Genomic DNA, 72,089 nt, shown 5'->3' with positions numbered 1-72,089 from the left:
TAATATAATGAAAAGAACGTGGAATGAAATGAGATGAATTATACATTTATTAGTAATATGGTGAAAAAAACGGTGTCTTATTACAATGGATCAAAGACTAACAAGCGCAACAAAAATAGACCATTTATTGCATTGATTCGAGAATACTGATGACAAAGAAAGATAATTTGAAACATATAGAATCAAATTAGGTAAAATAGATCTTAAATGTTGAAATACTTGAGGGTGGGTACAATTTAACTTAATTTTAAATAAAAGAAAGATAAATGTCGGGAGATCAATATAAAAAATAATTAATATTAAATAATAATCATATTGGTGGGCTAATTGCATTCACATCCCCTGTGAAAAGTCTAAAAGACATAAAACACTCTGTGTAAAATTAATAGCATGATCGACCTTGTGTTTTAAAAAAATTAGCATAAAAACCCTTATGAGAGGGTATAAATGTGTCTGAGTTTGTATAACATAGGGGTGAAATGTGCTATATTTTAAAAAACTGAGGGATGCATTAGCCTATTAATATTTTTTAGGGAGTTTTATGTCTTTTAGACTTTTCACATGGGGTGTGGATGCAATTAGCCCTCTTATTGGTAGGTGTGAAGATAAATTGAAAATATAAAAATGAATTTATATGCGAATTAATTTTTATCCCCCAAATAAATGTAGCCTTAATTTTGCATTTAGTAATGGTATATATTTTTGCAAGTATATAATATATTATATGGTGGCACAATTTTAATTGAGTTGGAGACATTATTCTGAGTAAACTTCCACCAATTAATGATATCGATGACGTTTATAAGCAAAATGTGAGCTATATTATAATAATGGGAGTTTGAAGAATACAAGAGCCAACCAATCCTGCATATACTTAATGCTTTGTTTTACTACGGCAACTACTAGTACTAGCTAGCTAGCTACTGGTATTTATTGTTATAATTATTATTCTCATTCCAATATAGAAAAAATTCGAGTATGGTTTTTTTCCCCTTTTCTTTGGTCAACGAGAAAATTAATGGAATTTTATGTGCCTCTTAATTTTATTCCACAATATTTTCAAGTGTTTTGCAGAATTGAATTGCTCTTTCCCTGTCAATTTGGTATATATGGTTGCCATTATAATACCTTGACGTATTACTTCACATGCACCAATCATGCTATCCCATGCATTTGAGTGTGTTTGGGCCCATTCATCATGTTTTAGGAGCTAGTTGATGTTGAAGTATTGGCTCTACTAGAGGTGTCGAGGAATCAAATCGAGTCGAAAACGCAACTCGACTCGAATTCGATCGAATCAAGTAAAATTTAAGTCAGACTCGATTTATTTACATATCCTAGTCCCTAGATCCAACCAAATCAAGGGAATTTGTGTTTTGGATTGGTTTTATATATTTATTTCTTTAGCTAGAACTAACAGTTACTGTTGTTATAATATAGTCGGATTACAGTCCAAAATAGAACGATTGCATTTTGTATGATTGATGCATACCTGGTTTTCATTTTTACTACATAAATCAATTTTTATTGATTTCTAATTCACATGCAACTAAATTATATGAATTCATTTGAAAAATGAAATTGAAGTGTAACTTCACATTTAATTTTTTATATTAACCAGTGTTTTCATAATCGGACCGGTGATCAAACCGATCTACCTTTTAAAAAATGATCCAATAATTCGGACTGTTTTGACCGGACGGTCGAATCAAAAAACAATTTATATAATATAATATAATGAATAATATATATTTTTTGAATTTTAAAAACTCAAAAGATATATATAAATAGACAAAAAAATATCATATCTTGAAAACTAAATAAATATATTTAAAATATCAATTATAGTTATAATTTTTTTAAATAAATAATTAATTAATTTAAAAAAATCCAGTATTACTAAAATAATATTTTCAATGAAGTACAAATTTCAAATAATCATGTATATATATATAACAAGATATTAAATTTAAAGTTCTAAAAATAAAAAATTAATATTTCGAAAAAAATTCGAAAAATTGATTGAACCGGTTTTTCGGTGCTCGACCGTCCGATCAGTTTTGAACGGTTTTGACCGATTTGACCGATAAAATTATTTTTTGAGTTGTTCTAGATCGAACTTGTGACCGGTTCTCGGTCGAACCGACCCATCCGATTTTGAAAGCATGGATATTAACACATGTGATGAGGAAATATTATGTAGTCGAAATAATTTAACCCAATCGATGGGTTTATGCACTCGATTAAAATCGGTCCGATAAAACTTGATTTATATTCGGGCCAAATTGATTTACTAGTCTTTAATTTTTTTTTTAATTATCACGTGAACAATTAAAATGTGCATTACTATAATATAAGAGAATAATTGAATATAAGTAACTAATGAGGAAACAAACAAACAAGTCTATGTTCAAAATTGTATATCACAAAGCCAAAATCCATTACAATAGTGGACTTATAAAGTGTGTTAGTGGGTGAAATAATTCATCCAATTTTAAGCTATATGCTTCTATAATGATTGTTTGTTCAAAATATCCCAAAAACTCGCACCAATCTCATTACATATCCATGTTTATTGCCGATCGTCAAAAGGCCCAAGTGGCATTAATTTGTCAAATAGTCACATGGCGAAGCCATATTATTAATCTACTCAAGTTACTAAGGATTTTAAACACTGAAATTCTTTAATATTTTGAACTGAATCTGACTAATACCATTAACTTCAAATTTATCCAAAATTAAGCCATGAAAGTGGCGGAACCACTGCGATCTCGTCCCAATTAATAATAATAATAATAATAATAATAATAATAATAATAAAAAAAAAAAATACAAATACAAATACAAATACAAATACAAATACAAATACAAATAAATAAATAAATAAAAATTCCCCAAGAGTCTCTGTGCTATATTTCATTCATATAGGGGAGCGGTGCGTGAGTAAATTTTTTTTTTTTTTTTTTTCAGATTTGTTCGCAAACATTTGTTAAATATTCACTGATTCACTAATATAAAACATCTTGTGCTAATTAATGGTTGAGCATAAAAAACATATGCCATTCAAATGAACGTAATTTAGTGTCGTCTCTTTGCAAAGCTGCTCAATTTACATAATTAATCACCGTACTTTTAAATTTTGTGTTTGCAAAGGATTTCATGCGATTATTTATATTAGAGCATGTACAAGGGCCCACTTCATCACCTCGCCCCTCCAAGGGCGAGGATACCGCACTCAGAAGTTTTCGCGTGCGGTAAAAATGGTGAGCCCTTTCCGTGCGGTGAAGCCCACCATTTAATAAAAAAAAAAAAAAAATTTTAAATAAACGGTTGATCTTAAAAAAAAAAAAAAGAAAAAGTAAGTTTTAAAAAAAAAAAAAAAGAATGGTTTGGATGATCTGGCCGTTGAAGATCAACGGCCAGATCAATCCCAGCCTATTTTTTAAAAAAAAAAATATTAAAAATTTAAAACAAATTAAAAAAAATCCGAATTTTTTTTTTATATTCTGAAAAAGTACAAACGGTAATATTTTTCAAATTCAAGCATTCTTCTATAAATAGGTTTGGATGCATCTCATAAAATTCACAATTTCTACTACTTGAATTCCAAAAATTCTATATTCTCCAACTTTTATTATACTTTCAATCCAATTTCGAAAATGGATTCATGGAAAAATAATGATCTCAATACTCCTTCATCAAATAATTCTCAATTCACCGACGAGCAAATGTTGAGTTTTATGTTCAACCAAACTCAATTCTCCCAAAATCCCATCGAAGTATCGCCTCCTACCTTTGAAGCCCCGTCTACTAAATCTAGAAGGAAAGGAAAAAATATTGTCGTTGGCGATGGTGGTGAAGGCATTAGAAGGAAACCTTGGACGAAGGTTGAAGATGAACGTCTCGCAAAGTCATGGTGCAACGCTTCAACCAATCCGGCATTTGGCAATGATCAAAGCAACTCGAGTTTTTGGGGATTGGTTTGGAATGAATATAACCATGAGTTACCAAATTGATGGAAAATAGCTCACCGGACAACATGCGGCAACATTGAAATGATGTTTCAAAACGAGTGTTCGCCTTCCAAAACAAAATAAGCGAACTTGAAGCACTCAACCAAAGCGGATCTTCATTTGATATGAAGGTATGAATTCATAATTTTTTTAAATTTAAATTCAACATTTTCGAACTTGTTTTTTTTTTTGTTTTGTTTAGTATGCTCAAGCTCAAACGATGTACGAACAAGATCATAACCATCCATGGTCCGATGAGAAAGCTTGGTTAGTGTTGAAGGATCAACCAAAATGGAAGATATGGTCGTTCGATAAATTCGTAGGAGGTTCGACGAATGCTACGAAGAAGCTTAAGAATATTGATGGTGAATCATCTCCATCTCCTTTCTCCACACCATCTGACACACAAACCGGTGAAGAAGGAGATGATGTGCAAGAAGTGAGCAAAACCACTAGGCCGATGGGACGGAAGGCCTTCAAAAGGGCAATGAGAGGAGAAGGATCGAAAGATACAAACATGGTGGAAATGTTGAAAACAATACATGAAGTAGGAAAAAAAAGGGATGAAGAGAGGACTGCTTTGACAAAAGAGCATTATGCAACGATGACTCAAAATATGGAAAAAAAGTTCGAAATGAGGATGATGGAACACGAGATGAGGGTGAGGGAGCAAGAAAGAATGGAGAGAGAACAAGAAAATCGAATCATGGAAAAAGATGTTAACGATCCAAGGCTCGCTAACATTCAACGTCAGTACTACATGAAGATGCAAGAACAAATTCTTCGAAAAAGATTCAATTAGTAATTTATTTCAGTGTTATCTCATTATATTTTATTCGGTTGTAATCCTTTTAAATTTATTGTCTTTTTTTTATTTCTTGTATTTTGTTATTGCGTGTAATCTTTATTTCGAGTGATTTTATATTTCAAGTAAGTTTTAAATATTAATTATGTGTATTTTAAATTTATTATATTTATGTTCAATTTTATTATGTTTAAAAATATTAAATATAATTAAATAATAATATTTAATTTTTTATATTTATGTTCATTTTTATTATGTAATTATTAAATTTAATTATGTATATTTTTAATTTGTTAATTTTATTTTTATTATGTTTTAAAAACATCATTTAAATAGATTAAAAAAATAATATTTCAACATCACCACTACAACATCACCACACCATTGTAAAAACGTACAATGAAGTTATCAACGCTAACATCATCATGCGATCAAGTTACCAACTTGACCACACCAACTTTCTCACATCCTTGTACATGCTCTTATAGTATGGAATGAGCAGTCAATTATCCACTTTAGTATCTTATCTTATTTTATTGAACAAAAAGGGTGATACTATTCCTACATTGATCAAGAATTTCAATTTTCCGAAAATATCATGATGATGAGTTTCAATTTTTTTTAAATGAACAATTTAACAGATGTAGGCATCTGAACATAACTTGCACAATACAACAGTATTATTGTTTAAAAATTCGAATGTTACTTGTCCTTATTACGAATGGTATGGAACTATTTTTTCCTAAGGTATAATATTATAGATATTCGTGATCATAAAACGTCTTTCATCATAATAGTGAACTGTATGTTCATTTTCCTTGACGTTTTTTCGAGTTTTTTTTACTGGATCTAATTTTTCAATATTTATCAAACTTGAATTGATCAAATGATTTTTCTCCAAATTTTAGTATTTGAACGTGTGATCAATTGCCAAAGATGCAACACATCATGATACAATACAATACCTTTTTTGGTATTTTCTTTTCATTCAAGATTCAACCAATCTCTACACAAATATGAGCCAAAAAAACCCAAGAAGAGTCTTTTTATCAAGCAATGGTGTCTCTTCTGAGAAAAGAAGGTGTTGAGTTAAATACCTCCTGCCCGAGTTCGTTTATCTTGTCGAGCAGAAGCATCTTCTCCGTCTCGAGCTGAACCAGGTACTCTTCTTGAGTATCATGCATAGTCTCAAGCTCGCTCAGCGATTTTGAAACACCTTCAAGATCGTTGTCATCAATCAAAGATTGAATCTTGATCATCATCTGCTTCATCTAATCAATCCAAGAAACACGTCAGTCTTCGTAGAAGAATAATTTTACCAAGTTTTTTTTTCATATGGAACATATTTATGAAAATCGGACACAACCACTTCCAATCTTGTATCCTGTACCATACATTACTGACTGTACATGTTCCTCACTATCTTACCTGCTTGGAGATTTTATGGTGCAGTTTAGTTGGGGACGACTCGGAATCTATGCTTGATTTCTTGTCTAATTCGGGAACTTTTCTGGTAATCTGAATGTGGATTTCACCTCTTTTCACTCCTTGCAAAGGTATCCATTTTTCAGCCATCTGATTCGGAGTTAACATCTGGTATTCGACGACACAATCTCCTATATTGGTAGGGGGAAGCAACGCATTATGATCCTTGACATGCAACTCAAGCGGACTACCATCATCGGGGAATTCAAACGTTTGATGCCATTTTGGATTTAGCGTCTTGAATATAACCTGCAAAAACATTGGACAAATAATAGTAAGCATGGAGCGGGATGCCTCGAGTGGCAAAACACAAATCAAAGACTCGGACCTCGTACCTTAGTCCTCCTTTTAAGGTTTCCATAGTAAACACTCACGAATGGATCGCTCGTTCCTCTGAGATCAGCTGCAACAAGATCTCTTGCTTCAATTAGAACAAGTTCGATCCAAGAATTGGCTGAACTAACTTGCGACCCCTGAAAAATACAAAAGAAATTGCAATAAACGTCTCATATTCCAATTTCCCAATCTATAAACTATAATGAATCATGTCCAGGTGTCTAAAGTTAGTGTTCTTACTAATCCACAATCTTTAAAATTACTAATCGTTAACCGGACTTTAGATAGCTTAAGCTTTTTGACACTTGTACCTTGGAATTTTCAGTATCGGGAACTTTCACTGCTTCTATCTGAAGCTGCAGCTCTCCCGAACTGACTTTTTCGAGGGGAATACATACATCTCTTATGGAACCTTCCACAAGTCCTTCCAAGTTGACCCGAGCACTACCTATGTTCTCATCAGAAAATGTCTCATCCGTACAACATCTTATCCTCAAATATTCTCCGCCTCCAATCTCATCAAATTCAAACGTTTGATTCCAAATTGGGTTGGGAGAATGTGCAACACTTTTTGTTCTCTGAATAGCCTGGATCCAAATAATGTATCCAAGAATTTCATGTTAACTATCCATGAAAATCAAGCAAAAAATCTCGATTATATATGAAGAGAGTACACACAGGTTTGAATCTATTAAATAATAATGAATGGTGGCAAAAGGAGAAATCAGTTATACTTTCCCATACTGCAATTTGACATAAGGGTCAGATTTCCCGACTTTGTCCTTCACAACAAGATCCTTCCCCTCGACCACCGTAATGTGAATTTTCCTTCCGGTTTTTGGAGAATAATTTGATATCCCATTTACTGGATGACAAGAGCCTCGACCAAAATTAGTTAGGCTGTGTGTACCATCGGAAAATTGCCATTCTTTAAGTACAAGCTTCACAGTCAACTGCAAGATAGTTAGGAAAGAATGTCATAGAAAATTCCAGCTTTGTCGCACGCACAATAGTTACAAAGAAGAAACTTTTTGATGTTATGTCCAGATTTTTGTGATTTACGGAGATTTCCCTAGTTGTTATACCAGGAAATTAACTAAACAAAATCCATCGATTCCAGATATGTAGATAAAGCTTAGAATTCACTATTTTCTTTTTGTTATAAAACTTTTTGTGATCAAACTAGACGTGAATGATTTCCAATGCGAGGTAAAACCTTCAATCAACATGACATGACACTACACAAGCAGCTTCATATTCCTCAGAGGTCTTCAAGAATATTAAGTTTCAGCAAAATTACAAGTAATCGACAAAAATTAAAAAAGGCAACAAAAACATACCTCTCCTGAATTAACACCCTCAAATGGAACTGTCATTTCAACTTCTTTTCCACAAAACTCAGCATGCTCGGCCATCACTAATGAATCAGCACCGATGGCCCAAAATATGGTTGAATCATCTGGAGCATATCTCATCTGAGTTGGATCAAGAGAAAAAGTTTGTCAAAATTGAATATAGATAGCTTAACCATAAATTGAACACACCTAGCATAAAACAATACCTTAATTTCACAGCTTGACATATAGTCATATTTTACACTTCCAGGAATGCATTCGTAGAGATTGAATTTAACAGTTCCTGCATTGTCATGTAAAATAAGATTGAATGTGGAGCCCCATTTAGGATTCGACCCCCTACTCTTGTTCGTTTTCCTTGTTAATTCCTCAAGTTCAACCTCTAAAATTGTCTGGATCTCTGTATTGGAGCTGCCATCTTCACAAGTATCTGTCAAAGAGTCCAGCTGTTTCGTGGAAGGGCTACTCCTAGAATTACTACGAGAAAGTTTACTTGCAGAGACCACCGTAACATATAATACGCCACCCACAGCTTTCTTTTGCAAGTCCACAGCTGTCAATGCGAGACACTGGCGTCGAGGTTCGATCATCTTCTTATTCAATGTATCGGTAGAAATTTTAACCTTGAAAAACAAAAATAGAACAGGTATTTCTATAATTGGATAAGCCTAAAATTATTATTTATTGGAAAGTGTGTGATACAGCTGTTCCTAAATTTTATTAAAATTTCCCGGACACTTTCTCAACTGGTCTATCACTATATGAATCAGATCGTTGTTCAACGTACCGATTTTATCACTAATGGAAAATTTAAATCGCACAGCAGCTCAAGCGCTACAATTCGATCAGTGTTCCATATATGCAAGCAGCCACACAGTCATACAGGACAAGTAAGGCTACTATTTCTCCTCAACCACCACATAGTTGATTGGTATACCAATGGGATATGATGAATCCAAAGACTTCACATTTATAACGGGTATTCTGTCATTCAAAAGACCTAGAACACAATCAGATGAGATGTAAAAGCCATACCAGCCATGAGGAAACGCCCGGTAGCTCGGTGGCAGGCAGAGACTGGCTTCCACCACTTCCAAAAGCAACACCAATTCGCACTTCAGGAGTTGATACAAATGAGTATACAATCGCTTTTCCATGTAATATAGGCACCAAAAGCAGCTGAAAACACAAATTTCAAAAGAGCATATCAGAGACAAACATCATATCATATCATACTTATTAAAAGCGGGACCAGAAAAGATGAAAAAAGACGCGTCATTTAAAAATTTGCACTAGATTGTCCATGACTGGAAAAACAAGATTAATATATAGTACATACATCACCCTTGATGTGGATGCTATTCACAATGATTCTAGCTGCTCCCATCAGCGGCGTTGCCAATTTAGCAGACAACAGGATATTAACATCAGTTGTGTCCCAGTCGAAACCCAAACGCATGACTCGCTGTTTGAAGCATTAATCAATAACAGAAAAAATAAGTAATGAGTATAAGAAAAAATCACAAGATGTTTTATTTTATTTTATCAACAAAATGAATAAGATTTAAGTTGATTTAATCTAAATCTTTCTCGCTTACAACATAAATTCGGTTGTGTTCTCAAGAAGGTTAACTAGATAAATGAACGGCTTAAATCTAAAAAGTATGTCAAACCTGATCACCTGAAGTTGTCCAGCGGATTCCATGCAGCCCAAGTAACGGAGGACGTGCACCAAGTGAAAATTCTTGTACCTCGATCCTTTCCTGTGTAATCGCACTATCAGCTATCCTTTTACAACAGTTAGTTGCCAAAAATTCCTTCATGTGATGTGACAAAAAAAAACAGAACTTACAATTAACTTTGATTTTAGATGCTTCAAGCGCCTCTGCACATGAAAAGATGAAAAGCAATGGCATATAAGAAACAATTTATTGCCAAAACATTCTGCTTACGATGCTTGCAAAAGAAAAATATGCCAAAATGTTTAGAAATAAAAAGTCTGTATTGAACAAAAATTTTACCCCAAAAACTTTCTCAATTATAGAGTTTTTTTTCAATACTATCAGGAGATATACTTGTGAATACGCTCATGGATGAAAGACATCAGTATTGCTGTCCTAAAATGTCGTTGTGAACAGATAGTCACCTCAATAATAGATGAAAACCGTGAAGAGAGCTTTGGGTTGATATAGTTTGGCCAAATATCAATCAACAGCTTGTTCAACCATTCACATTGTTCTAAAGGTGTTACTGGCTGCGCAGACATAAAAAGAGCAGGTGCATTGTCAAATGAACAAAAATAAATAAACACAATCACACAGAAATAAAGTGTTTCACACATATGCACGCAGGCACACGCACACACAAACACACATATACACATGACATAAAAAGAGCAGGTGCGTTGTCAAATGCACAAAAATAAATAAACACAATCGCACAGAAATAAAGTGTTTCACACACACACACACGCGCACGCACACACACACGCACACACACACATATATATTTGTGTATGTATAGAAATAAGCAGGAAGGTTACCGAAGCATGTAAAGTCAAATGCATCCACTTCTTATTCAAGTCTTCCTCTAATATCCGGCGTCGATAACTTCCATACTACAAAATATAGAAAGTAAGAGCCAATTTATTACCTTGTTATCCATTGTGTCTGCTAAAACAGGAGCCTTGACAAAACAAGTTATTAAAATTGGATGACAGATTAATACGATGTTAGACTTGTAGAAAAGTAACTACTATGTTTAATGTGAAATTATAGAGCTTATACAAATCGTCAAGTAGTTACTGTAATTCATCACATCTGCTGTCATTTAATATTCAAATGTAACTTGAATGTCTCGTTGAGAGCGGCATAAAGCCTTTGCCTTGATCTGATCGATACCTTAGGCATGTTCTTATGTGTACCAAGAATCAAGACCAAAGCAATTTTTTAGTCCAGTTTACCAGCATGTGAAATAGATTAAGGGCGAGTTTGGATACAAAAGCCTTTAGCTTAAAAAAGCACTTAAATAAGTCCAGCTTCTTTGTTTTTATTAAAAAAAGACAGAGAAACAGTTTCAGTGTTTAGATAAATATTGAAAAAATGTTTTTTTTAAAAAAAAAATAAATAGAAGCAGAATAGCTATATAAACTATAAACAGAGAATACAGTCACAATCCAAATCAAGGTATGCAGCAGGTAAGAACATATTTTCTTCGTCCATAATCAGTTCCGTATCGGGAACCAGTTTAAATAATGATAGATCATGAAAACAATTTGACGCTATTGACTTTAAACGATTACAAGAAACTTCAGTGAAACTAGTGACAATAATTTAAGGCACGAATAGATTAAGACATATATTTCAGTGCAAGAACTGTTTAAAACATAACTTTAAAAAAGCTTGTTTGACAAGAAAAACTAACGGTTGCTAAAATTACCTGAATTGTAACCCAAACAGCAAGAGAAAGAGCAATCCAATTGGAGAGAGGAAAGAACCATTTCTCAATGGTCCAAAGAACCAGCAACAGAGGAACCACAAGTGGAAGCAGAGGCTTTTCATCCAACATCTTGTTTGAGAAGTCTAAAGCACTCTTCCAATCCAAAGCTCTCATTTTGACCCCACCCATCTAAGTATTTCGCTAAAACAAGAAACGTGAGATTCCACAAATTGCTAAAGACTGTCGCTTTTCTTGAAGATCTATCATAGTTTTAAAGCTATTAAAACGAAGGGTTGCCCTTAAAGAAGGAAACACAAACGATTCTTGTTCTCCTCTTAAAAAATCATTAATCGGGCAATTAATACCGACTGGTGATGATCCAACAGTTGAGAAAAACGCAAAGTGGAACCAAAATTTGCAGTGTGTGTGGCGTTCTGATTATGCAGGCCGAGTCTCCGAGTCAACAAAGGGATGTTCAAGAATTAGAAAGTTCAGACAACAGAAACAGAAGAAAAATATGGATTTTTTTTTTAATATTTTATTATTACACTCTCAAGTCTCAAATTCGTAAAATTAACAACCGTGTTACGCATGCTGTTGCTTCGCCTGACCCTTTTTATGAGTTTTTCTAGATTCTTGACCCAACAAATCAAGCAAGCACAAAAGGGGCATGGTACTGAGTTAAGTAATTTATTATGTGATCTGTTGACTGTTATGTGGGTTGGAGATTAAAACGAGGGAGAGAATCAATCCCATAGGAAATCACAAGATTCTTGTTGGCGTTGGGTTTTGGTAATTAATAACAGTAAAAATTGTCCATAATAAAAGATTTTCAACAATCCAGCATATCTGCATATGAAGCCTTTGGAATAATTCTAATATTAAAATATTAATATATTGGGTTTTTTTTAGAGTAATATTAATATATTGGATTAATTTGACGTAATATAGTATATAATGTCAAAAAGTATCCGTACCATAGAGAAAATTATTTTTTGTTTAAATTATGGATTTAAAGTTATATATATTTTAATGAAATTTGTGATTTTTTTATATTAATTACTTTGTATAAAATATACACGTGCAAAATCAATAATTATAAATTTTATTGCTATTGTTATAGATATTTATTGATGAAATAGAATTTATAATTAATTATATTCATTTTTTATTTTTATTTATTTATTTTTGTTTTTTGCGAGCTAACATGCGGGCCGACCCTCATAACCCGCAACCTACATTAAGTTGGATTGAAGATTTTCAGCCCGTCGAGATGGTGCAGCCCAACCTCCACCAATTGACGAGTTTTTGGTGGGTTGACTTGTCCATATAAGTTGACCCGTCTCACGACTCTATCCTGGGTCAGTGACCTTATGGTACTAGTATTTAGGTGAGCTTTTAGGAAGTATTTTTTAGTTTTTTCTTAATAAAATTTATAAATTTTATGAAATTTTGTTAAATAAAAGCTGATAAGTTCTTACTAAAAGTTATGACAAACACTACCTAAATGAAATCGCACTCTTCACTTTTTCATAGAGGAAATGGTAAATGGCGTAACAATATTCGAGCTACCAAAATTATAAGCCCAAAAATATTTCGAGCCCTCCTTTTGGTACACTATGCTTGGGCTGGGCTCAGAAGCCCAATTTCTTATCTCAGGAAAAATTATGCAATTCGCTTTTTTATTTCTTTTTTTTAAAAGCATATAATTGACATTTTATAACCTGCAGTTCCTATTAAAAAAAAACTGCAGTTCCTAAGTATTAACTAGTGTCTCTTATAAAAATATTTCGGTGTTAGAATAATTTTTTTTGAAATTTATAGAATATATTAAATATTAAAATTTTATAAAAAAATTTGTAATATTTTTATATGTTATGAGTTATATGATTATTTATTTTAAAAACTTTACATAGACAAAATATATATTTACTAAATAATTTTAATGAATTGTTTTATTAAATAAATAATAATAATTTGTAATTTGATGCAAATTTTTTTTATAGTTTATAAAAAAAAATATCATGACAACAAAGTTATTTATTCATGTGCTTCGAACTAATAATATAGTACATATATTGTTTCGGATAAAATTTACATGATTTTATAAAATAGTTTAGGGATGTATTTTTTTTTTTTGTGAAATTATTATAAGACTTAGTCTCATTGTTTAAACATTACATATTTATTTTAAAAAATTAGCAAACAATTATAAATAGTATTATAACTTACATAAAATAAATACGGATATTTATTGCGCGTGAAAATGGCTCAAAAGTCATTCTGAAGGTGCAAGGACCACATGCTTTGTTCGACCTTCGACTTTTCCACTTATTTGATGAATGATGAATGATGAATGATGAATGATGAAAGATGAAAAGGCATAAGTACCCATGGGCATTGCCCCATCAATAGAAAAATCGTATTTATTTTTAATGACGTGGAAATCTATAATCACTATTTTTCGGTGTGTGTTGGATAAACTCTCAAACTAACATAATAGCTTGAAAACTACGATAGTCAGGTAAATCGCACTAGGTAAGTCTTGTGCGATAGGCTAACTAGTCCAAAAAGATGTTGGTAGGGGGCAGTGCCGGACCTGAGTTTTTTGAGGTCTGAGACAAACATAAAAAAAATTTGGTACCCTTAAAGCTTAACATTCATATATTTTTGTTGGGAAAGATAGCCAAAATTAATTGACTTTTATGAGTTCCACTTGTAAAGTGAGATCGAGTATGTCATCCAAGAATCGTTGTTCTTGAAGTTCTTGGTATCCCCTAAGTTATTTTAGGGAGCGTTGTTGTTATCTCCTATTATTCTAGGAATGTGTTGTACTCATTATTGATATAGTGGAGATTTTCTTGGTGGACTTGGGTCCCGTGGTTTTTCCCTAATTTGGGTTTTTCACGTAAAAATCCTTGTGTCGTTCGTATTCGTGCATATTATCTTGATTGATATTGATATCATGGAAACACTTTGATCTTATAGTATCACTGAAGGAGAAAAGAATCAAAAATTCCGCTACATAAAAGTCAATTGATTTTGACTATCTTTCCCAACAAGTGGTATCAGAGCCACGTCCAATGGAGGAGCCCCTTGGAGGGATGTTCAAACTGAGCGGGTCAAACTATTTCATATGGAAGACGATCATGCTAGATCTGTTATATTGCAAAGATTTGTACTTGCCATTGAGTGGTGATGAAGCCAAGCCAGAAAATCAATCAAATGAAGAATGAATTATACTACATCGAAAAACTGTCGGTTACATAAGACGTTTTATCGAACATAGTATCTTCCATCACTTTGCAAACGAAGATAAAGCTGATGCTTTGTGGAGAAAAATTGAAGCTATGTTTGAGAGAAAGAATGTCTTGAACAAAGCCTCAATTATCAGAAGTATCGCACGACTCAGATACAAAGAAGGTGCAAATATGACGGAGCACCTAAATACTTATCAGGGTTTAATCAACAAATCTACCACCATGAAGATTGCCCTAGATGATGAAGTTACAACCCTGTTATTACTGAGCTCTTTGCCAGACAGTTGGGATACTCTTGTGGTATCGCTCAGTAATTCTGCTCTTGATGGAAAGATGACATTACAAACAGTCAAAGATTTCCAAATTGTTGGAATTCAATTCATTTTGGATTCAACAATTCAACTCAAACTTGATGGCTACCAAACTTGATACCATTCATATTGTCATGGTTTCACACTTTACCTAACATCCAAAATCTTGCCTATAAATACACCCCAAAACCATTGTTTCAAAACCATCCCAAGAAATCCCAAAAACACAAGCAATATAGAGTGTTTTTTGTAGCCTATTCATTTAGATAAATTTTAGTATGTTCTGTGGTTGCGGCGATGTCCGATATTCCACATCAGAAAGAATTTTCTACGTGATTAGATTTGTATGAGTTCCACTTGTAAAGTGAGATCGAGTATGTCATCCAAGAATCGTTGTTCTTGAAGTTCTTGGTATCCCCTAAGTTGTTATAGGGAGCGTTGTTGTTATCTCCTATTATTCTAGGAATGAGTTGTACCCATTATTGATATAGTGGAAATTTTCTTGGTGGACTTCGGTCCCGTGATTTTTCCCTAATTTGAGTTTTTCACGTAAAAATCATTGTGTCGTTCGTATTCGTACATATTATCTTGATTGATATTGATATCATGGAAACACTTTGATCCGATAGTATCACTGAAGGGGAAAAGAATCAAAAGCTTCTGCTACATAAAAGTCAATTGATTTTGACTATCTTTCCCAACAATTTTTTTATCGATAAATATGATAGTATAAATAAGATGACTTCTACAAATAAAATTAAAAAAAGATAAAAATATGTCATAAACAAATACTAATAAAGTCAAAATCATCCAAACAAAATGTGAAATTCATGTTTTGAACTAATGCATATTCACTTGAATATTCGTCTCTTAGTTTTGGAAGCAAAAATACTGATTAATTTTGCATAATAAGTGTTATCAAACACTTCTTTTCTTGATTGATGCATAGACAAGTCATTTATCTTTCATATAACATAGTTGATCGGAGATGAGTTTCGCACAACTTCAACTTAAAAAACCCTATTTCGGTAAATACAACTTCTGATGGATCACAAAAATTATGCAGTCAAGTGTTGGAAAATATCCTGAAACGAATCGATAAATAGAGATCGAGTGATAGCGAGCTTGATTATCATAAAATAGTGGGAATTTGTTTTTTAGAGGGAACTTGCTAAATAGATATTTCAGATTGATTAACGATTCTTGCTGAATGTTTACGAGAGATAAAAAAATAAATAGACAGTGAAACTTCACGTTTTCATTACATGCTATTATCCATTAATTATTATTTATGGGATGAAGTTATGAATGTTATCCAAAATGTTAAACTCAAAAAACGTGAATATATAATAGAAACAGTACAACAAGAGTAAACAATAAAATGAACAAGAAATAATAAGAAAACTTTAAAGCAACCCGAGGCCTGTAGCTAAGTACAATTTTCTTAAAACATATTCGTCGCCTCCACAAGATGCTTGAGGATCAATACGTACAGACGTTTGTTTTCCAAGATACAACGGTTGAACCAGTAGCAAACTAAGCACAAATTCACTACTCCGACGAACGCGAATCGTACATTCACTTTATCACCAAAACTTAACGGAGGCCAAATGAGAAGCTAACAATATGAAATGCAAGAGAATGATTGAGTGAAATCTTGAATATTTTTGTGTATGTGGATCGAGGAAATGAACACACTATTTATAAGCTTCAAAAGACACACAAAGAATCATGCAAGATTAATTAACTCAATTAATCTTGAAATTAACTCAAGAATGTGAATAGCCAAAAATCCCAAATTAACTCTAGAATGTGGAGAGTCAAATGACACTCTCACATTCATCGACAACAATTTAATTTGCATTCAAAATTTTAATTGAAAACAAAAATTTCCAACAATGAATTAATTATATACTATACTGATAATTTTTTAAAATTTTGGGGCCCGAGGCACTCGCCTCAAATTTAACACTACAAGTCCGGGACTGGTAGGAAGAATCGAACTTTTGATCTCTAGTCAAGTCCTCACCTACTACACAAACTTAAACACCCTTTAGAAGCTAGATTTACGGTGTTTTTGCTCGAAATTTATGGCAACAAATAAATTCTAATATTTCTCGATCATTAATTATCGTATTATTCACATATTGTATGTGTTCAGCATTGATGCATTGGTTCCGAGAATGACTCGCAATACGTGCAAGATATTGAGACAGGCATCGACTCTGTCAATATATGAGTTGCGAGAAAAGTTTCAATGCTTTGTGTTTGTATCATTACAACTAGTATTTGCTCATTACGAAAAATAACTTTAATATAATATTGGGATCCCCGAATAACTACAATATCAACATTAATCTAATTAAAGCGTTTCATATATACGTCAAATGAACAACTTAGATCCGATCCCAACCCCAAATTTAAAGCATACAAAACTAGACAACACTAGTACACTACCTTAATATACCACGTATAGATTGAAGAAAATATAGTTTGTATTTGAAACCTATATTGAAAATGATAGATTAATGTGCTCATATAACATGGGTTTTATAAAGAAATATATATGTACATCTAACTAACATCATAAATAACATCTATCTTGTAAATCACTTCAGCATTTATTTATATACCAACACGTACATGTATAATACGATGTGCTAATAATAAAATAATAATAAAATATATATAAATTTGGACCCCACGCATCACACGATATGATAGTGAATTCTAGCTCAATTAAATGGTGATGCAAAATCCCTATCAATGACCCAACTTATCTTTCCCTTCAAGGCTTTTCCACTACTCAACTATATTCACTTCATGAGTTGTAATCAAATTCATTGTAATCCAACGCTCAAAGTCATGTAGTACCCCCTACTACCTAACACCTCCTCCCCCACCCATCGTTTTAGGTTGAATTGTTAAACTAATTAAAATAGTGGTTTATAAACCTATGAGGTTATACCATCCAATTAGCAACTTTTTTTATGATTGAACATCTCTTGATTGAGTTTATAACCTAATATCAGTGATTTCGTTGAGAGATGGCGTAGCGAAAAAGGAGAATTAGAGGTTGTATATGCATGAACTGAATAAATATGAGTGAAATTCGTCTAGAGTGAGTCACCGCAGAAATCGAGTTCACCAGAATCCCAAATGTTGGCAATATTACAACTATTCCACATTGAATATTAAACTAATATAGCCTTCAATATTCCATCTTCAACTATTGCTATGTAACAATAAAGTAGCTAGGATAACATTTTGCATGCGCCCATATATTTGAATTGAGGATTTTTTACTTTTAATAGTCTTGAATGTGTTCTTACTTAACCTCTTTCCTATTTCGATAATTGTATAAATCGAAAAGAAGCTAAAATACAACTTCACCAAGATATCAGCCCGATCATCGCGTTTTATAATTCATAATCGATGAAAACGGAAATAATCCAAGCAATCATCCATAAAATAATGGGTCCAAATGTAGGATGGCCTTGTGTTTTACCTATATAACGTCTAACATGATTTTTAAAAAATAATTGTCACTTGTAGATGATAGATTAACTTATAGAATTTTCATAGAGTGGCATAATTGCTTACACAATCAGCAAGTTTTTTTTGGTGAGAATCATAAAGCGTAAATCGGGCTGTGCTTCTTTTTTAAGACGTTAGGTAATATTTCATCATTATCATTGGTACATCGCACACTTTATTTTTCTTATTGCAATTACTCAAAACACAAGAAACACGGATAATTTCGATACACATTACTAATTGTTCATAATTCAAAATATATTCGTTTTCGATATGTAATTGAAATTATAATCAAGGATATATTTATGTTGGTTATCAGAAATCAGATTTAAAATTTACTTATTTTTTTTTTTAAAAAAAACAAATTCCCAATGAGATAATCTTCAAATTCCAGTAGTCAGTCTCAAAATTTAATAAGACACGTCACAATACAAGATTATATTTGGTTGGAAGGATTTCAAATTTATTATTTCAAATGTATTTGTTGTTTAAAAAATATGATCATAGATTCATAAGCTTCACATGATTCACCTAGCTCTTTCATATTTATATATTATATTTCATGTTAATTATACTGAATTTCAAATTTACCAAATTATGGTATAATTTGAAATTTATTCTACTGTTTATATACAGTGGCAGACCCATAATAGGTCTAGTTAGGGCCCTCAAAAAAATTTTCATGTGTAATTAATATATATCTTAACTACTAAATTAATTAATTAAATTTATAAGCTTTTAAAATTGAATTTGGTAATGATATATTTGATGGTGTATATATTAATATATTTTTAATTAGTAACTTATCAAATGATTGTATCATGAATTATTATTAAAAAAAAAATAAAAGTTTGTAAAGGTCAATTGTAATTCACATTTGAATTGATGATATTTTGAACTTTTCTGCCCTTATTTTAGTTTATATTTATATAAATTATACTTTTGTAATTTTATAGTAATTGTGTCCCTCCTAACAAAGTTTTTGGGTCCGTCCATGCATGTATACATATGTACATACATACATATATATAATTAATGTGTAAATAAGTAGAATATATATAATTTAAAATTAATCTATTGGTTCATCTTTAATAATAAAATTATAATCAAAATCTATGGATATGAAATCTTTCAATTCAAGTGTACTTCTAGTGCATTTATGATTGAAAACGAATAGAATGAAAATAATATTTGTTTTTTTTTCATATACAATTTTACTCGTATTGAGTTGATTTGAATCAGAACAACTAAATTATATTATCGTTTATGTAATAATGTATAATTTACGCACATATTTATTATATAAATTGAACTAAAATTAAATCATCTATTTTTGTCACACCTTAAAATTGCCTCCAACGAAATTTTCTAATTTAATGGGACAGAATATATGTACAATGAATTCCATGGCCCACCCCTTCTTACCTTAAAAACCGCAAGCCATTAATTAAATTTATGAAGAACATGAACACAACAAATGCACTCGGTGGACCATATTAAATTGGATTTGCATCTTCGAATTTAAATTAAAGTTGGGTGGCCTTTTGGATTTGATCGAGCTCCATTATTGTTTTCGCTTGCAACAATCTAACATATAATTAATACTCTTCGAATCCATCCCTATTGTTTTCTGTGAAAGGTTCAAAATATATTGATAGGATCCGATGATATAAATCCTGGCACAAAATATACATCAACTTTTTTTGAATCTAACAAAATCATAGTATTATTCTCTTCCGTGTCCCAATTATGTAGACCTTTTTTTTTTTTTTTTTTTCGTTGTCCAGACGCGAGAGTATATAATCCAATTTATATTTTTAGTAACATTATTCATGTTTTTATTTACGTCTTATATGTCTCAATTCATTTAGAAAACGTGCAATTATTTTTTACTCCCTCCGTTTCATATATGTTGTCTTGTTTTAGTTTTCAAACGAATTAAGAAAAATTTATTGGGAAAGTAAATTTTATATAAACTTCCTATTTTATTCCTATTTAATGTATTAAAAAATGATTGCACAATTTTCAAGGTGTAGTTAATAGGGGTATATTAGTAAAAAAAAATGTAAAAAAGTATTACTAAATATGGTGTATGACTATATATTTGGGACAAACAAAAAAAACGTAGACAATATAATTGAGACGGAAGCTAGGGAGTAATTGATTAAATAATATAAAATGAGAAATTTGTTTGTAGACTATGCTTTTCAAAAAAACAATTAAATAAGAATACTCGTTTAAAATGGAGGGGGTTTGTCACATTTCTGTCTTGATAAGAGTTTCGGACCCAAAAAATTCTATATCATACACCACTTTCACCGTCGACTTATATAAATACTCCAGTATCCTCTTCCGGTTGGAGAATTTATATAAGCATAATACAAGGACGTGACATTCTTTTCAAAATATTATTTTCCCGATAATATCATCTGTTATTTTTTTATATAGAAAAAACCGCACATAATTATTAATTAATTAATATACGGGCATAGCGTAATAAAATTCACAAAAAAAAAAAAAAGAAATGAAATGTAATTATTCACGTCGCAAAATGGCAATCATGCATGTCAAGTAAATGGGGGAAGTGGCCCTCCAGTTTGTGTAATTTATCCCATTAATTATGATCAAAACGAAGGATTTGTAACTAAAAAAACATTAAATTTATGAATATATAGTGAAATAAACAGCCCTTTTGGCGCCTTTGAAGTTCCAATGCTCCTTCGCTTTATACACGTACACTTGTCTCGTTTCAAATTACTTGCCATCCAAGATTTAATTTAGGGACTATTTTGTTCGTGAATCATTAATTTAAGTCCCGAACAATATGCATGTATGATGTATGCAGATTAAATTTGTAATATAAAGTAAATATAATAAGTTTTCATGTGAAATATAAAGAGGTGAAAATAACTTTTTTATTTAAAGTTTATCGTTTGAAGTTCTTTTTTTTTTTTTTTTTGGGGTATGTTAGTTATTTTAAACCTAATGATTTTGTGGGAAATGAACATTTTAGTGAAAGAAAAGTTGGCATATAATGAGAGATACGTTTTGTTAAAGTTTTTATGGTGGATATATTAATTGATAAATTTTACTTAGAAAAATACGTGACTCAATTTATTTATATAAAAAATTTTATAAGATGTCTACATATGGTTTGTCCTTCTGATGTAACAAGGAAACTAAATAAATGCACGTTAAAGTTGGATAAAAATAAGAAAATAATTAATTAGCATGGAGTATTTACTATTATTAATTTAGCACTAATAAACACATTCAATAACGCATTAAAGGATATTATAAAAAAAATTAAGTTAACAAACTCGTTTGTGTCTTTTGCAGGGAAATTAATTGGCATGACCCAATTATTTCACAATCTTTTCATAATTTTTTACATTCAAAATCCAATTATAACACATAATTATAACAGCATATTATTTTTAAAAAATATTATTTTGAAAATATTTAAAAATTTTAATGTCACACATAAATTTCTTACATAAGATAAAAAAAGGAATAAATTTTTTTATTTTTTTTTAAAAAGATAAATAAATAAATAAATTCCAATTTTCAGTTCACATCTTCAACTGTGCTGTGCTACCAAAGCAAAGCAAAGCAAAGCAAAACTCTCTTTCATTCAAAATTTCTTGATCACTTTGCTGGAAAGCAAGGAGGAATTATGTGAATTGTAGGAAAGGTGGAAGAAAGAAAGCCAAAGGAAATGTCGAGCGCTAGTTTCAGAAATGGCAGCGGCGTATCCAGAGGAGGAGCTATGAAGATTGACAATTACAATCCTAAATATTCCCCTTCTTCTTCATCGTCGTCTTCTTTTAAGTCAAAAGTGCAGCATTCGTCTGCTTCTTCTGGTTTACGGCGCAGCAGCCCCGGTTCAGTTGGCACAAGCCGAGATGATTCTGCTGGTAAAGTTTAATTGATGCACTTGAGTGAAATATGAGGTGGGTGTTGGTTGTTTGTGTCAAATTTTTGTTTAAGGCTTAGCGAATCTCGTTTTTGGAATGTTTCTGTGTGTGTCAGTTGTGGCGCAATGTAAAGATTTGATTTTTAATGGTTTGTTCAATGTGTGTGTGTGTGTGTGTGTGTGTGTGAACTGTAGGTCATAATTGTAGAAGATCAGGCGAGAATTTAGTTTTTATTCATTGGTTTTTTTCGAAGTTGATTTCGGAGGATTGTGTTTTTCTCGAATGCATCTCAGCTTCCTGCAAGCAAGGTTTGGGGTTCCCTCGATAATTCCCCTTGGTCGATTTTGGTCCATGTTGGGTCCGTTGTTAGTGTACTTAATTGCTTTGAGAGGTCTCAATAGTTCAGCTGTGGCAGAGCTATCTGCTAAGAAAGGGAAAGTATTTTTAGAACCAATGAGGGATATTTTTGTCTCATTCGGAACCTAAGAGTTTTAACTGTAGCATTTAGTTCCCTTGTTCTTTCCATATTTCGGGTGTTCTCTCCCTTTTTTTAAGTATTTTGTTTGCACAGATTGCATGTACTAGTTATATTTAAATCACTGATTTACTTTTTGCTTCCCGGCATTTAATTCCGTCGTTTTTTTCATTGATGTAAGCTGATTCGACGGCACTAGTAATCAGATTCATATTTATGTGTTTTTCGTGGCAATATGACTTCTGAAATTTGTTTAAGGCCTTCTCCATTCAAAATAGTGAAATCATATTCCTGTGAAAGATATATAGAAGTGTCAAGTGGGCATAACTATCACCACTATGATACAGCACTTCAAATAAAAAACATGAGTGATTTCATCATGAATAGAAGGAATATTGCTATTTCTATTGGCATGCCCTTCTATTTAGCTGTCCTTAGGACATGATATTATCTGTAAATTGTTGTTTACGTATCATTCAAATATTGAAATCTTTGAAGCAGTTTCCGGGAGGGTTCGAGTTGCTGTTAGATTAAGGCCTCGAAATGCTGAAGAGATGGTGGAAGATGTTGATTTTGCCGATTGTGTGGAATTGCAACCGGAGGTAGATCCTGGCTGCCATTGTATCCAGATATTTCATTTTGCTATAAACAGAAGATCATTTCTGTGATTCAAATTGGAAATTTTCACATTTGTATCAGATTTGATTTTCTTTCCTCCTTTTCAGCTTAAGCGGTTGAAGCTCCGGAGAAACAATTGGGATTCTGATACTTTTGAGTTTGATGATGTATTAACTGAGTTTTCATCTCAAAAGCGTGTGTACGAAGTTGTAGCGAAGCCCGTTGTGGAGGTAATTACAAACATGGCTTATGACTTTTATGCTGATTCTCAATATTGGAACACTATAAATTTTAGCATGAATTTTTCATGCTGTTCTTGTAGATGTTTCCTGGTCACGTGATTGAATTCCAATGGCGAACATTTTTTTAATTGTTATTGAGTTGCAAATGGTGCTTGATACTTTCCTAAAGGACACTTGTACAAAGGTTGGCAGGATGTTGACGCCTATTTGAAGTCTTGATGAGTTATGGTCTGGGCCGGTTGTCTCCCTACCTTGAACAAATGACAATTCTATTTTTTATGAATTGACTTTTTAGAACATTCTTTGTTGTCTGATACCAGTATTTCGAAATTATTTTCCCGAACTCTGATGTGCTTTCGTGGGATGCGCATACTGTTCTTATCTTCTTAATTTACCCATTTTCTCCTCAGGACTCGACCTGGTAATATGTTCTTAGTCTTTCACCTTTTGCCTCACTGATGATCCTGAGTCCTAAACTGTAAATATCTAAGATATCATTTCACCCCGTGTTCCTGCTCTGAGTTGTGCCTGGTTAATGTTGTGTTGTTATCACATGGACTTTTAAATTTTCTTTGATTACAGTGTTGTTTATTTTCCATGTTGCTTACCCCCCATCCACCTCTGAACGTTCTAGATCATTACGTTAGTTATATAACATACACCAACGGTGATTGTTTTCTGCAGAGTGTTTTGGACGGTTACAACGGAACAGTTATGGCATATGGACAGACTGGTACAGGAAAAACTTACACTCTTGGAAGACTAGGAAAAGAAGACACCGCTGATCGTGGAATAATGTTGCGAGCAATGGAAGACATATTGGTAGAAGTATCACCAGAGAATGATTTGGTTTCTGTCTCTTATTTGCAGGTTGTCATTGATGAAGAATGTTATTCCCCTTTCAAACTGCATTTTCTTGCACCCCACTTTCTTTTCATCAACATTTCTTCTTTATCGCTGGTTGTTTGACTTGAGTAGTTTGAGGTTTTTTTTTTGGGCATATCTTCGTGGGCAACACTGATTCTGTTCCTAAATATATGCAGCTTTATATGGAAACGATACAGGACCTCCTTAATCCAAGTAATGATAATATTTCTATTGTGGAAGATCCAAAAAATGGAGATGTTTCTGTACCAGGTGCAACACTAGTAGAAATTAGGGATCAAAAGAGTTTCGTGGAATTACTGCAATTAGGGGAAGCTCATCGTTATGCTGCGAACACAAAATTAAATACAGAATCATCGCGGAGCCATGCCATTTTACTGGTGAACGTTATTCATTTCTACATTTATCCTTTGTTCTATATTAGTACCTTTTTTAAAAAAAATTGAAACTCTTGTGTTGGAACCTTTTTTTCATTTTCAGGTACATATAAAGAGGTCAGTTAAGGGAAGAAATTCTTCTCTTTCAAGTGAAAATGGCAGCATTACTCTGACGAGTAAAACACTGAAGCCTCCCATTGTACGGAAAAGTAAACTAGTCATTGTGGACCTTGCTGGTTCAGAGCGCATCGACAAATCAGGTTATCTATGACATTGTGGGGAATATGCATATTTTTTGATGCAGCATATCAGTAACCAATGTTAGATTGGTTATTTTATTTTGCAGATTTTGGATCCATCGTGAACATTCAGTCATAAGTTCTTGGATGAATCTTTGTCTTTGTGTTTCTTCTACCAATTCTTTCCAAGAATTTTTGTCACTAAAGCCATTTAGCAAAAACGGTTAATTAAATATATGCCAATGTTGGGTGTTTTAGTAGACACCGTCACATCGATGAAGTTTGAATTTTTAGGACACACTGTTCCTTGAGTGTTACCTTACAATGCCATCGCTTTAAGAGTGCTGATGCAAATTTTCCAAATCTCAAGGGGTTTGAATTTATTTAAACCAAATCTCTGGGTGTCAAAATTTGTTAACCTTGGAAAAGACTGCCACTATCAACTTAAATCCATGCTCTTACACTGGCTAAACTAAAAATAAGTGCTTTTTTAAAAAGTAAGTAGGAGTGCTGAATTTTGTCCCACAAGAAGAACCATAGTCCTCGAACCAATGATTTTTTCCCAGTTTTAAAGGTTTGTTTGCCCATCCCCAGCCATCTATTAATTATGTAGTTTCTTGGTTGCACGGGAAAGTTCCTCTGCCTTTCTGATACACAAATACTTGTATATTTCAAAGGTTGATGCTCCAACAGTCACATGCGTAAGATATTTCCCTGATAAGTTTTAAGTGCACTTCCTTATCCCTGTATTCGAGGAAGGGACCACATAGGACATTCGCTGGTCGTTTGTTGTGCTTGGCAGAAAATCTAGTGTTAAAAGCAATGGATTTGGCATGTCCACGATTCAATTTCACATTAACTTTTCTTCCCTTTGTTGAAAATGAACTGTTTCCATCTTGCAGGCAGTGAGGGTCATACATTGGAAGAAGCAAAATCTATCAATCTCTCTTTGAGCGCACTAGGGAAGTGCATTAATGCATTGGCAGAGAACAGTGCACATGTTCCTGTTCGTGACTCCAAGCTCACAAGGTTGCTTCGAGATTCTTTTGGAGGTGATTATTTACTGAAGTTAAGGTTTTTATGAACCATGTGGCACAAAACAAAATATCGCAACGTAAAACTTTGGTGAAAGAAGACCATTCTGAAAGATTTTTCAGTAGACTATTTCCTCTTTCATCTCTCACTTACTCTTTGTTATTTTATATTTTATGATATGATGTCCTGGAAAACCTGAATATTCAAGTCATGTTCAGTGGAGAGTGATGATGAATTTATTGAAACACGGTGTTTGAATTTCTGAAGAATATCTGGTCCTGGTCTGTGCACTCAGTTTTTACTTTTCCCCCCACAATTTTCTTCTTTTTGTCAATTGAGGTCCTTATATTAGAATGTGTCTGTTTGAGCTTCGAGTAACATTTTATTGCAAAAGGAATGTCCAATTATATTTTTTAGTTTCTATTACTCATGGCCGTTGTTGAATCACTCCTCCCTTCTTGAACTTGATTGCACTTTTGTTGGTTGTGTGATTACAACATCTCACCAGCAGAATCCAGATTCTGCCAAAAAAATGCGATCGGGGACCTATATGTTTCCAACTATTCAATGCTAGAATATCAGGATGTCAAGTAGGATGCGTTCCAATTATGTGATGCTGCTTGAGAAATGGTGATAAAATGATTTATAGCATTTTATGCCGGTGTTGTTGACGGGAATCTTCCTGCATTTTGCAGCTTTGCATGGCTGTCCATGTTTACAACCTTTATTTACAAAATGAAGACAGAAATAAAGAAAGGAAATGCTTTAAAATTCCGTCACTAATTTTTTTAGCTTAATTTTCAATCTTCAGGCACTGCTCGAACCTCATTGATTATTACTATTGGGCCATCACCACGACATCGAGGAGAGACATCCAGCACCATAATGTTTGGACAAAGGGTAATTCATTGTAACAAATGGGCATCTAGCTTTATTATGTTGTTTAACTGGTACTTTCCAAAGTTTCATTATAAAAATTTGTAGTGGTTTAAAATGTTTTCTTTTTGTCATTTTTTTAAGAATGAAGTATGGCATTTTTTTTTTGAAAACTAAGTATGGCATTTTGGTTATATGATAATTAAGTATCGCATTTTGTTTAAATTGCTAAGATGGGACAGATTACTAATGACATAAAGATTCTGCGACTTATTTCAGGCTATGAAGGTAGAGAACATGTTGAAAATTAAGGAAGAATTTGATTACAAAAGTTTGTCAAGGAAGCTTGATATACAGTTGGACAAGCTAATTGCTGAGCATGAAAGACAACAAAAAGTGTTTCAAGATGAGATTGACAGGATAGCTTCGGAAGCACAGAAACGTGTTGCTGAGGTGGAACAGAACTATGCTGATGCACTGGAGGTATGTGAATGCTCTCAAGGGGTATGATTCTTGGTGCGAATATCCGTCAGTTGTCGTGCTCATCTTAATTTCATCTGGTATCACATCATGTAACACATGGTGTTTTCACTCTGAGGATACTATAGAGGGAACTCAGGAATAAGGAACTCAATATTAGTATTGTCATTGTTTTTGAGAAACGTCGGTCTACGTAATTTGTATCTACTATTGAACCATTCATACTCATGTCATTTCTACGAACCAAAAATAAGAAGCTAGAAAAATTAAATTTGTCATAATATCTGTTTGTTTTTAAAGTAGTTGCAAGTCTAATGTTATCAGTTGTATCGTCATTCACGATTTCTTTTCAATCATATTGTTTCAGCCATGATAAGACTCGTTTAGCATTGAATTTATTGAATTGTTATTTCCTAAAATTCCCAATTTAATAAGCCGTTAAAAATTTTAGATCACAGTCCTATAGTCCATACATTCTAAGATGCAATATCTACATGTGGATTGAAGAATGTGGGTGAAGGTGTCACCTAATGTGGCTGACTAAAAGCTATGGGTTTCTAAGACTATGGAAACTAGCATGTGTGTGCTGATATGCACACTTTTCTCTTTGTTTGGTTGTTTGTAAACTTGTAGGCAATCGCCTATGACTTCAAGTTTTTCTCCTGTGAACTGGAGATTTGAAAGGGACCTACAGTTATTTTAAACCTGAGTTTAAGCTGAACTATGATGGGTTACATCTAGGAAATTTTATGAGCTTTGGTTTAACAATGAAAAAGATGAAGGTTTGATCACTTATGCTCATGATTTCTTGAATCTAATGAGTTACCTGCTTCATCTGTTTGTATTTTCTATTTTTAGCTGGAGAAACTCAAGTATCAAAAGGACCATATAGAGTCAGTGAAGAAGCTTGAGGAACAATGGGCGATAAAACAAGAAAAGCATGGACATCAAAAATTCAAAGTTGGTCCATCTGATAATGGCATCCATCAGAGGTCAAATGGGGAGGTATCTCATTTACGATTTGTTTGTGTATAGTCATACTCATAGGAGCCTTTGGTGGGGCAGTTAACATCATCTCGTTATTGTGAGATTTGGGATTTAAATAACTGCCCGTTACTTTTGCTAGTAATTTGGAAGGATAAAGCTGGAAATGAAGTATATTACATTGCATGCACCAGCTGAAATGCCTAAAGATCTTGGTCACTTGCTTACTGTCAACTTTCTTTAAGGTCCCCTTGCAATTTTAACGTTTTCAGGGAAGAGGAGTTGATTATGAAGTGAACTGCAAGAGTTAATCTTTGTTTTCAATATGAAAAGTTAAAAGTTCTTGTGTTAAAGATAAGGCATTGCTCTTCGTAAAACATGAAGTTCTAAAATTAGAAATCTTTTGGCAATTCTTTTAATTAAGGTTGGCGTACTTCTTCATTCTGCACTTCAGAATTTTTGGATCCTCTTTCGTATGCTTGTTTGGATGCAGAGAAAATAGGTCTTTACCTGTTTTATTGTTTATTGAATGACAATAAACGAGCATCTTTTCATGTTTAAGAGCACACATTTATTGAGAAACAAGGAAAAGTTTCAGTTCGAAAATGGTGAGTTCCAATTTCTTGCATCTGTTTCCTGATGTTAATGCTTATGAGTTTTTAAAGTATAAAATATTCCTCGTTTTTACAAGAAATATCTAATTTGCTCAACTCATTTATTACATGCCTTTCTCTGTTTTCATTGTTTTACTAATTTATGCCACCATAATTATTTTGAAGTTTTATTGTTTAAGGTTATTTTGTTGAGTTACATAGATATAAAGACAACATACTATTGAATAAGTAATTCTATTTCTAAAAAATCCGTTCCTCTAACCTGACACTGGTTTATCTAAAAACGTAAAAAACTTTATCTGAGTATCTTTAAACTACAGGATTGAGAAACAAATGACGTTGCTATTAAAGAGACCCCATATTCCTAGTTGAAATTCTTTTATAGAGGTCCTCGGATCTTGTTTTAATCAGGTAGACTTCTGAAAGTATGATGTAAAAATGATTAACTGGCTGAAGTGAATTCAGGTTGTGTTTGTTGCTTTCTTTCTTTTATAATAACCCTTTTCTATGTTAGGTACATTTCGTAATTTAGGAACTTTATTATAGAATTTCAGAATGTAATTCTTTTAGAGAAATAATCGAAAGTTTTGTTTTTCTCTCCCCTTTTTTCCGTTCCTTTGAGCTCTAAATATATATATTTTATTGTTCGGAAAGTTGGTTATAAATTTGCTACTTTCTTGGTGCTGGCAGTAAAAGTAATTCTAGTCAATTTTATATTCTCACAGTCTCCTATGCTGTCTGCTTCTGGAGAAGTGGCAGAGATTAAAAAGAAGCTTCAAAATGAAACTCTTTTACGGAAAGCTGCAGAAGCTGAAACTGATAGACTGAAAAGTGAATTGAATCATTGGAAAAAAGCTGAGGTGTGAATTAAGTGTGCGATTGTTATTCTTCACCATATTATTTCAAATTCCTCAATATGGCCGTGTTTACCACCTGATAAAATATCAACTGGATCTCTAGGCTTCTGGGAATGCTGAACTTATGAATCTTCGTAAGATGCTGGAAGATCAAGCATGCCAAAAAGAAAAACTTGAAGATGAACTCTCACTTCTGCAAAGTCAGTTACTGCAAATAAGTTCTGATGCTGATGAGGTATGCCTGTACTGTACAAAAACCTATGTTTCCAAATCGACTATTCATGGGCCTACAGTGCCTTCTGTCCAAAAAATCTTTAGAGATTTCAATTTTAATGCAGAGCATGTGGTTGTTTTTGTATTTTTAGAACAATGTGTGAGAATTGATTTGGTTGCCAATTCCTAAACTTGGGAACCTAGCCAATTCAGGACTTATGGGCTTAGTTCTGCTGATTGGCTGCACTTGCGAGCTTAGTACTCTTCATTGAAAACATTACAGACACTACTCTCTTCTAAATGATAGTACCAAAATGGCAATGGCTCAGCGCCTCCACTTAATCTTTTTTTCTCACTGAATATCATTCTACAAAATATTCTCCACGGCCATACTTCAACATCCTTGCATTCTCCGTTGCCCTTATTCTTTGTTGAAAGATTCAAAACGACTGTTTATGCAATTGTTCTAATAGATGGAACTGACAGTAGAGAATGTAAATTAATTGTGCTCATCTTTATTGAGATGCTAGAGACATTGGGTTGGTTAGCCATCTTTTAAAATAAGAATGCTTATGTGGAAGTCGCTCACCTTTCATCTTTGACTAATTTTCTTGGTCTGAGAACTTATTTACCTGAGCTTTAACATTCTATGAATTTCAAGTTCCAGACTATTTTACATGTAGTTATTTATATTCGGGTGACATTGACTTATTCTTTGGTGCTGAGTGCAATGGGTTTGCGTGGTTTAAGCTATATTGGGCAGGAAAATTGTTGCAACTGAATACGAAATAGCACCTTTTGCATATCAAGAATTTTACTTGCTGAACAAACCTGTTTATTGTTGTGATGTTTATTGTTGTGATTTGAGCGAAGATTATCAACTTTCTTAATCTCTTTGGTTGCACAGACAAGAAAAAACCTAGATAGAGGTTTGAATGGACGAGTACCTAGCTGCCTGGATTCTCTCATCCCTCAGGTCAAGCATGAACAGCTAAGAGACACTGGAGATGGAGAGAGAGCCTCAATGGCGAAACTTTTTGAACAAGGTAATGTACTAATTTCTCATGTTCAATTTTTTCTGAATAATCGTAGGCTTGATCCTTAGCAATGTTATCTCCTGCTGAAATCTACTGCACTGCAACAGTCGGACTTCACAAGATATTGTCGTTACTTGAAGCAGAAGATGCCGATGTTCGCATTCATGCTGTGAAAGTAGTGGCTAATCTTGCAGCAGAAGGTAATGATGGTGATAAATGTAATTTCTCCTATCGTTCTTTGTTTTCCACTTTTGGTTCTCTTTTTAACATCCAAGTCTCGATCCAAACTTCTTGGGCGACCACATGTTTTAGAAATTTTTGGATGACTGGATTGAGATGGTATTGCCGGGGAATTGTAAAATCCCTGGGACTACTTTGATTGTGTTTTTGTCCCACTTGGTCAGGTTTTTTGGGACTAATATACCGAAATAGTTAGTTATATCATGTTTACCGTGGTATGTATCTTCCTCTGCCTTTTCCACTTCATCAACTGTTGATTTGTCTTGGAATGCAGCTTACTGATTCACGAGGCTTTAGATTCTTGTTCTCTGGTGTCAAACCAGTGTTGCTAGATTCCTTCCATTGTCATTCCAAAAAAGAAGCGATGTGAAGATACCCTGATTTGTATGGAGGTGGTCCCATAAGAAATCGATATGTGAAAGCATGTTTTCCTCTCTAAACGAATAATTACTAACAGATTATCAACCAAGTCATAAACAACAAATGAAGGAACTTGCTAACTGCGCACTATTCGCTAAATTCGTTCATATGTGATCATGTGTGTGATCCACCTTGATATTCTTGTAATGTGTCACACTTGTTATCTTCTCACATTACTTTTGACCATTTAATTATCATCCTCCGTTGATCTATGCTTCGGCAGAATCAAACCAAGAAAGAATTGTTGAGGCTGGTGGACTTGCATCCTTGCTAACAATCCTGAAAAGCTCCAATGACGAGACCATTCACAGGGTTGCAGCTGGGGCAATCGCAAATCTCGCAATGAATGGTAATTCTCATTGCCTACACTGGACTAACTCACATGCAAAATTTTTATCTTACACTTTATCACCTGCTTACAAGTTTGATTCATGGTAAATGGCAGAACATAATCAGGAGCTCATAATGTCCCAAGGGGGCATCAGCTTGTTGTCTTTGACAGCGACTCGTGCAGAGGATCCTCAGACTCTCCGTATGATCGCTGGTGCCATTGCTAATCTTTGTGGGAATGGTAATTACCTCTACCCATGTTTGCGCCTGCATCAAAAGCCAATTCTTATCAGGATCCAAGTTCTCAAGAACTCTATCGAACCTCTCTCTCTCTCTCTCTCTCTCTCTCTCAAGAAAATATAGAATTTTTTTATCATGTATTTCTGTAAATATCAGCTCTCTCTCTCTCTCTCTCTCTCGCGCGCGTCATGCCCCCTTTGTGACCAATGAATTCAATGTTTTTAATTAGAAATTGCTTTATTGGGTTATATTGTTTGTTTGTTAGACTCTCTCTCTCTCTCTCTCTCTCTCCATGCCGCCTTTGTGACCAATGAATTCAATGTTTTTAATTAGAAATTGCTTTATTGGGTTGTATACTTATATTGTTTGTTAGACTCTCTCTCTCTCTCATCATGCCACCTTTGTGAACAATGAATTCAATGTTTTTAACTAGAAATTGCTTTATTGGGTTATATTGTTTGCTTCTAACAATAACTAGTTTACATGTTCAGATAAGTTACAAGTGAAGCTAAGAGCTGAGGGTGGTATCAAGGCTCTTCTGGGAATGGTTAGATGCAGACATCCAGATGTTCTTGCTCAAGTTGCTCGAGGAATTGCGAATTTTGCTAAATGTGAATCTAGAGCATCCAGTCAAGGTGAAGTTTTTAGGCTCCTGGAGAACGCTTCCATCCAATGAAACATAAACTTGTTTCTGCAATTATAAACCATACAAATACGGATATATCTAGTGCTCCCTTTTGTAGCCTGTTCTGGTTTCCAATTCCCATTTAAGTTTGGATGACATCTTTCTTAGAGTTTGATTTGGAATTCGAAATCTACTGCTTTCTTTTGTCAAATTTGAAACCTGAAGGCTGTAAATAACTGAGCATCAAAGATTGGTTGTTGCAGGTGCTAAGAATGGGAGGTCTCTTCTAATTGAAGATGGAGCCCTTCCGTGGATTGTACTGAATGCTAACAACGAAGCTTCTCCTATCAGGCGTCACGTTGAACTAGCACTTTGCCATCTAGCACAGCACGGTACACCCTTTTCATTTTACATTCTAAACAAAGAATCATAGGATTAAGACTCAGTTCCTTCCTTAATTCCTGGAATTGCTTCATTTCCAGAGGTCAATGCCAAGGAAATGATAACTGGAGGAGCCCTGTGGGAGCTTGTTCGTATTTCCCAAGATTGTTCACGAGAAGATATTAGGACTCTCGCCCTCAAAACACTGAAGTCCAGCCCCAGTTTTGTGGCCGAGTTGAAGCGACTGAGGATTGATCATGGTTGAACTAGTGCAGAATGGAATCGGGTACGTTTTGATATAAAGACTGTTACGAGAAAAAGATCATTAAGTAGGTGAGCAAGGTTCGAGAATTATATTACATGTAGTTTATACCTTATATTTATTTCTCATATCCAGTGGTCTTATTATAAGTTGTAAATAGTAAGTGTTAATGTGAATCTTTCTAAAATCGGATACCGTTATATATGTATTGGCTGGCATTGCTTGGGATGAGCTTGGAAATTGTATGTTTATTTGTAATTATCATTAGTCAACTGTTTTTGATACATTATGGTAATGTTACACATGCTTCTGGACGTCGGCCTGATTCAAGTCATGTTGGTGTTATAAATAAATACTTCAAAATGAGATACATGTATAGCTATAAATTCAAATTTCTCAACATGTTCATGAATAATCGATTGGGGCAATTATAAAATGAAGTTAATTAGGCATCGTTCTCTTCATCATATTACTAATATATGTATAGTTCATCACATCTCATCTTACGTTCTTTTCATCATATTATTTATTCATATATTAACTATTTATTTTACATCAATCAAATCATTAATTATTTATCATACATCAATCAAATCATTAAATTTAAATTATTATTTTATCCCTTATAAATAATATAATTTTTATTTTATTTATTGTTAAAAAAACAAAATAGTTATTTAATATTTTTATATAAAATTTAATCAATCAAATCAAATAAATTATAATCTATCAATCAAATCAAATACTATTTTAATTATTATTTTTTATTTACGTCAAAAAATTATCATTTTTATTTATTTTTTTATTACATTATATTACTTATTTATATGTTATTACTTGTATCATATCTCAAATCAAACGACGCCTTACTGTATTGGTTATAAAAATGCGTGTACGGTCTCCCAAATTACTGTATGCAGAAACTTTTTTATCGCATCACAATAGAGAATACATTGCAGTTAAAAAAAAAACATAATATATAATATATAACAAAATATGCATAACAGGAAACAACTTCAACGAAAAATAACAAACAATAGCGGAGGCTTAAGAATCTTGAACCCTTTTTTTAGGAGAAAAATATATCATTCATTATCAACAAAAAGAAACAGATCTGACATAAGCTCAACAAAAATATAAAATAAACAAAACAGTATCGATTCTTGTTTTAGCCAAATGATGAAATTCTACAGTTCAAGTGGCTAGTCTAGGACTAACTCGTAGTATATATTCTCTAGATTAACCCTAATTAAGTAGAGAATGCATCTTTCTATCAAATCGAATAACTTTAATTCAATCTTGGTCTTGTATTTTTAAGTTTTGATAATTTTATTTTTCATTCATTAATGCTGATATGACTCCACAGACGTAAGCACCATATGGAGAAAAAAAAATTAGGTTATATAAGATTAAAGTTTGACGATATAAATGATTTAAATCACAAAGAGATGAACATATATTACTGAAAATACATTTTTCTCCCAATATCATGGTATTCTTTCAATGCTGAATTTAACCAAGTTGTCGCACAACATATTTATGCAATAGTGTTTACAACCTCTAAAAACAAGTGATTATACGGCCAAAATTTCTTATGATAATTAGATTATATCCCGCAAACTTAAATATTATTGATAATTTTGACTTTTTGAAGTAACAAACATTCATAATTGGATAAGAAAATAAATTCCTTCTCCGAAATGATTTAATTAAAATGCTGGATACGTAAGATTATATTAGTACCGTTTAACTCATCAGAACTCAATGATCTTAATTACATTATTTTCCTCATTAGGAAAAATTATATTTTTTTCATCTTAGGAATTGGTCTAATATAATCTTGGTTTTTCAAGTAGTCAAATTTCTATTATGGTCCGCTATCTCTACGTGTTTTACAATTCTATTCATTTTTTTCATCGGAAACAACATTGATTATGGTTGGACACGTCGACTGTTGCTAATAGCGTTAAAGTGTGTGATATCATATAGCATTCCCAAACAAAATTTGTAAAATAAACAAATATAAAAGGATTAAGATTGAAATATGGCTATTTAAATTATGAAAATGGCAATTACACCCATTTTAAGCATTTTCGTTTATTCTCTTCAAGAATTTCCAAAATCTAAGTGTCTTGTCACATATCAACATATATTTGAATTGACGCATGCATCACCATATAGTAGGAAAATAAAATTTATGGCTTCCAACAATCGTCTACTAATAATTGATAATATTTTAAACTCATACTAATCAACTGAATGAAATTAGTCCTTAGCATGGGGTTTGATATAAGATTTTTATTCCTTATCAGATATTATAATTATAAATAAAATAATTCTAATATTTTAACCTATACAATGATCCAAAACTGTACTCCGATTCCCTCAATGTAACACATTGGCAACTATATATAGTTTGTTTTATTCAATATATGCTTATTAATATGCCACTCATCCAGCTAAGTCACAAATTTGTCATACCAGCTGGAAGCTTAAAAAAATATGGGTTGTTGCTTATTCAATTCGTGTATTAAAAATCCAAAAAGTAAAATAATCAGGTACCATATTTGAGGGCCTCTATTTATAAAGAAAGAAGCCAATTAGCCAAAACAGAAACGGACCTTTTTCACAATTTCGTTTGTGAATAAAAAAATTTATTAGAAACTTCTAAACAAATAACATAGGTCACCTTTCTTTTTTTATTTGTCCCAAATATATACAATTACACTATATTTAATAATATTTTTTTACTAATATATCTATATTAAGTATTAACTGCATCTTGAAAATTATGCAACTGTTTTTTGAATATATTAAATAGGGATAAAATGATAAATTTATACATAATTTACTTTTCCAATGATTTATCATGGAAAAAGAAGTTGGAGTATATATATAATCAGGACGGAAAGTGTATATATATTAGACTTGTGTATCCCAATAACCAATTAATCTCTAATAAAACGACACAAGAAAAGAATACAATTAAGAAGTAAATTAAATACTAGACCACTCATCTCAAACAAAAAACATTGTTGTTGTCACCAATGATGTACAATATACTCCTATAAATGAAAAATAATTTCATGTATAAATAAAACCAAAGAAATAAGAGAATAGTCATTATATTTTATTATTGCATTATGTTTTATAATATCTAAAAGAGAAGGAAAGCTGACTTATATTATTCATTCCAAAAAAGGAAAAAAAAAAAACAGATCAGCTTCATGAAGTACCTTTCTTACATATGGAGTGCTTGAGAAAAAGGAAACATTAATGAATGCTAAGAAGTATATATTATAAGGGTTTACTTGGGTTCAAAGAATCTTTGCATTTGGCTATTCAAATGTTTGTTCTTAGAACTTCCATATATTCTATATCTATATATCTATATATAGCTAGCAGATCAATTGTCGAAGGATGATCAAATTCAAAATATAAATCGAAACATAATTCAGATATAATTTATTGAAAATAAATATTTATCGATTCATTTAACGTGAATTAGAATTGATCAGATTAAGCTCAATTTCAAGAAACCAGCTTATATATTAATCCTCCAGGCCTGCAGGCACATTGTCCCCGCTGTATTTTGCCTTTACAGTCTAATTCTTTGTGCTTTACCTCGAAAAAGAGCTTCTTCTCACAACTGTGCACGTGTATGCCAATTCCTAGACATCTCCATATTTATAACTAAAATAAAGCCCTAAAAAAATCTCAAATCTCGGAAATTAGATTATGAAGCCCATACCTCTTTGCATTTCGTGAAATCATGTTATTGAAACCGTCAATGGCTTTAATGAAGGCTTCTCTCTCTATTTATGAGTGTTAGTCAGATTACATGTAATCTCACTGATTACTAGGAAATAATTATCAGATTCATATATAACAAACCAACGTACAAATCATTAGGGTACTTAATCTAATTCAATTTGTCATGATCATTATTATGACCAATTAATATATGTTTAACCCTCTTACAAGACCAATAAAGTCTAACTAGCTAGTAATGAGTTTTTACTAACATTTCTTTCCAAAAAAAAATGTCTTGAAAGAATAATCAATTAACAAAATGTAATAGATAGATATATCATGGACCCTTTCGGGTTGATTCGTAAAGCCATACAAATAGTTAATTGTCTCAAGATGACAGTGAATCAAAACATCAAGTTAAACTCATGTTAAATGAACATATTTTCGTACGTAGTAAGCAAATTAAAGAAGTGATCTTTTTTGGTTATAGGCCATCTTATTTCATGTATTAATGGAGTTCTTGCAAATGTAATAGCAACTGGAAAATTAACTTATGTTGATCCATCATGTATTATAGTTATTAATCTTGACATGAAATATGTGATTTAATTTAGAACCAAATATTATATAGTCGAATGCATATATATTATTAGCTAGGTGACACTCGATCACATATATAATATATATGCGTACACATAGAATGAAAAACTAATTAAAGTAGCCATGTAAGAAATTTTACAAAGTAGCATAATGACATTACAATCAGCATCGATCATCAAACTCATGGAAAAAAGGAAAAAGGAAATAAACTCATGGAAATCCAATTACAACTATAAATGTTAACAAGAAAGCAATTACCACAAGTACTCATATCTAATTAACCTAGATAAGTAATTTCTTGCTAGCTAGGAATGGAGTAATTAGTTCTTGAATATTGTAATATTCTGGAATTAATCATAGCATAGCAAATAAAATAAGCAGAAAATGTTACCCTTCTGTAACTTCCATGATCGAATGGGAATTAAGTAGCTTAGCTAGAAAGGTGGCCGACCAGTAGCCCAGAAAGCTGCCTCGTTTGGCATCTGATGAATGGAGTTGAGGAGATTCGGTGGCATTCCTTGAAACAAATTAGAGGGATCACCTAAAATTTGTTGCTGATTTTGCCCGCCGAGTCCTCCAGGCGGCGGCGGCGGCGGCGATCCTAGTGAATTTCCTGGAACTTGATTATTAATGGCGTTTTCTTGATCTTCTTCTAGCGGCAATCTTTCATATGCAGCATTGCTAAATGAAGCTGCCATTATAATAACTGGCCCCGATGCCAGAAGCTGCCCCACCACGCTGCCGCCCACCACCTGCCCCTGCCCTCCGGCAAGGTATATGGTCAGTCCGGTGGCTGCGGGAGGAGCTGGTGGCGGAAGGAACGAACCCGACAAAGACAAGATCTCGAATCTGCCGTGTAATGTTACTATCGCCCCCGGGGAAGCCGGTTGCTTTAGGGTTACATTCGTCACGTTTCCACTTCCGCTCATGATGCATACTCCCCTCTGGCGGCGGCGGGCGAAGTTGGCGACACCCTCCATGATGTCGCAGCCGTCTGAGATTTCCATGACGTGGGTTCGGAGCGCGTTGGCGCTGTCGCGTGTGATGATGATGGGTGGCTTCGGCTTGTTTTTGGAACCGGCGGGGCGGCCTCGGGGCCTTCTTGAGCCAGACATTTCTCCTTCTCCGCCGCCAGAGCCACCGTCGTGGCCGGCGGAATCGCCCTTCCCTTCATCACCGCGGTTACGCTTGTGTCCCATGTTTAGGCCTCCTCCGCTGGTTTCGCTTTGCTCGTCTTCGGAGTTTTGGGTATGGTGGTGGAATTGGTGTTGCAGATTGAAGTCCCTAGTGTTGAATGGTGGTGGAAGAGAATGGTTATCCATACTTATCTTTCTTGCTAGCTAGCTAAGCAGCTCCTAGAGATCAAAATTACCAAAGGATATATGGTTAAAAAAAAAAACAAGATTGATTAGTGGAAATTAATTAAGGAGGCAAAAAATATAAAGGAGCTAGAGCGCAGACTTTAAGGGCTTCTTTTTCTTCCCTTTTTAGTGTTTTTCCTAGCTTTTGTGTTAGCTAACTTTTGCTGGGTTTTTTTTTTTTTTTAATGAATCAAGATTCAAGAAAAAGAGGTAAAAAGAGTGGAGTTTTTGTGTGTAACCCACCAAATTCTAAGATGAATCCACCATTATTCCCACTTCTCCGACACGGCGGCGGCGCTGCTGCACTTGTCTGAGGAGGATTTTCTCTCTCTCACTGGACAAGATATATACCAAGCTAATATATTGGTGGTTGTGTTTAGATTTCAAAGGGGTTGAGTTTTGGATTAGCTAGGGTTGCTCATGGGCGGTGGAATCCATCAGTTGCATCTCTTTCACGCACATAACACACTTATACACACACTGATCATGTGTAATATCGGAGTGTATCTATTGTGTGTGTATAATTCTTCTCAAAATTCACACCTCAGCAAAAGTTATGATGAGAGTTTTAAATATTCACGTAAATCCAAAACCCTCTCTCAAAATTCAACTTTGTATTTGTCCATATGTTTCACTAGGTCTCCATCAATTTACAACTAAAGGGAGAGTGGCATTTTCTTTTGTCTATTATTAGGAGCTTTGATTTCCTTGTAATATTATATATATTCTTGTGCTTTTGATGGCTCAACTCATTGGTTAAGGTTTTCAATTATTTGCCACGTACGAGTGCTCATAAAAATATTGTTTTTTTTTCCCCGAGATTTTTATTTAATATCTTGAGGTTTGTAAACTATTGGAACGGACAATACTCGTCTCTTCGACTAATCTAAGTGATGTTTTCCATCACTAGTTGATCAAGAGACGTTTTTGCACAAGTGTGCTTCTCTAAATAACAGTTTTGTATGTGCACAGATAGAATTGACCAAAAATATATATATATATTAATTAAGTGGAGATTAGGACTAGAAACCATTAATTCATGATACTAGTACTGATTTAACAATTATAGTTGACTGTCCTTATAGAAATATAAAATGATGATCCAATATGGGTAGGCGTTGGATTGGGATCATTCTCGAATTTGATTACTTCGGGTTGGATATTTATCCATGCCCATCATGAGTTTGTTAGTGTAGTATCTGAACCCGAATTTTTTTTAGAAACTTTCCCCATCTGGAAAAAAAAAAATCCTAATCAACGCACTGGTCACTTAAAATGTACCAAAATTTGAGATAAGAGAGGTTCATCGCAAATGATCGAAATGCAAACGATCTAGCTAAGCTTCAAGTTAAACTCACTTTTAATTAAGATATCGTCTTTAAATGTGTATATTATGATCCACGTCTTTATTAAATGTGAAGTCCGTGATTTTCTTTTTACGGAGTCATATATAGAAACGAAATTAGAACATTAGATACATTAGGCAGAGGGCTCATCAAACCTATATATATATTATATAGACAGATGTACAAGTAGTTAGGTATATGATTGTAGACCAGACGAACGCATGCAAGTATAATATTACATATCAAAGCATCGAAATAAGAGCCAATTACTCTTAAAAGACAAAAACTCGTGTGAGACAATCTCACATATTAATTTGTGAGATGAATTTTTTATTTGGATTATCCATGAATAAGTATTACTTTTTATGCAAAAAATATTACATCTTATGTAAATATGAGTAGGATTGATCCGTGTCACGGATAAAGATATGTGAGACGTTCGTGAGATCGTTTCACAAGATACCTGTATTTTTTTTAAAAACAAAATCAGCACAATTAATTGTTTAGGGTGGAATCGAAGTGTAGAATTAAGGGGGGCTACAGTCTAAAACTATAGATATAACAGAATTAGTTTTGCAACATTAAAGAAGGGGAAGCGGCACAATTAAATTGGGGTCTGACTTGAGATGATATGCATGCATTTAATTAAAGCCAATGCTCTTAACATTTTGACAGATATATAAATAGAGTCAAAGTTCTAGATAAAATTAATTCGTCTTTACTTATTACCACATTGATAGATGTTTTTTTAGTACATTATAATTTATAGATATATAATTTATGAAATGTCGTATATATACATCTTACATTTTTCTAATAATGTTCACAAACTTTAATGCTGTGTCGATTTTAGACTTGTTTATATCAATGCATGATATTTTTAGTCATATATATCTTTTGTTGAATTGATTAATTATATATATATATCCCCTCTTATCAAATGGTGTTCTTAAAAAGCGTCAGAATTAAATTGAGACTCAATTGACATGACAAAGTGTTATTTTTTAAGTACATAAAACTAATTTAAATGATCGAACCAAATGGATAAATATAATATATATTTTGGAGAAATTTAAAAGTTACGGCCATGAGTTGTCTTTTTATTTATTTATTTATTATTTATTTTCCCAGCTACACATGCATATGCCCCAACCCTTATCTATCATTCTTAAATAGACGAGCGGGCCCCATCTGTCCGTAGAAATTTGCCACGTGTCATCTCCCCCACCCCTCCCCCCCAACAATGTGCGGGTCTATTCGTTGAATACGAATTCATTGATTGATGTAAAAATGGCCGATTCCTCCAACATTCATATTCAATGGCTTCTTTTTTCTTTCTTTTTTTTGTTAAATAAAAAAAATCTTTTAGTTTCCTTTTTTGTTTCAACAGAAATTAATCGAATAATCGCAATTGGAATACGTTATTTAGCAAGAGGTAAAATTATTATGTTGATATATAGTGTAGATAAGTAGATTGACTTAGGTTGTGTTTGAGAGAGCTTTTCGAAAACAATTATTATTATTTTTTCATAAAACACAAAATTTCAAAATTTTGTGAAAAAAAAACTAAAAATTGTTTTCTAAAATATCTCTCAAACAATATCTTATATTGATTTAACATGCACATGAGAATCATGTTAGTAGTGTGGTGAAATCAGATTAAACGTTCATTTTCGCGAAATATTGATTCATTTTATCTTAACCTTCAATTCGAAAGTATTTGGTTCCTTGAATCCTTGTTGTGTGATCGGAGGCGCAAGAATTGTGTGGTCTATATATGTACGTAGATAAAATTGAAGCCGGTCGATTATCTCGTCTAATTGTAATATGATGCAGTATCAATTAATTAGATATTAGTTTTTTTTAAGGAATTAGATAGTAGTATTTTGGCTTTACAAAGTGGACCTAAAACTCCCTCTACCTAGACCCTTAGGGATAGTTAAAGATAGAGCCGAAAGATGACTAATATGCAATTTCATTAATCATATAATTATTATTAATGTCACATAGTTTCCATGGTTCATTGGTCTTGCTAATTAATTTATCACAAATATGAAACTGCCTCATGATCGATTTTGTTAGACGGATCTCTGATCCAACATGAACCATAAAAAATATTATTTTATTATGTCTGTATTATTATCATTACATATTTACATCTGAAATGGATATGTATATTTTTCGTTTAATTAATTCACGTAAATAAAAGGAAAAGGTTTTGAAAATAGTTTTTTTTTTTTTGAAAGGAAACAATAATGAAAGATCATAAAACAATCATTAATTCAATTCAATAAAATCGTGTGAATTTATAGTAGAATTTTAATCAGCTGTATATATTGCCCATACCGAAGAAATGAATGAGTTACGGCTCCAGGAAAGGTAACGAGGGCTACGGGAGTCGACAACTTCTTACACGAACTTTTAAACTAAAAACTCAATTCTTGTTTCTCCATTGGCACCAAACACACAACTATTTATGTGTTCAGATATTTAAGAACTTATTATTATTAGCAGCTGGTGGTGGGTGAAATCAAATTTATGGTTATTAATTATTTTTATTTTTTTTTTGAGAAAATGGTTTTTTTTTTTTTTAAGGAATGTCATTTTTTTTAAAAAAAAATATTTTTTTAAAAAATTATGAATCTAATCTGAAAATTGAGTTGAAATCGCCTCGGGCGACGCTGACAGCATCACAGAGCAGCAGCCTCCGCCAGTGACCGGAAATCTATGCAATTAAGATGCTTATTGCTTGCTGGAATTAAAATATTACTATATTTGGACTTTAAAAATTCACTTCTTTTACAATATTATTATTTTAAAAAAAAAAAAAAAAACTGACCTCGAAGGGATCTCATTCCACATGAATCAGAGACTCATTGGCTTTTATAATATTATTATTATTAAACCCCAACGTGGTAATTTCGAGTCCAATATTTTCTTTGACACTTGATAATTACTATAATTATAAACTAAAGTTGACTACCATACTTTCTTTTTTACCTTTTAAAAACATGTGAACAAGAACTATTGTTTTAAAAACATATTAGTCTATTTTATTTTTTAAAAAAAATATTAAAATAGTGGGACGAATGAAACATACATTGAAAAACATGCAGTGCAATTATGATAAGGTAAATGTTTTTCCATAAACTCATTTGGTTATGATTTATCATTGAATTCCATGTTGATAATTACTATTTTATATATGTGGCGGATTCGATATTATATTTACTCATTATGTTTCTGTTGCCACAACTTTACCGTTTTACGTGTGATTTTGTGAAGTTTCATATGGTGTGCAAGAATTAGCACCAACATCAAACAAGTTTAGATCGTTATGAAAATCAAGTACAGAGAATGAAATCTAAATAAATCATAGTATACATGTCAGTGTTAAGTATAATGTAAAGTAACTTTATAGCCAATACAAGATGATGATACAAAACTTATTGTGTGAACCCAGGAAATGATGAACGATTTTTTAGCGGGTTGATTCCACGACTCTCTTAATCTTAATCGTCTTTGAATCCAGGTTCAGATATCAGAGAATGGAGCTCCTTAGCTTTCTCGTCACTGAATCCCAGGGACACCAATACTTGATGGCCAAGTGCCTCTTGTTGCCGCCATAACCCAAGAAGCATATGTGCAGTTGTTATTTCCCCGTTTTCACCTGCGTTTTGGCACAGACATTATATACTCAGACGCCTTCCAAGAATGCAATATGGGAAAATCCAGACCAGAGATTGCATCCGAAACATTTTCTGGAAATACGCTAATATTTCGATCTTGCCATAGGAACTGGAACTTGATTGGAACAAAACACACGACTTCTTTGATAAGACTGTTAACATCCATTCCTATCAATCAACATAACTTTTAGTTTCGAACTCTGATCAGATATGACCAAGTTACATTCATCAGTATGATGTACCCATTCAATAATATTTTCCCTTCCTATCCAAATACAGATAGAGTTTACATTGATTTTCACTATATTTGTCATGAGCAATTTCTCTGCACCAGGCTTTAAAAACTCATGCCAAATACAAAAACTCTCGAGAATTACCTGATCTATACTTTTCATTAATAGCCCATTCGAGGGCCTTTTGAGTTGCTTCAGTTAAAGGAGGATGCTCAGGACTGAAGAAGAACATATCAATCTTTCCCTGTAATTTCGCTATTTCATCACGCACTTTAAGAAGTGTAATGCCATTTGCACGCAAAAACTTTGAAGCAAAGCTAGTTCCTGCTTATAAAAGCACTGCGATTAGAAGTACGATTCTTTTAGACAAACAATTTGCATTACTAATTACCGTCTTAAGATGCATAGATCAATAAGAATGTTGCGTAGATACAGACACAAAAATCTAAAATTTTCAAAAGGTTACGATTAAGAGAGAGACGATACAACCGATATATATATCAATACATATAGACACACAAATGTGAGTGATAATGATGAAATCTCGTGCAAGCCCATCATATTAAAAGTTGAACACATGTTACAGCAATACATTATTTATAATTTCAGAAAAGGATAAAACAAGATCAGCCATCACAAACAATATAACACATGGCAATAAAAAAAACCAAAGCTACCTTTTTTCAATAGCAAAATTCTTGACTTTTTAAATTTTGTAAAATGACTCTCACCATACCTTTGAAAATTGGAAAACCATCCAGGTTGTATCTGATATGATTGTTGATTGTCTATTATACCATATCGGCATTGAATCCACCCTATATTCTTCACATTTTTGTATCCAGTGCGGTATACTACTGTTTCAATTGGCATCCATGCATATAACCCAGTTCAATTAGAATGAAATGTAAAAATTTTTTGCTACTCATGCGAGCCAAAACTGCATCCTATGACTTATTTTCTGAACCCTAATGATTAAAAAATAATCAGCCCTACACTTCCACAACATCTCATAAGAATTCTTTTTTCTCTTGTCCTCATTGCCTCTCTCTTTTCTGGTCCAACATAATAATTAATGATAACAAAAGGAATTGGTTCCAACATTCGCGTTGATAGGTACACTCTTGCTATTGCAGACAAGCTTAGCCAAATCAGTAAATCATAGTTAGAAAAATTTTGCCCCAATCACATACTGACTTCAAATTTTCAACATCCAAAAGTCTGCAGCAAGCTAATAACTGTCAAGCAAGTTTGGCATCCTTGACTGAGCTTCCCAATAATATAATTTGCAACTAAATTGTTTCACAGCATATAATTTTCTCAGGAACACAAGTATCGTTGTTCTTGTTTTACATATAGAAGGTTCACAAACCCGCCTAGTTGATTATCATTTTTTTTTTGAGGAAACCTAGTTGATTCTTGATAATCCATATATTCATGTTGTCATGATTCATGATTTTCATAAGAAGGCGTAACAAGATTTTTCCCACACTATCACCCCAAGCTCAATGCTTAATACACAGCGGTTTCTGATCCTCGTCGTGGGATTGTTGCTATTTTCATTTAACAAGGAATACTTGAGGTGAAAAGAATACTGAAGGGAATGCCATTTTATTGGTGGTATCTGGACTGTAAGGAAAAAATGCCATTATGATATCCGTGAAATATGCAATAATTTGAAAAGATGAATGAATCAAAAGAAATCTCAATTACAAACTTTCTCTGATCTTTGATTGACCTTGCCAGTTAACCAGCAGTAAATTTTAACAGTTCTAAATAATGTGAGAAGTTATAAGATTTCATGTCAAACAAGGCATGATGGTCAACAGAAAAGATATAAAAATTAACATTTAACATCACATAGACAGAGACAATAAAGTTATTTGCAAACGTCTGCATACTAACTTATGTATAAACTCACAGCTCAACATCAGTAACAGTTTTTCCAAAAGTTGAGGCAAGCAAGGGTTGTATCCACACATAGAAGACCGAAATGTAGATCAAAACTGCAGCATATAAAACTTGAGAAAGAGAAAAAATGGCTGACCCTCAATCAAGATTCCCATAAGAAGAGCTTCTGTGCCTGTGTTTGGGGACTTAATTTTCCTCGCTTCCAACTCGCCCATTGCAAATGACTTTATTGCCTTCGATGACCATCTAAAATTTCACTCAACTCATTGGATAAGACCTCAATTTGAACGCTTCCAAACAAATCAAACAAAACACCCCACAAACACAAACACGTGACGTCCATTTTCAACAGGAAATAATGACGAAAGAAATCATACTCACTTGGGAACCTTCTCCTCTGAACCAACTGCCTCTTGATGACTGCAAAATTTGGTGAAGTATATCAGTCTTTTCATCAGATATAAAAAGCACTAATTTGAAGCACCAAAACCCAATATAATTATTGACTATCTAATCCATCAAACTGTGAGCATAGGTAATGAAAACTGGAAACTGGTTGAATGTATCAACTCTCATATGTAGAAGCAACCGAAGATTACTACAATGAAATGCAACCCACATTTCCAAATCCCGGGCATGTAGGACTAAATTTTTTTATTAACTTCCAAATATAAGTCATTCTTTCACATATGCATACACGTGTAATGTGTCACCCAAACATAACACATTCTACAACTCATAATTCTTAAGGCTTGAACTGTAAATTGCATACCCCACGGGTAAAAGTTTCCAAATTTACGGCCATGAAACTAATATGTGAACTATTTATCGACATTTCAGAGTAGAAAGCAAAAAACGACCCTCAAAATATACAGCAAAACAAAATAATTGCACAAGCTAAAAAGTTAAAGAGCGACAAAAAATTACACGCTGGGGAGGCTCAATGAAATCGTGGCGTTGATAGGAGGGTACTTGGATAAAAAGGGTCCAAGATTTGCGGGATGGCGTGAGAATTTGATGGCTATATTGCCAAGCCATTGACTACGAAGGCTATTGCTTGGACTGAGAGAATTCGGGATATGTGAATCCGGGTTGTCTTGTTTGGTTACGGGTCTGATCATTCGGGTTGAGACTGTGAACAGTGACTGAGCTGCCATTTTCCGATAAATGGAGGACCTCTGTTGTGTTAGAACGAGAGCTGAAAATGTTCTTCAGTGAAATCAGGATAGAGAAAATGAAGATCCAGACGACGTCGTTACGTATTTGAGGCAGAAATTGGATTGGATCAAGGCCCAATATACTGGTTATCGGAAATCCAAAGGCCCAATTCTACCATCGCATCAACCCATTTTAATACCTCGTGTAAAAATGTTATCACTCACAAATATATGCAATGCCATCCTTCTAAAATATAAAATAAAGCAAATACTTACGGGCCCAAAGTTTAAACCTACTATCAATAAAGCCCATAAAAATGACCCAAATATTTAACGGGCCCCGAATTTTTGTAGGATATAGAGAAGATGGAGACCACACAAGTGGGGGTTTCATTTAATTATTGCTTCATGTTTACGTGAAATCACATTTTAGACGTGTGCATGTCATAATTATTTTCTTAACATTCACGAATTTAAATAGGGAAAAAGCCTGTAGGTCGGCAATATTCATTGATATTGATTGGTTTACGATATGTAAATAACATGTCACACATCTGTATCTCGGACTCGAAATTTCGTCTCAGAATTAGACGATGTAAAATCTCAATCTTCAAGTAACCCTCTACAATTTTTACGAAAAGGGTCATCCCTAAACACTTATAAAAACTTGAACCTTTATGTAGTAATGTTTAAAAATATATAATTTAACCTCAATCAAAATTATTTGGCTTTCCTAAAATTAAATTTAGGTAATGGTCAATTCTATAATGAACAAGGTAGGAGATTCTGAATCACCACGTGAATTTTTGTTGATATATTTTCAGTTGGTGCATGTGACCTAATTTTCCCTGCCGTGGTTAATAAATGTTATCCCCACTTCTGCATATATACACTAGCTAAAGCTATGGCTGTCTATTATTTATTTTACTACCGCCCAAAAAGTTGACTTTATTACAAACTGTTAGATACCGTTTTAATATCAAATCTTACCAAAAAAGATTTGCAAGCAATAACTTTTTCCAACTGGAGTTATATTTTTACCTAGCATATAATATGGGTAATACCCCAATTGGGATGAGATCATCTCACAAATCAATTTATGGATCTATTGTTTTATTTGAATTAAGAAAAAATAATATTTTATGTCAAAAATATTACTTTTTATTATTCATTTAGGTTCACAGATATATATATCTTTGAGACTGTATATGCTCTAAATTTTCGAAAGAACATAAAAAAACAAGAGGTTTATTAAATATTAATGGGTCATTTATTGGCTGAAATATCTTGTTCAAGTCTAATTTTAGACTCTTTCAGGTAGCATGAACCACGAATGCAGGCATTGAGAAGCAAATACTAGTTTGTGCCTTTTTCCTATTAAAAACATCCCATTTTTTATGTTTACTTTATCAATTTTTTTAGAATTTCCATTTTCATGCCTTTAATTTGTCGTTCCAATTTGTTGCGTGTGTGTGTGTGTGTATATATATATAAGTTTTTATCCTTTTAATTAATTTAAGTTGTAGATTCGTGTGAAAACACAATACAATTTGGACAAAAAGAATTTTAAGTTTTATACTTTTATGTCGGTGCTAATCCAGCTGTCACGTGGGGACTGCATTTTTTAGAATACAGATATTATGTTATTTTTATTTTATAATTTCCATTTATCGTATCATATATCGAGAAGAAGGCCCATTTTAACCCAGTCTTATTTATTCATTGCAGTGTCCGCGTAAAAGGAGTTCACATCTCTACTAATACAGAATCTATTTAGCTTTAGATTGAAGTAATTCGTGTTTTTTTTTTAAATAAAAAATAATTCTAACACGTTAATAATGATATATATATAACGCATCCAATGTTTTTGCATGTGTCATGTGTGTATAAGTGTGTTACAAGTTCCATTATTTTTTTAAAAGAAAAAATAAAAAACGTTTTGCATCAGCTACATAACACATGTAACAGGAGTTTTGATTAGTAGCTTGAGATTTAAAATAATTAAAGAAAAATATCCTTTTGGAACAAAATTAAAGGAGTCACAGGAGTAGTTAATTACTTTTCCTTGAAACCGAAGCTAGCTAGTGCCAGACATGGTCATGTAATTTAAAGGGATTTTTTAAGTTTTTTATTTTCTGTTTTATTATAAGTAAATTCGCATTTTTGATACGCAATTTTATGTTTTTCTTAGTTCCATGTTTTTTCATTGGATAGTAGAGCAAGCCTTAAATTCGATAACATAGAAAACTAAACTTACAATTTGGAAAAAAAAAATGTTTTATATATGAAACTATGATCAATTAGTTGACTAACAGTGAATTGACTCACAGCCAAGTGAAAATTAAAGGATAATAAATAATATATAGATAGATATCTAACAAGAATTTTAACTTCACGACGAGGGAACCTAGAAATCCAGGTTGTATATACATATATGCTATCACCAAATTAAACTCGTGAGCTGATAGTAATAATATTAAACTTTACGTAGTTCAATTTTCAGCAAAAAGAAGGTGAAATTTTTTTTTGATGATGACATTTAAATGCGTCGAAAATCGTAACGGATAAAGTCGAGATGTGGCTCATTCATGTCTTGTAAACAAAATAAGCTGCACGAGATTTGGATGGAGTGAAATCGAAATACAGAACTCATATATGGTTTCGCGAATGAGTGCTAATACGTACTGAGAAAAGGAAAGAAAGAAAACGTTAAAGGCAAGCGATGGGGAGGTTTGCCTAACGTTTACGTATTTCTTGGCCACTCGTGCGTGCGTATCTTATTAGGCCTATCCAAAATGTGGCAAAACCCATAATAAGCCACTGGATTTTGATCTTTCTGTGCCCACAAATATAGCCAAGGGTCCCCCGGCCAGATTTTAATTCCCTCTTTTATTTATGTTGTCCATGTTTGGGTTTACTTTTTGTGCTTGTTTAATTCCAAAACCTACCCCCGGACCAATTGTTGATAAATATCATAGTTTTAGCAAAAAGGATGGAAATAATATTGGCAAATTTAAGATTTTTTTTATCCTAGTATGTATCTCTTCACTTAGGAACTGTATTTTTTAAAATGCAAAAAGTTGGAATTATATAATGTAGTAATGGGCAAACTTGGATTAATTCCTTTGAAATTATCGGTATATTCCTTTGAGGGATTTATGTATTATTATATAAAATAATATAGATATGTATGACTTCTGAATATATATTAAAGCGGAATCACTCTATTACAAGACAAGTTGTTTTTTTTTTATTATGTTTTAAAAAAAAAACTCAACGGATTAACTAAACCTAATTTCACCATCTGTTGGATTTGTAACTAGTTTAGGGTTAAGACTCAAGGAGTGCTAATTAATACTCAATGATACCGCCGGCAGTGCCTTTCCTTTCACAGCAAATAATATTTTCTTAATCTAATCATGCTGTAAATCGTGCTACACTGTGCCTTGCACGTGCTTCCAAGCTTTGACCAAAACTTCCCAACCGGTACTATTTCTGGCATCAATTTTAAAAAATAATAATGTATATTGCATAAACCAGTTACAATGGGGAAAAGATTAATTAGGACCCACACAAGACATGCTTAATCATTCAAAATCCATGGATTAAGCAACACAATTAAGTCTTTATCCACTTAGATTTGCAAGAAACCTTTCCTCTCAACATGTCCAAACATGTCTCACTGGTTTTATTTTATTTTAATTTAATCTCCTGCTAAAATAGAGTGTAGTATTAAGCTTAATTTTTTTTCCGTAAAAACATCCTCTTATTCAATTGTAATGTTTACATAACATGAATTCATGATTTTTCGACATGCTGTAATTTGTGAAGAATGAAATGATATATTTGACCTATAAACTTTTTCCTTGTATGTTTATATGTATATTTGTGGCAAATTTTTATTTTATTTTTTTTGAAAAAGCTTTATTATCCATTGTAATGTTTTTTTTAAAAAAGAAAAGAAGATAAATTCTCTTTGGAGATTTGAATGTTGGCGCGAGATTTAAGTGGTCAAAAAGCATTGTGCAGATAAAGCATGGACGAAGAATTTGGCGGGTGTCTCAATGAGACAACCTATGACCGGTGACTGAGCTGTCATCTACGTGTCGCTATCAATATTATAATTATAATAATAATAATAATAATTCTATACTCCCATAAATTCACCCCTTTACGCCTGCAAAGGCCACCGGAAATTTATTTTATTTTAGCCCTTTTTATATCACACACTTTCGAAACGTGAAAATATTTGGCGGGGCCCAATGAAACTTTACTATTCCCCATAACAGCAAAGGGGTTACTCTGATGTAAAGATCAAATATTTTAAAAATTAACATAAATTAAAACATATATATATATATATATATATATAATTTGAAAAGAGCAAATGTATATTATTTGCAGCGGTGGCCCAGTGTATAATCAATAATTGGCATTGATGGAGGCGCGGGAAGAGCATTGAACCAGGCCACCCCCCTTCCCGCCAAACATTTACGGTGCCAACGGCGGCGAACGAGCTAGCTATTATGGTTGATGCAATTGGCTTATTTAATTGACATGGGACATGACGAAATCGTGAGACATATATTGCGAAGATCGTGAGGTGGGACATTTATTAATGCGTATGTATAGGCAACTACATGCTTTGTATTGCAATTAATTATTGATATTTTTTTAGAGCACTCTCTGAGCAAGCGTAGTGGCTTGTACAAGAAAAAAAAGTATAGGGAATTCATTATTGATTAAATAAATAAGAATGGAAACGAGTAGTAAGTCCCTTTAGATCTCGATGATTTATTTTTTTTTCAAAAAAAAAAAAAAATACGAGGAGTGAGATATACATGGGATTTTATTGTAGTGATTGGGGTGGGGAGGCACAATATATGTGGGCGCGTCCTTTTTGGTCGTGGGTAGTGGCAATGATCTGATTTTAGGGCATGGCATGTCTTTCAATTCACGTGATTGCGGCGAACTAAGGAAACTTATAATTGTAAAATATATTACTCCCGGGAGTCTTATGATTAGGAAGTATTTGTAATTATTAAAAAAATTGTGATTTTGGGATTTTGATTTAAAAAATGGTTTTGTGTTTTTTTTACATTTACATTTTGCGTTGACTTATATTTAATTTAATTGAAATTTAAAAATTTGTCATACATAATTTTGATTCTTTAAAAGTGATTTTCAACATCCACTATAATAACTTGTTTATCAAATATCATCTGTGATTTTTTTTAAGTAATCATTTGTGATTTTATCTGCTTCTATAAAAGTATAATATTTGCGATGACGATCTATTGAGAAAATTTAGAGCATTATTGTAGTCTTAATCTTAAAAATTCACTTGATCGAAAAAATGTAAGGAGTGTTTGCAACGAATTAATGTAACTTGAATCATCACTTTTTTTAATTAAAATAGTTTTTTTTAATCATGGATCAAAATCCAAAAGTCATTTACATGCATATATAGTAATTCTAGAATTGATAACTCTTACTCCCCGTATTTTTATCTAATAAAAATTACACTTCACATTAATTATTTTACCCCATCAAACCCTTTTTTTTTTTCCAAATACTTCGATAGAGATATTTTTTTTATTTTATTAAAAAACTAATATTATGATAACTTGTTCACCAAATACTCCAATTAAATTGATCAAATTGTCAATTTTTCATTTTCAAGCACTATCCACTTATAATTTTTCTCACTTCTTCATTATATATATATATATATATATATATATATATATATATATATATATATATATATTCACTCGTCTAAAAATATTCTTTTAGAAATAGTCACATGAAGTTGCTAGAGCTAGCAATGTAATTATTTTTTTAATTATTAGCAACAATAAATCACATCGAAATAAATATATATCCTATTTAAAATATATTTATTGGAAATTGGAATACTTCGATGAAATTGACCAAAGTTAATTAGTATTATAGGACACCACAAAAAATAATAATACTTACATGCTTAAAACATTGGAGCAATTCACTTAATTAATTATCTGGCTAAAAAAAGAGAATTAATTCATGGTAGAGAGACAACGGCCTCTCTGATAAAGAAGAGACAAATTTCACATTTATATATGTATTCTTCAACTCAAACGAAAACCTAGCTTGCCTTTGAAAAATATCCCTGGTTGAATTTAAGGAATTAATCTGGAGGTGGATTAACATAATAAAGTAGCAATTATAATAATTAATTAATTGGAGAGAAATTAGAAAAATGATAAAATATAATGAGCAACACGAGAACGTGTTTATGAAGGGGCATGCACGTGCTTGTCAGACGAAGGGAAACCCCATGTTTTAAGCTGATTTTATGCGTTAAAGCATAGTCGTGCTCCTGCGTGTCGATCGATGTATGGCCCAATATTTAAAGGAATCCCATATTAATTTATTATAACACCTAATAATAATTTAATAATTTTTTTGATGTCAATAACTTAATAATTTTGAAAGCGAAAACAAAATAAAACCCGACATACGTACATAGTAGTGTGGTTCCACGACTCCTTTGTGACTTTAAAGTCATGCTCGTATACTTGTTCGCCATACCTCATTATATTATTACCACTAGCAACCATGCAACTGATTTAAATACATTTAAATTAATTCCAGTCATTAATGGTAATTAGACCGTTTAAATATGAATGAATAATTACTCGGAATACATGCAACAGAGAAACGTAGAATCAATTATCTTGGATTAATGTCCATTAAAGATCAAGCGTTTTTTTTACTTATCCGTTGATTATTATTTGAATAGATAGATAGATATATCCGTTGCATTTTGTTATTAAAATTTCGAATTGTATCGTATGATTTATTGGATGGAAAGTTGAACATCAAAAATTTAATTTTAAGGCTCCGTTTAGTAGCCTATATTATTAATATGTGTATAAATTATCCTATTAAATCTCACGTTCTTCTCATCATATTATTTATCTATCTATTAATTATTTATTTTATATCAATAAAATCATCAATTATTTATCTTACATCAATCAAATTATTTAATTTAAAATTACTATATTACCCCATATAAATAATATTATTCATATTTTATTTATTGTTAAAAAGGTAAAATGATAATCTGTCATTTTTTAATATAAAATTTTATCAATCAAAGCAATAAATTATAATCCATCAATCAAATCAAATATTATATTCACTATCATTATTTATTTATTTTTTATTAAAGTATATTACTTATCTATGTATTATTTATCTCATCATATCTATCATAATTTTAATATTTTTTTTATATATAACTCATATATGATATTAAATTTTTTATTACATGCAATAAACTAAAAATTAATGACATTATGTTGAATAATATCAAGTTAGGGTTTGTTATAAGCGACCGCAAAGATGAACGCCGCCGAGAAAAACAAGAAACCCGGCCGGGAAAAGGACAATTAACCAGATAAAAAAGCCGATTCCAACGGTGTCATCACGTGCATACGTCATCACTGGTCGGCAAAATCTCGCCTTAATCTCTAAGTCAACACTCACCCCACCATGCTTGCCACGTGTATTCACTCCTTTTATCTCGTGCCCCCATTTACTAAGATTCCGTTCCCATAATCCCTAAATTACTTCAATATTTGATTTTATGACGTGATAATATGTCCGTTGTTAATCAATAGTTTGAAAATTATATTAGTCAGTAAATCGTATTAGATTATTCTTATTTATGCTCTATATCACTTCAATTTTTTAGTACATATTATCGCTAAGGTGCGATTTCAATTCTAGTACTTTCTTTCTTTTTTTAAAAAAAAAATGCACTGCTGCCATTCCTAATTAGGGTCTATATACTCACAAATCACAATAACTTAGAAGTTTCAATAAACGCTTTGTTTAAAATGAATTGGGAAAGATTGAAAAATAAAAACAACTATTTAAATATTTGGTAACAAAATTTCGGAGTGATATATTTTCATCTTTATTTATGGGGGGAAAAAGATTCCTTGGAATCGCATCGTAGCCAAATCTTTTTAACAACTTTATAGACGTTAGTTTGCAATGTTAATTAATTTCCATTTTGAAAAAAAAAAAAAAAAACATCAAATCCCATAAAAAAATATTCTATTTTTCACAATTCCAATTCGATTGAGTTGAGTGCACGCAAAGCACAAAACTTTAACAGAAGTGTCGTCCACGCTGGCAATCCGGTACACCTCCCCATGTCCCAGGATCTAGACACGTATCAATCCATTGGTACTTAACTTATCAACAATTAAAGTAAACTTTAATTAATCTTCTCTATTTATATAAAAAAATATTTTTGGTAAAAAAATAAAAAGAGATCGAGTTTAATCTCAAATCTCTCGCATCTTGTAATAAGTTTTTATATTACCATAGATGCAAGGAAATTAATTATGTTCTAAGAAAATAATTGCCAAATTTGGTCAGCACGGGCAGCCAGCATTAGTCACGCATGTGATTGGTCGAGACGTTTCTGAGTGGACCCCACATCTAAGAAACTAAAAAAATCCCATTATTATGGTAATTTTTTCCATAAAAGATTTAATCATATTTAATTTTTAAAATAATTATTACAATATATAAATACTCTCCTCCTCTGGAGCGAACCCAGAGCAATTCCAGTCTTCTGTGGATGTTTTAGAGAGAGAAAATACTAAACGTGATACGTCGCCTTGTCAGGGCTTTCCAAAGAGAGAGAGAATAAGGTCTACAGTATCAACGGAGGGAGGAATTTACGGTTTTGTATGTTTCGGGAACTACTGATTTTTTGAGATATTTTGAAAAAAAGTTGAAGAATTATGGAGTGGCCAACGTATTTGGATGAATACGAGAAGCTTATCACTAGAATGTCTACCCCAAGGTTTGTTTTCTTCACCATCTTTGTATGAGTGAGTCTACGTTTTCGGAATTTGGTTTTTGTTTCTCCTTTTTGGGGGGGAATTGTCTGTGCACCGCACCGTTCGGGATTTTGAATTTGGTTATCCAATTCTAGGGGTGTCATTTTGTGCTTACTGTGAGTTATCTGGGTTGTAAAAAATTTTCTGGGTTCGATTGAGTTTGAATTGTACTCTACTTTCCCCGCGGATATTCTTGTGAAATTTATTTCTGGGTTTTTCTGGATAAAGTTGCTCCGATATGGTTGGTGGAAACCAATTTTTCTGTATTTTGTTCAAAATATTCTTCCTGGTTAGGATTCAGTTTTTTTTTCCTCCTTAAAATTACAGCAATTTTCTCGGGTTTTGTAAGATCTACTTGATCTAGGAGATTTTATGGTTCCTCGTTTATCTCCTTCCGCAAAGATCAACTGTACCTAGTGTACAAGGATTTGATTTTTCCAGATTTTTCAAATCTCCGGAGAGTCAATTCTTCACTCATTATTTAATTGAAGAAAACTCAACTCGATTATTCGAAAATTTATGCAATAATGGAATTTCGCCGATTTCTTTCCTTTCAAGTTACTCTGACTCCGTCAATCTTCAGTCTTCAATCTTGATAAAATTCCAACAATACCCTCCTCTGACTGTTTCTCCGTCGCATCTTGCAGGGTCATGATCGACAATGCCGGTTGCGCAACCGCCACCCGAGTTATGGTAAGCCGCTGATTAGTACAAAGTAATACAATTAGTTTGTTATTTTAGGAATATATTTTGTGATTGATATTTGTTTATGTTTTCTTGCAGATTGATAGTGGGAAAAAGCATAGGATTCTGTTGGATGCCGTTCAAATTCTCACAGATTTAAATCTGTCAATTGAGAAGGCTTATGTTTCTTCGGATGGCCTATGGTTTATGGACGGTGCGTATCTAACACGCGCCGCTATGCTTTTCTTTCTTTTTTTTTCGTCCAACTTTTAATTGCCATTTAATTCATACAATGAATAGGCTTTATTGGATTTTAATAACGTTCTAACTCTACGGTTTCATTTCTTGTGAAAATCTGCAGTTTTTCATGTGACTGATTTGAACGGAAACAAATTAACGGACGAAAGCGTGTTGAGTTATATTGAACAGGTAATCAATTATCTTCACTTTTTTTTGGGTGATTTATCAAATTAAAGTTTATTCAAGAAAAGGTCGACAAATTTAATTTAATCCGGTGTTAAGCGATCCTTTTGGCCTTTGTATTGCAGTCTCTGGAGACAGTTCATTGCCGAAGATCAAGAAGTTTCAATGGTTTGACGGCATTAGAATTAACTGGTACAGATCGAGTCGGTCTGTTATCTGAGGTTTTTGCAGTTCTATCTGATTTGAACTGCAATGTGGTGGAAGCTAAGGTCTGGACTCATAATGGTCGAATTGCTTCCTTAATTTACCTAAAGGATGATCATTCGGGATCACCGATCGAGGACTCACAAAAACTAGAAACTATCGAGGCCATGTTGAGGAATGTTCTTAAAGGTGATAATGATATCCGAAGTGCGAGTACCGTGGTTTCGATGGCTGTCACCCATACCGAGAGGAGGCTTCATCAAATGATGTTTGCTGACCGTGATTACGAAAGGAAACCAATCATCAAGACTAGTGAAGATTCCCCTGTTGTCTCCGTTCAGAATTATTTGGAGAGGGATTATTCGGTTGTAAATATTCAGGCCAAGGATCGGACAAGGCTTCTGTTTGATATCGTCTGCACTCTGACAGACATGGAGTATGTCGTATTTCATGCCACAGTTGACACAACCGGAGATAGAGCATCCCTGGTATACATATATTTGAACTTTTGTTGAATTTGTTTTCGTGGTGTATGTTATTATTGTGTGATTAGAGGTGAAATGGAATGAAATTTTTTTTTTATTGTTGTTTAGGAATTCTTCATGCGACACATGGACGGAACCCCAATCAGTTCAGAAGCTGAAAAACAACGCGTTGTTCTTTGCTTACAAGCTGCAATCGAAAGGAGGGCATCTCAGGTCTGAAAGTGATTCTATATATAGTTGTACATTCGATAAGTTCTCATGTCTTGTTCGTGTATCTTAATTGAACTTTCTTGTTTTATCACAGGGTGTGAGGCTTGAGTTGTGTACACCTGATAGAAAAGGACTACTAGCTGATGTAACTCGAACATTCCGTGAAAATGGGCTAAACGTGACAAGGGCCGAGATATCAACTACAGTCGAAACGGCGCAGAATGTTTTTTACGTGACAGATGCCCTCGGAAACATTCCAGATTCCAAGATCATCGAATCTGTTCGGCAGAAGATAGGCTTGAGTAATCTGAAAGTAAAGGAACTTCCCTTTATACATCACCAAAAAGGCAAAAAAGAAGAGGGCGGCACGATGGGTACAGGAGGAGCCATGTTGTTCTCAATCGGAAGCCTCGTGAGGAGGAATCTATACAACTTGGGATTGATCAGATCTTATTCTTGATCGATAAAAAAAAGGAGCTATTTGTGAGGCGAGAGACATATTCTTTGCTTTGAGGGTTGGTATAATGAGCTGGGCATGCATTTTGTACATAGTAAATGGCATTTACTTGCAGAGGGGGATTTATTTGGTGATGGTAGTTAAAAGTAGTTGGCTGGATAGGTTGCGGAAATATATACTACACATAGTATGGTAGATGCAAGGGGGGCCCATCTCCCCCCATTCTTTTCCTTTTATTTTTCAAAAAAAAAATATTGGTTTGTTAGAGGGGAGAAATTTGAAATTGGTTGGAGGACATTGTGAATTCTTAGAGTGAAAAGTCTTGGTGGGTGGGTGGGTGGTCATTACTTTAGAGTACCTGTCTCCCTTAGCTGGCAGAAAAGAGATAGTAATGGTCGTAAAGGTTGAAATCTTTGTAAATATTTCTACTCTTATTTTCAAGTAATTTTCTTTTACTTTTCCAACTTTCTGTTTGATCATTCCACAATTCTTTCTTTGTTTTTACCTAAAGGAGGTGACCCATGTGCACTACACCTGAGTTTAATCGAATTTCATTGAGTTCACACCAAAATCAAAATACTTGAGCAGCAGATTACGAGAAGTTATATCATCCAATAGACAAATTTGGTTTCGTCAATTTAATAATGTAATGAAATAATAATCTAAATGGCGGTGAGGGATCTGTGGGCCGTTAATTAAAACGAGGTAGGCTTAGTCAATTCTGCTTTAATAATTTGCGTATGTCCTCGAATGCTTGACTTTGGCGGGAATTAATTTGACTTCTGACTTTGATCAGATATATTGTTCATTTCATCAAATCGCATTAAGATTACGTTCCCATGTATCAATCTAATCGCATAATTATTCCAAGTTATTCAGCACTACTTCTATAAACCCATTCATACATTTTCTTTTCATGTCCTTGAATTAAGCAATACTTAATTATTAATACGATTCAAATTATTTAAACAGAAACTAATACTATTATAGGATCGTGTCGATGCGAAAATAATTAAAGCGTTTCGTTGATCTTGAAGATGATGTCTGTCTCATTGCTTGTTCCACCCCCTTTGTGTAGATTCTGAAAACTGGTTCTGCTCGTTTTCGTCGATGTATATTTGTGGCAAGAAATTAAAATTGGAATTTAGCCACATGAACCAATTAATTAATTTTATAATTAGAATAATAAATAACTGTTAATTTGATTAAAAAAAAGTAATGCAACTGGCTAGAGGGAGATAGACGGCTGGCCAAGCTAGGTGTATTTCATCGATACCTAGAGCTAGGAAACTGCTTAGACTGGGGACAACTCAAGTCGTATTGTTCAATAAACATTTAATATTAAATTTATTTTGGTGATACCCTTTTTTCATTTTAATAATTATTACTATTTGGCTTTTATTTATGATATCCCTTTGGTTTTATCAACTTTAGTCTCTTCTATCGAATCCTCTAATTTGGTCTTGTGTTCTCGTAAGTTTTCAACTTAAGACAAAATAATACGGCTACAACTAATGTTAAGTTTCTGGCGGCGAGTGTGGGTAATTACTAATTAAGAAATTTTGAACAAAATTGCATGGTGATTTAAAATTTAATAACAGAAGATCCAACATATAAAATGTTAAAAGCTTAAACCCGACGCAAATAAAACTTTGTAAGAAGTTTTCATGAATAAAATATAAAATTTGTTTTTATATCGAACGTGGATATATTTCCTGCTCGTTTCATACATTAATTCATCTTTAAATAAATAAAAAAAATGCTCGAGAATGGGGATCTTTTCAACTGGAAAGTGGGAGAAAACTCTGATTAATTTTTATGATAAAATTATATATTAGATTATTAAAACCAAATCATTTTTGTTTTCAGACATTATTGTTGAGTTTGTCGAGTGTCATGCAAAACATTGTGCATGCATGCCGAAAGGCCAGCGTTCGCAACAATGTGGCGGCAATTGCGCCGGTTCGTATGTCTTTGAGCTGATTTCGCTATGCACAAGCAGGAAAGGTCGATGCTGAAGTCAGGATCAATGGTCCGAATCAATTTTGTTGGTCAAATCAATTGACCTGCAAAGAGATCCGGACCATTGATACCCCACCCGGAAAACCAATGGTATTTGGATGAACTTCGATCATTGAAAAAAAAAACGAAGAAAAAAAAAGAAAACTTGAACAAGACATGATAATTAGCTAGTTAGAAATTTTGGAAATTCGAATTTCTCAGTGTCTACTTGTGTAAGATCATCTATTTGAAAATTTTGATTCGATCCTTATTTTGTGTAAGATTCACGATTAATATTTGGAGAATATATCTGAACTCAGAATTAGGATATATTCTAGAGCATTTAATGATACTACACAACTACATATTATTATATTTATATATACTAAATATAATAATCGTAAGTCAATTACTCTAAATTCATATGCACATTTCATGCCGCCTTTCCACTTTTGGTGGCAAATACCTGCCAATAATAACTAACGGTCATCATTATCAGTAATCAAAATTATATGCGAATTTCTCGATACTATTTGTAGATTCCTATATTCTTTATATTGTTCGCATGCGGATTTTACTAAGCATGTGGGATAATAATTGATTAATTTGGATTAACTATTCTCGTATCACAAAAAATATATATTCCAAATGTTATAGAATTTTATATTGTGTAGGTACATGTGGGACGTTATGTAGATCTTTAATTTATCCGTGACACATGTAAGTCAATTTGACTGTATTTAAAATAAAATTTAATATTTTTGACATAAAAATTTACATTTTTAAATGTAATGGACGATCCAATTAAAGAGATTCGTCGTATCACATGACTCGTGAGTTTTTTTATATTTTATGTCAGAAACTGTAAAACGATAAATTTTATTTTATTTTTGTAACGTGGAAACCAGCAGCCGCTACCTTTCGGTGTACTCTGGATAAACCCTCGGACTAATGCAATAGTATGCAAACTACGCTAGTCATTGGGCAAATCATGTGCGACAGGCTAGCCCAAAAAGTGTCATTGGGCAAATCATGTGTGACATGCTAGTCCAAAAAAGCCCAAAAAAGTGTGTCATTGGGCAAATCATGTGCGACAGGCTAGTCCAAAAAAGTGTTGTAGGGGAATCAAACTTCTGACCTTTGGCTAAGAATTTACCTACTCCACCAACTTGGACACCCCTTTGAAAGCAAACGATAAATTTAATTACATTCTTTTAAGACAACTCTATTTAATTTTAATTTTTAAAAAAGTTTTAATTCATATCATATTACTCAATTAAAACTATGTTTTAGGTAACAAGAATGTATTGATTATCATTTTATTATTATTTTGAAAACCATCTTTGCTTTTTTAAAACTCATAAGTGTATTATCCAAAATACCCTTGGTTGATGGTCAAATCTTCCTAAAATCTCAACTTGTCATATTAAAATAATCGCTTATTTTTATAAATTGCAAACACTATCAAATTTTTCGGTGATCTCTGCCGCTGCCTGCCCGCCCTCTTCTCGTGACAAAGCTTCACGCTCTAGCTCCGCCACTTCTATCTGCTGTTATATTATTATTATAATATAATATATAGTATATAATGTATATTTATATATAATAATTATTTTATATTTGAAAGGATAATTATTCCTTGATATCTTTTCATGTTTTGAAAGATTATAATATTGTGTTTTGCCTTTCTAGGATTGATAGTTGATAATTGTGTTTTCTATCTATATGTTTGATATATTTTAAACTAGGAATAGTTTTGATTTGAATTGAGATAATATAATATTACTAGATTTAGAATATGATTTCTTGGATTGATAGTTTATTTTAAATTAGGAATTGTTTTGAATTGAAGTGTATATTATAATTTTCCTATATTTAAAATAAGATTGATGCGTTTAATTGTGATAGAAATTATCTTATATTAATTATTTAGATTTAGTCTTTTGATATTTTTGGTAGGAGATATATTTGGACTTATCATAATATATATCTATCTCCTAACTTATCTTTATTTCCTTATCATTGTAGATTCAAGTTTGAATTAAGGAAACAAGATCAAGACTCTTTTTGGAGATAAGCTGACACGCTTAAATAGAAGAAGAGGGCGTAGAGATCAAGCGGCTTGGAAAAAAACGAGAGAGCGCAGAAAATATAGATCAAGCCGTGATGAGAATTTGAGCGTACAAAATAAAAGAGAGAGGCGAGAGAGCTTAAGTGTAGAAGACAAGGAAGTTGACTTTCTGGATTGCTTTCACGTTGAAGAGTTCTTGTCTATTTGTTGAAGTTATTTTCCGTAGATGCCGTGAAGAGTTTGAGAGCATGTTGATTGAGGATTGAAGATCGAAGATTGAAAGCCTTTTTGCTCTTGTGTTTTGGCATCTAGGGCCAACTCTATTCTCTTGATTTTCTTGTCTACCTTCAGTAGACTTTTAGGAGTTGGTTTATTTGTTTTATTCTTTATTTTCTCACATGTTTTGAGAAAATTAATTTTTACAATAATTCACTAGTTTTAGGGTTTGTAAAACTCTTTGATTATTTTCTAGTGAAAGTTTTGCCCTGAGGCGCTGCAAGAGTATTTTATACTCTTGCTTAAATATTTGAGTCTGATTTGTTTGGTTGCTTATCTATTTTATTGATGCTTTCAAAAATTTTGATGCATGGTAATCAAGGTGTTATTGAAGATGTTGTCAACACCTAGTGACAACATCTGAATATATTTGTATGTGTAACTTTTTATTACTTTAGTAATTGTGCATATTTACTCTTGAGTATTTTTATTGTTGGTTTGCTGTTACTATTCACGTTTTAATATTTCCGCTGCATGTTGTGTAGGATGTTGTCAACACCTAGTGACAACATCTGATTCTGATAATTTTTATGAACCATGATATCCCTTACAAGTGGTATCAGAGCCTACTCTTGATACACTAAGAGCTGATTCTGGATTATTTTTTCAGAAATATTATGGATTCAACAACAGCAAACTCATTTTTCAAACCTCAAGAAGTTTTTGAATCGGATTTGGGAGATGACTCGTTGTCACTCATCACAAAGAAGTTTGGTGATTATCTGAAGAAGACGAGAGAGACAAAGAAGACCGATCAGAAACTCAAATCTCCACTTTTTTCGGCTGCTAACAAAACTTTGAAAATAGGCGGGCCTGATCAATCATCAAGGAAGTTTCCTGATCCTCAAAAGCCTCGACTTATGCTGGAAGGAAATAAAAAGCCTACTGCAAAGAAGATTGACACGGTGCAATGTCATGAATGTCAAGACTATGGTCATTTTGCCAATGAATGTGCAAACAGGTTTCGAAAAGGGATGAACACATTTTGAGTAGTGAATATTCTGAAGAAGGTAAAGAACAGAATGAAGAAGAAAGCCACACATCCCTGACAGCATTGATGGAAAGAAAGAAGCTGATGCAAGTCAATCCTTTAGGAGTTGCCGCAGGTGTTGCCACACCTGGCCGCAACATCTCCCAAAGGTCAGTATGTTTAAATTCTTTTACTGCTGATAATGTGAATAATTTTGATGCAGGTGATGAAAGAATGTCTCTGGAAGATGTGCGAATGCAATATGAAGAGTTATATGCTGACTGGGTTGAACGAAATAAGAAGAACACTTTTCTTTCAAGAGAAAATTCTGATTTGAAGGTTGATATATCAAGACTTGAAGTTATGCTGAGTAAGAAGGATCTTGAATTAAGTCAGGTTAAGGATGAACTCATGAAAGCTAAGGCTACACTGACTAAATTCAACTCAAGCACAACCAAGCTTGATTCTTTACTCATGATGGGAAGAGATGGTAAGGCTGGACTAGGTTTTGAGAATAGTAAATTTGAGGTTGGTGAATGTTCAAAAGCTCCTGTGTTTGTCAAAGAAAATAGCTGTCCAGGAAGCTTAACAGAAAAGGTCACAACAACCGATCCTCCAAAACCTAAGCCACAGCCTACTGCTCTTGTAAAGTCTGGAAGGAAACATAAGTATGTTTGTCATTATTGTCATAGACCTGGTCATATCAAACCATACTGTTTTAAGCTGCAGGAAGATTATTGGGAGAGGTCTGCATCTAAGGTGTTGCCAACACCCTCCCACAACATCCCTAAGAACATATCCACTAAAAGAAAGGTTTGAGTACCAAAAGCTGATATTAACTGTTATATGATTTATACTGCTTTGAGAACTAATGTTTCAGGTGCTTGGTACTTTGATAGTGGAAGTTCACGTCATATGACAGGTTCAAGACAATTTCTCACAGATTATGTTAAATTGAAAAGTGGGAAAGCGACTTATGAAGGAGGTTCACAAGGAAATATCGTAGGAAAAGGCACACTGGATGTTGCTGGTTTGCCTAAACTTTGCAATGTGCTACATGTTGAAGGACTAACTGCAAATTTAATAAGCATTATCCAGCTTTGTGATGATAACTTTCATGTGCAGTTTGATAAGAAACTATGCAAAATTTTTGATAGTTCTAACATGTGTGTTATGACAGGTACGAGGTCATCTGATAATCGCTACCAACTTGAAGAAGAGATAACTTGTACGCATACAAAGATGGATGAATTTAACCTTTGGCATCGAAAGTTGGAACATGAAAACTTCAAGTCTTTGAATAACTTAAGTAATTTTGATGATGTTAGAGGTATGTCTAATTCAAAATCTGGAATTTCATTTGTTTGTGAGGCATGTCAAAAAGAAGCAGACCAGGGTGTCACACCAGATGTTGCCAACATCTGAGACAACACTCTGTCTTCAGCTTGTATATATGGACTCAATGGGTTCAATGGATGTGGAAAGCTGTGGAGGTAAGAAATATTCTGTTGTTTGTGTAGATGATTTTTCACTATATACTTGAGTAAGCTTTGTGAGAGAAAAATCAGTATTTGATGTTTTTAAGAATTTGCTCACAAGGATTGTGAAATTTCACAAATTGAAGGTAACCAGAATTCTCACTGATTATGGTAAGGAGTTCGAAACTCTTCTTTTGAGAATTTATGTGATAAGAAATGTATTTATCATGAATTTTCTGCTCCCAAAACCCTACAACAGAATGAATTTGTTGAAAAGAAGAATATAACTTTGCAATAGATGACTAGAGTGATGTTAAGTTCTGAAAATATCTCAAAACGTTTTTGGGCAGAAGCCTTAAAAACAGCATGTCACACGTAAAATTGAGTATACTTGAGGAATGGTTTTACTATGACTTCTTATGAAACTCTCATGGAAAAGAGGCCGAACCTTAAGTACTTTCATGTTTTTGGCTGTGTGTGTTACGCTTTGAATGATATTTGATCATTTTGCAAAGTTTGATGCTAAAAGTGACAAGTGTTTGTTCTTAGGTTATTCTTTGGATATTCAAGCTTACATGATGTTTAACTTAAGAACTCGAACAATTTTTGAGTCTATTAATGTTGTTTTTGATGTCTTTGCAGATCTGAAGAAGAAAACTGTTGAAGATGAAGTTTATGATATGTTTGAAAATTTAGATGTTGTCCAAAGTGTTACAACACCTCCTACAGAATCTTCAGAAACAAAATTTTGAACAATTCACTGCTGAAAATGAGGATAAAGACAGTGAGGTCATTGGAAATGTGCATGGAGATATGCAAACCTGAAGGAAAGAAAATGTGGATTATCGAAAGATGTCTGGACTAATTTGCATGAGCTCCACGTTTTCACAGGTAAGATTTTCATGCTTTGTGTCAAACAGTGAACCAAAAAGGTTGGGACTGTATGGATTGTAGCAAGCACCACGTGCATGGTATGGAAGATTAACCAAATACTTGCTCAATCTTGGATTCAAAAGAGGTGAGATTGATAAGACATTGTTTGTGCAAAAGTCTCAAGGTAATATTCTTATTTGCCAAGTTTATATGGATGACATAATCTTTTGTGCTTCTTGTGAAAAACTTGTTGATCAATTTATGAAGTGCATGTCGTCTACTTTTGAGATGAGTATGGTTGGTGAATTGAATTATTTCTTGGGGTTGCAAGTGAAACAAATGCATGGTGAAATTTTTGTGTGTCAAATACAGTATGCTAGAAATCTTTTGAAAAAGTATTTGAATGAAAATTGTAAACTCATGCGTACACCAATGAGGTCAAGTGAAAAACTGTCGAGGGAAGATGTTGTCGAAGTTGTTGACAACACCCTCTACAAAAGCATAATTGGAAGTATCTTGTTTTTTGTGCTACTAGGCTAGATATCATGCTTAGTTGAATGTGTACTGTGATAATTCAAGCGTTATTGATATATGCAAAAATCCAGTACAACACTCTCGAACCAAACACATAGACATTTGACATCACTTCATTAGAGATTTGGTCGAGAAAGGCATGATCTGTATTGAGTTTATTAGAACGGATAACCAATTAGCTGATATTTTCATCAAAGCTTTGGATTTCGAGAGATTTTCCAGTCTAAGAAAGTCTCTCAGTTTGTGTGCATTATAGACAGAACTAAGATGTTGTCTGGAGTGTTTCCAACACCCTGCGACAACACCTTTTCATGCATGTGTATCTTTAGGATCATTAGGCATGTTGCATTCATGCATACACTCTGTTTTGTGAAGTGTTTGATACTTTGCAATCATTGACCCGTTTTCACTCAGGATTCTTTGCAAATTGTTTTACAGTTTAATGAGATTTAATTGAAGAAGAGTTCTGACTAAATCACGAAGTAGTGGAGGGATGTTCGTGTATTCCATGATCCTGTTCCAAGTGAAAAGTGATTTCGCAAATTCAAAAACTCAAAATAACAAAATGGTTAAAAAAGATAATCTCAATCATCAAATTTGATTAAAAATCAGAAGCAAATGGAAAAAGCTACCTAAAGGGGTCCGTTGAAGATCGTTCCTTTAGTGTGCAGGCTACCACTTCTGTAATAATGAATTTAATGGCTATCTGGAAATAAAAATTTTTGAGAATCCTGAAGTATTGCTGGAAGATGTTGCCAACATCGTAGATAACACCTCACTTGTCAACATATTATTTTGCATGTGATTGCATTTTATTGCATTGTTACACTCTGTTTTAGACATAATTAAGACATGCATATTTATTTTATGGTGAATATATCTTGCTGAGAAGTTTGAAGTTCGAAATAAGCAAAATGTAGTGATTTGCCCTATCCACTAATATTTCGAATTGTTTAGTGATTGAAAATATTTTTAGTGGAGTTTATTTCGATGTGGAGTTTCTTTATGGAAATTTTGTGAAAATCAATTGTCTTGATTTATTGCCTTAATTCGGAAATTTGTGGCCATAATGATTTTAAAATTCATTTTACCGTTGGCAATTGTTTATGTTAGGGAACATTAATTGCGACCGAGTGATTAAGAAGTGAAGGGTTTGTTGTTAGTTTTGATCTTATCATCATAATATTTATGGTCTTTTTACTCTTTGCTCACACTCACCACATTATCACTTCTACAGAATTTTGTCGGTCCTTGCATTATTGTCAAATTCTTCTCTTCTTATTCTAACTTTTCAAAATTTTATGGCAGAGAAGAATTTTGATTCACTGATATTCAAACAGAGATGGGCTACAAAGAAGATGTTGAGCCAGATGTTGACAACACCTCTGACAACATCTTAGAGGATGATTTTTTTTTAAAAATTGAGATATTTGATGGTCATTGTTACTACTGCTAATCTATCTTTGATGGTCTTTTTTACTGCTGCTGATCCATCCCTTGCATTCTTTGATGAAGACTCTGAGGAATCTGCCTCAAAATAAAATGTTGCATCAAATGCTGTTGACATTCCTGTTGACATCTTAGATGAGGAGTATTTGAATATGATAGAATTTTTTCAAAAATAGAAATTTGCTGGCTACTGTCACTGTTATTACACCTTTTTGTAGGAAGCTGGTGTTGCTGTTTCTGCAGAAGATGTTTCTGCAGGTGTTGCTGACACCCTGGACAACACCTTGGATGAAGACTACCGAGTAAGCCAATCCTATTTCTCTGTTTTTTTTTCTGAGAATGCTGCAAACGATTGGCAACACTATGCCAATTGTGACTTCTTTGAGGACTACATCATTGATTTGGAAGCATATGGCGCTCAAAATCTGGTAAGAATTTTCCAACTCAGGAATATGCTCTCTATTGTTACATATGCTACTCCTTACTGTAGACCTATGGTCTTGGAATTCTACTGAAATTTGACTAAAGCTATGCCGAACCCTCTTTCGCAAAATTTGGGAAAATTCATGTGAGGGTTCATATTTTTCGAGTTTAGTCCTACTGTAATTAATGGATTCTTTAACTCACCCGAGGTGGAAGAAGATGTGCAGCCTGCTCTGATAAGATAGCTTATGTTCTTTACAAGACTGCAATCAAGATTTGGACTTTGTCCACAAATTCCATCTTTGTCACCAAACAACAAGCTGGTGTGATATTTGCTATAGGAACTGGAGCAGCTTTGAACTTTGGAAAGCTTGTGTTTTACTACAGTTATGCAATATGCAAACTGTGGGTTGGTATCTTACATGCTCTTGTTTCCTTCTTTGATATTTGATGAGCTAGTATCTCAATATTTTGAAAAACATGATGATGAGCCTTTATCTGATATTGTTGAGGTACTGAAGCTTGCACCTGCATTACTTAGAGGTAACATGAAATTGGACCTACCTTGGTCAGAAACAGGTGCTGCTGCAGATGCTGTGACAGATGTTGCCAACACCTCCCCTGTCACTGCCATATTTGTTCCTCCTACTTCAACAACGGGATTCTATCTTTATTCATTTTCAGATGCTGCATGTTGAACATAATATTTTACAAGCCAAAGCAGACATTGCTTACTATGAAGCTCTTCTGTCTCAATATCTAATTTTTCCTGGTGTAGGTGTCTCTTCTGGACAAAAAGGGAGAGAAGATGTTGAATCTGATGGAGAAGATAGTGACTCTGACTCTGATGGAAAAGAATCTAGTTCTGGCGAAGCAAATGACGGATTGTCACAGATCAATAAGTTTTAGTTTTTTTGTGGTTTAAGTTTATTTTGCTCTGCTATGATTTGTCTTATGTTTTTGCTCTGATCTGGTTCTAATCAATGTTAGCATGTTTGATTATGACTCTCTGATTTGTTCTAAGTTTTTTTTCTGCTCTGACTTAAGTGTTGTGAGGAGATGTTGGGAACATCCTCGACAACATCCAAGCTTTGACTAAGGAGGAGATTGTATTTTAGAATTCATGGAGAGAATTGATATTCAGGAGAGTTGTGATGTGTGCTGAATTGATTAAATGTGTTTTGTGATTCATTTCTGAACATGTATTAAGTATTTTCTGATCTCGCCAAGTGTTGTGTGTAGGTTTTGGCAACATTTTTGACAACACTCAGAATTGAAAGATCAAATTCAGGGGGAGAACTGGTTTGAGACGTTTGAACTCAGGGGGAGTTCTGAGAATTAATATTCAGGGGGAGTTGCTGAATTGGTTTTAGATGTTTTGTCCAGAAAGGCAAAAAGGGGGAGATTGAAAGGATAATTATTCCTTGATATCTTTCCATGTTTTGAAAGATTATAATATTGTGTTTTGCCTTTGTAGGATTGATAGTTGATAATTGTGTTTCCTATCTATATGTTTGATATGTTTTAAACTAGGAATAGTTTTGATTTGAATTGAGATAATATAATATTACTAGATTTAAAATATGGTTTCTTGGATTGATAGTTTATTTTAAATTAGGAATTGTTTTGAATTGAAGTGATATATTATAATTTTCCTATATTTAAAATAAGATTGATGCGTTTAATTGTGATAGGAATTATCTTATATTAATTATTTAGATTTAGTCTTTTGATATTTTTGGTAGGAGATATATTTGGACTTATCATAATATATATCTATCTCCTAACTTATCTTTGTTTCCTTATCATTGTAGATTCAAGTTTGAATTAATGAAACAAGATCAAGACTCTTTTTGGAGATAAGCTGATACGCTTAAATAGAAGAAGAGTGCGTAGAGATCAAGCGACTTGGAGAAAAACGAGAGAGCGCAGAAAATATAGATCAAGTCGTGATGAGAATTTGAGCGTACAAAATAAAAGAGAGAGACAAGAGAGCTTAAGTGTAGAAGACAAGGAAGTCGACTTTCTGGAGTGCTTTCACGTTGAAGAGTCCTTGTCTATTTGTTGAAGTTATTTTCCGTAGATGCCGTGAAGAGTTTGAGAGCATGTTGATTGAGGATTGAAGATCGAAGATTGAAAGCCTTTTTGCTCTCGTGTTTTGGCATCTAGGGCCAACTCTATTCTCTTGATTTTCTTGTCTACCTTCAGTAGACTTTTAGGAGTTGGTTTATTTGTTTTATTCTTTATTTTCTCACATGTTTTGAGAAAATTGATTTTTACAATAATTCACTAGTTTTAGGGTTTGTAAAACTCTTTGATTATTTTCTAGTGAAAGTTTGGCATGAGGCGCTGCAAGAGTATTTTATACTCTTGCTTAAATATTTGAGTCTGATTTGTTTGGTTACTTATCTATTTTATTCATGCTTTCAAAAATTCTGATGCATGGTAATCAAGGTGTTATTGAAGATGTTGTCAACACCTAGTGACAACATCTGAATATATTTGTATGTGCAACTTTTTATTACTTTAGTAATTGTGCATATTTACTCTTGAATATTTTTATTGTTGGTTTGCTGTTACTATTCACGTTTTAATATTTCCGCTGCATGTTGTGTAGGATGTTGTCAACATCTAGTGACAACATCTAATTCTGATAATTTTTATGAACCATGATATCACTTACAATATTAATCAAAGAGGATCGG

At 33.0% G+C, this 72,089-nt stretch overlaps 5 protein-coding genes across 9 annotated transcripts; 2 read left to right on the top strand and 3 right to left on the bottom strand.

Annotated features, from left to right (window-relative positions):
- Positions 1 to 5,696: 5,696 nt before the first annotated feature.
- Positions 5,697 to 12,094, bottom strand: LOC140887791 (uncharacterized). Of its 2 annotated transcripts, XM_073295282.1 has the most exons (14): positions 11,433 to 12,094; positions 10,537 to 10,611; positions 10,141 to 10,248; positions 9,847 to 9,879; positions 9,668 to 9,757; positions 9,334 to 9,459; positions 9,030 to 9,173; positions 8,201 to 8,617; positions 7,980 to 8,114; positions 7,374 to 7,592; positions 6,951 to 7,226; positions 6,639 to 6,776; positions 6,247 to 6,552; positions 5,697 to 6,089 (listed from the first exon to the last, which is right to left on the bottom strand). In XM_073295282.1, exons 1-14 carry the CDS (start codon positions 11,619 to 11,621, stop codon positions 5,868 to 5,870), a joined length of 2,478 nt encoding a protein of 825 aa, XP_073151383.1. In that variant the 5' UTR covers positions 11,622 to 12,094; the 3' UTR covers positions 5,697 to 5,867. The 2 variants fall into 2 exon arrangements, with proteins under 2 accessions (XP_073151383.1, XP_073151390.1); XM_073295289.1 differs by lacking the exons at positions 10,537 to 10,611; positions 11,433 to 12,094 and having other exon boundaries at positions 9,676 to 9,757; positions 10,141 to 10,247.
- A 10,039-nt stretch (positions 12,095 to 22,133) lies between these two features.
- LOC140874202 (kinesin-like protein KIN-UA) lies at positions 22,134 to 34,154 on the top strand. Of its 3 annotated transcripts, none has more exons than XM_073277491.1 (19): positions 22,134 to 22,457; positions 23,434 to 23,534; positions 23,658 to 23,780; positions 24,477 to 24,662; positions 24,836 to 25,057; positions 25,158 to 25,314; positions 26,196 to 26,345; positions 27,140 to 27,228; positions 27,484 to 27,687; positions 28,543 to 28,689; positions 30,008 to 30,142; positions 30,243 to 30,374; positions 31,260 to 31,398; positions 31,497 to 31,589; positions 32,273 to 32,398; positions 32,495 to 32,620; positions 33,111 to 33,254; positions 33,508 to 33,636; positions 33,727 to 34,154. In XM_073277491.1, the coding sequence occupies exons 1-19, from the start codon at positions 22,259 to 22,261 to the stop codon at positions 33,888 to 33,890; spliced, it is 2,766 nt and encodes a 921-aa protein (XP_073133592.1). In that variant the 5' UTR covers positions 22,134 to 22,258; the 3' UTR covers positions 33,891 to 34,154. The 3 variants fall into 3 exon arrangements, with proteins under 3 accessions (XP_073133592.1, XP_073133587.1, XP_073133595.1); XM_073277486.1 differs by having other exon boundaries at positions 23,431 to 23,534; XM_073277494.1 differs by having other exon boundaries at positions 22,363 to 22,493.
- A 4,272-nt stretch (positions 34,155 to 38,426) lies between these two features.
- Positions 38,427 to 39,974, bottom strand: LOC140889308 (AT-hook motif nuclear-localized protein 18-like). 2 transcript variants are annotated; one of them, XM_073297028.1, is made up of 2 exons: positions 39,845 to 39,974; positions 38,427 to 39,595 (listed from the first exon to the last, which is right to left on the bottom strand). In XM_073297028.1, exon 2 carries the CDS (start codon positions 39,560 to 39,562, stop codon positions 38,675 to 38,677), a length of 888 nt encoding a protein of 295 aa, XP_073153129.1. In that variant the 5' UTR covers positions 39,563 to 39,595; positions 39,845 to 39,974; the 3' UTR covers positions 38,427 to 38,674. The 2 variants fall into 2 exon arrangements, with proteins under 2 accessions (XP_073153129.1, XP_073153132.1); XM_073297031.1 differs by lacking the exon at positions 39,845 to 39,974 and adding an exon at positions 39,702 to 39,777.
- Positions 39,975 to 44,305: 4,331 nt separating this feature from the next.
- Positions 44,306 to 47,997, bottom strand: LOC140874831 (ATP-dependent Clp protease ATP-binding subunit CLPT2, chloroplastic-like). Its single transcript, XM_073278264.1, has 5 exons — positions 47,708 to 47,997; positions 47,162 to 47,200; positions 46,917 to 47,026; positions 45,014 to 45,193; positions 44,306 to 44,617 (listed from the first exon to the last, which is right to left on the bottom strand). Exons 1-5 carry the CDS (start codon positions 47,935 to 47,937, stop codon positions 44,460 to 44,462), a joined length of 717 nt encoding a protein of 238 aa, XP_073134365.1. The 5' UTR covers positions 47,938 to 47,997; the 3' UTR covers positions 44,306 to 44,459.
- Positions 47,998 to 56,565: 8,568 nt separating this feature from the next.
- LOC140886956 (ACT domain-containing protein ACR8-like) lies at positions 56,566 to 59,773 on the top strand. Its single transcript, XM_073293919.1, has 7 exons — positions 56,566 to 56,809; positions 57,494 to 57,539; positions 57,630 to 57,744; positions 57,892 to 57,959; positions 58,079 to 58,645; positions 58,751 to 58,855; positions 58,947 to 59,773. The coding sequence occupies exons 1-7, from the start codon at positions 56,748 to 56,750 to the stop codon at positions 59,310 to 59,312; spliced, it is 1,329 nt and encodes a 442-aa protein (XP_073150020.1). The 5' UTR covers positions 56,566 to 56,747; the 3' UTR covers positions 59,313 to 59,773.
- Positions 59,774 to 72,089: the final 12,316 nt, after the last annotated feature.

This window comes from Henckelia pumila, chromosome 1 (assembly GCF_033568475.1).
Source record: "Henckelia pumila isolate YLH828 chromosome 1, ASM3356847v2, whole genome shotgun sequence".
Taxonomy (NCBI): Eukaryota; Viridiplantae; Streptophyta; class Magnoliopsida; order Lamiales; family Gesneriaceae; genus Henckelia; species Henckelia pumila.
Note: the sequence above shows the minus strand (reverse complement) of the source record. Positions and strands in the feature narration are given on the sequence as shown.

Excerpts from the sequence above, each read along its gene's own strand:
- LOC140887791 (XM_073295282.1), bottom strand. The coding sequence starts at position 11,621 with ATGGGTGGGGTCAAAATGAGAGCTTTGGATTGGAAGAGTGCTTTAGAC. Across the intron at positions 10,612-11,432 it reads CTGTTTGGGTTACAATTCAG|TATGGAAGTTATCGACGCCG; the intron begins GTAATTTTAGCA and ends TATATTTTGTAG. Across the intron at positions 9,460-9,667 it reads GGACAACTTCAGGTGATCAG|CGAGTCATGCGTTTGGGTTT; the intron begins GTTTGACATACT and ends TGCTTCAAACAG.
- LOC140874202 (XM_073277486.1), top strand. The coding sequence starts at position 22,259 with ATGTCGAGCGCTAGTTTCAGAAATGGCAGCGGCGTATCCAGAGGAGGA. Across the intron at positions 23,535-23,657 it reads GTGTGGAATTGCAACCGGAG|CTTAAGCGGTTGAAGCTCCG; the intron begins GTAGATCCTGGC and ends CCTCCTTTTCAG. Across the intron at positions 31,399-31,496 it reads GGCGAAACTTTTTGAACAAG|TCGGACTTCACAAGATATTG; the intron begins GTAATGTACTAA and ends GCACTGCAACAG.
- LOC140889308 (XM_073297028.1), bottom strand. The coding sequence starts at position 39,562 with ATGGATAACCATTCTCTTCCACCACCATTCAACACTAGGGACTTCAAT.
- LOC140874831 (XM_073278264.1), bottom strand. The coding sequence starts at position 47,937 with ATGGCAGCTCAGTCACTGTTCACAGTCTCAACCCGAATGATCAGACCC. Across the intron at positions 47,027-47,161 it reads TCAGAGGAGAAGGTTCCCAA|ATGGTCATCGAAGGCAATAA; the intron begins GTGAGTATGATT and ends GTGAAATTTTAG. Across the intron at positions 44,618-45,013 it reads TAATGAAAAGTATAGATCAG|GTGAAAACGGGGAAATAACA; the intron begins GTAATTCTCGAG and ends GCCAAAACGCAG.
- LOC140886956 (XM_073293919.1), top strand. The coding sequence starts at position 56,748 with ATGGAGTGGCCAACGTATTTGGATGAATACGAGAAGCTTATCACTAGA. Across the intron at positions 57,540-57,629 it reads CAACCGCCACCCGAGTTATG|ATTGATAGTGGGAAAAAGCA; the intron begins GTAAGCCGCTGA and ends GTTTTCTTGCAG. Across the intron at positions 57,960-58,078 it reads TGTTGAGTTATATTGAACAG|TCTCTGGAGACAGTTCATTG; the intron begins GTAATCAATTAT and ends TTTGTATTGCAG.